The sequence below is a fragment of the Tasmannia lanceolata genome, unplaced genomic scaffold (genome assembly GCF_043159265.1).
Source record: "Tasmannia lanceolata isolate RefF3 unplaced genomic scaffold, GAP_Taslan_0.1 ptg000015l, whole genome shotgun sequence".
In the NCBI taxonomy this organism is placed as follows: Eukaryota; Viridiplantae; Streptophyta; class Magnoliopsida; order Canellales; family Winteraceae; genus Tasmannia; species Tasmannia lanceolata.
The window spans coordinates 40658594-40714490 of NW_027518692.1; the positions used below are offsets into that span (position 1 = coordinate 40658594).

The following is a 55897-nucleotide window of genomic DNA, read 5'->3' on the forward strand; positions in this document are numbered from 1 at the left end:
CAGTCGGGGCTGCCTAGGTATGGGATTGTTAAGTACCTAACTAATATGTGGGTCCCATCCAATCCTATACCCAGGCCCCACTCAAGACCATAACATTCCACCATGCTTCCATATTTGTCTTCACTCTGGCTATTTACCCTGTAGCCCTTTCCGTGACTCCAATATGGGACATGATGGCTGCTCTAATACCAAATATTAAGTACCTGACCAATACACCAAAAGCTCTAGAGCTAAAAAAACACATTACCTTTAAACTTGCCCATGCCAATCTGGGTCCCACCCAGTCTCATAACTAAGTTGGACCCCATGCAGAAGTCAGGACCATAACATGGACTAGGTGGGGCCCAACCTGATAGGGATAGGTTTGAAGAGCCTAGCCTAGCCTTTGGATTATTGGTAAGTGGTAGAAATGAAATGGAAGGAGAGAAAGAAGAGACAAACAAAAGAAGAAAGGAATCATGTAGATTTTGCTGTTTGGAAGAATTTAAGAGGCACTTTCTGCAAGACTTGTGTGGCCGTATTCTGTTCCTGCCACGTCCAATGTGTGAAAGAAATAGAAGTAGATTTTAGAGTGTGATGGCTTTCTTTCTTTCTTAGTTCACTATAATTAGAGGTGGCAATCCAACCGAAACCGAACCGAAATTTACCAAACCGATTCAAATTTCGGTTGGTTTGGTAGAACCAAACCGATTCAAATTTCAAACCGAACCGAAACCGAACCGTTGCCCCCGATTTCCAATGATTATGAGTCAGGGGTGGCGAAATTGGCCGAACTGAAACAAAAACGAACCGAAAATTCAAATTTCGGTTTGGTTTCGGTTCGGTAGAACCAAACCAATTCAAATTTCGGTTTGGGGGTCAAACCGAACCGAAACCAAACCGTTGCCACCCCTAACTATAATTTGGAAATCTGTCTTACTGTGAAAAATAAGAGTAGTTAGAGGATTTCTCTCCTTATTTTGTGGGTTAACTGTTTTTGTTGTTAGGTCGATTTGAGATTTGTGTGGGAGAAAAATAGCTAAAGAAGTTGAATCTTTCTAAAATCATGGAGGATCTGAACTCTTCATTTATGGGGTGACTAATCATTTTAGGGGACCGCAAAAAAATCTGCCTTTTCTGTTCACTATAGACCGAGTCTGTACCTTGTGGTACTATCGTACGATCAAGAATGGATGGTTGAGATCCTTTGATTGATAGGGGTGACTTTTTGTAAAGCCTGGCAATGGGGTACGAGGTGCATGAATGTAACAGTGACCAGACTATTATGAAGATTTAAAACATAAAGGTCAGTGTTGTACTTTTTCTTAAAGAGTCTGAATAGGACGTCAATCAATTCTAAGGATCAATCTTGGGTCCCACCATGGGGCATGCATGATGAATTGAGACCGTTGATTTTGCAGACTTAGGTGAACCACATGGTGTTGGTCCCATGCCAAACGAGATATTGGTCCGTTCTACAAAACAAAGAGGGTCGCCTTGGGGAGGCATGATGGATTAAGGGCTAGGATCATCTGACCAAGGTAGGACCCACTATGCCATAGTGACCACGTTGTGTTAAGAATAGTCGAGATCCACCATTCAGATAATCTATCCAGTGTAGATTATGCTTATCCCTAAAAATTTCATGATACAGCGATTTTTAACTGTTTGATTTGTAAAGGTTTATTTATACTGGTTATTTTTTAAACTTTATGAGCCGTCTATTAACACGAAATATATTTGAGGGTTAGGATCATCTTACAGAGATGATTTTTTTGGGACACAATGTGCCTACAATGGAGAACAATTAGTTTATGTCGAGCCATCTATTTTTCTGACAATTAAATTGATTTGCTAAGATCATATCCTCGATGTTGAGCCGTAGCCTCTCACAATGGGGACCACTTGATGAATGGTGTAGATTGTGCTTATGGGTGGGTCCACTGTACTTTTGGGCCATGGCCTAACAATGAAAGAGATCTCTCTTGGAGCTAAATGTTTTTTAATACCACCCATCTAACAGGCAGAGATTTTTTTATTATTATTTTAAATGGCAGAATGATGTCATTAAAAGGGGGTTGGCCAAGGAAGACCACTCCAGGAAGTACAATAGAAAAAACAACAATACAACAACAATAAAAACAGAAACCTCTCAAGGAGGGAGGAAGTCAAACCACTCCAAATCCAAACGACTAACCCCACCCCTAGCCAAATAATCCGCCTCCCCATTAGCAGATCTCCGCACATGATTGAAAACAATCGCAGAGCCCGATGTTAGATCATTAATTTCATCAAAAATAGCTGAAAATCTCTTATTCCCGTTGAATGAATTATCTTTTTGAGTTAGATCTGTTAAAGTATAAAAGATAAATAACGCCTTCTCCAACAGCTTAAGCTTTTGGAGAAGTTGGTAAGTTAATATGGTATCAGAGCCAAAGGTCTCGAGTTCAAACCTCCTGGATAGCAAAAATCCACATGCGATGGTCAACCTAAAGTGGGACCACATGTGCCACGTGTTTGCCAAGTGGGCCACATGTGTGGGGGAGTGTTAAAGTATAAAAGATAAATAACGTCTTCTCCAACAGCTTAAGCTTTTGGAGAAGTTGGTAAGTTAATAGGATCACTGTGAACTCTCTAATTTAAGGGAGATTTGAACTCCCTAATTTAAAGGAAACGTGAACTCTAATCTAAAGGAAATACTGGTTTTCTTGACTCACTTTTACCTTGGGCCGAGTTCTCATCCAAGTCTACATTTGGCCAACCAAGTGGAACAAAATTGACCACATCAATCACTGAATCACTGGATTGGTTGACTTCACTACCAATTTTACCTTGGCCGAAAAGCTGTCGGAGCCCAAGTTTTGAAACATAGAGGGGAGATGACGCCCACATTCCCTTGTTTTGAGATTGGCTCTCCTCTATTTTAATCTTCTCCATCAGATGCTGACAACTTTTTGAGATGTTAGTTCTTAACAGCCAAAGAGAAAAGTATAATATAAGAGTGCTAATATCAAAACAAGGTGTGAGATTATGATCTCCCTGAAATGCAAAAAGAATAGTATGCTTTTGGATTACATTCAACTGATGTTTTATTTTGCCTCATTACCCAAAATGGAGATCAATTTAGAAAGACGAGAGAAAGAAATATCAAAACAAATGATTCCAGGAAAATGGAACTACACAACAACATTTAATGAAACAAATGTAGCTGATACAGAGCAAAATAAACAAACAGCACAAATATTTACAGCGTGGTCTGAGTCACAAACCCATTCAGCTATGGAGTTCGATATCCAGAGCTCCAGCAGCCTTGACGAAACGGCCCTTTACTCGCTTCCTTGTATCTGCCCTGGCCTTCCTAGACTCATACCTGATGTGCTTATCATATCTGTTCACATATCAATTCCAAAAACCTCGAAGTTCAGCTCATGAAAGAAATAAGATTGCATAAAGTTATAAAAGAAGGGAAATGAGATGAGATCGTGCCTGCGAGTTTTCCTTTTCTCTTTGTAACGTAACATGGCGTTGCCTCTGTTCTGTGCCAACAGCTCCATGTTGGCGTGAGTAGTTGTTTCAGTTTGGATTAGGGGAGGTACTTCACTAAAATTTATGTTTTTGCTATTGCTAAGGACTCTTGATTGGAAAGTTGTGGTGGATGGTCTTAATGGAGGTAAGATGTCACTTCCAGATTTTGATGGCCTTTGGCTTACTGGGTTGTTGGAGTTATTTTGCCGTTGGCTAGGATATTTCATCAGACCCTGCTGATAGGAAGAGAAAAAAGAGTATTAATAAGCAAAATGAGATTTGATGAATGACTGCAATATGAGACACAACAATAGGTGCTATACTCTGCCTAAACAGTGGTTTTGCAAAGACTTGCGACAATACAGGTGGGGTCCATTGTTTGGTGATCTTGAACATTCATTTTGATGGGTCCCATTTAGGATCGCCGTGCCGGCTGGATGATAGTCTTAGATCACCAAAGAGCAGGTGCACTTAATGGTTGATGATGCAAGCCGATTGCAATGCATCGTTCAACTTCAAACCACTTTCAACATGCAAGAGTATAAGAAAAGGGAAAAACAAAGATACCCAAAGAAAATCAGATACAGGATCTAGAGGTAAAGATCAGCGCAAAAACATGGGGAACCCACCCCAAAACATGGAGAATTCAGTTCAAAATGAGAATCTAGTCCTAAAGTAAAATAATTCAATATGCCATCAACAAACTAATCAAAACAAATATTTGTATCCTCATAAACAATCTTAAACTGTATCTTAACAATCTTAGACCTCCTCCAAAATCCTGTCCAAACATCGTCTTTTATCCACCAGTGTTAATACTAAACGAATCCTTTGTTAAGACCTTCCTGACCTGAATTAGAAACTCAACCAACTCGAAATTTGAGTCAAGAAACTGATGCTAGTATTCACCTTTTACTACTATTATTATTACGATAGACCCCACCTGGTCACTCCTAAATTAAATTAAATATCATTAAAAGTTCACTAACTAATAATGAGTATGACAATGCAAAGTTTCAGTCCATACTGACATGGGTAGGCCCACTTCCCACATCATCAACATCATCCTTGTCTTTCGAACTTATCCAATACATGTTTTCTACTGAAAGCCAAAATTGCTCTACATGAACTGGAACCATATTTACAGGCACACACTCCAAAAACCATGCCTACAAAAGAAAGTGTAGATGGGGTGGGATATTACAACAATCTTTAGTTTCTTCACCAGAACCTGGCACCTGAAAAAATATTGGCAGCTAACCGGGGAGGAACAACATAGCTCTTATAAAATCAAGAGATTTCAGTGCAGACTCGGAAATTATTCCCTTCTGGAACCCAAAGTCCACTTTTATGGGGCACTATCTGTTTCCTCAAACCTTTTCCACTGTTAGCAGCATTTGGACATTGGAAGGGGAATAACCAGCTCTCATGTTTCTCATGTAAGCCGTGCAAATAATCCAGGGTTACACCACCCTTCTCTTCTCTTTTATGCAAGTTTCAATCGATTGTGGCAGGTATCGAGGCTAGCTCTGATTATATATTAAAAAAAATTAATTAATTTACCCAAGATCACCGCATGGTTCTTCACACTTTGTTGAACAATATTGATACCGGCAATTGCGCTCTTATTAAAGTTGATTTTCAAACCTGATGCCATCTCAAACCAATGGAATACCCGTTTCAAATTAATCAATTGCAATAAGCCATCTTTCAGTATCATCAGGGTGTCATCGGCAAATTGGAGATGTGACATAGACATCGAATTTCTGCAAGGTTTGATACCTGTGAAGTATCCTTTCGTCTTGGCTTTGGTTAACAAAAGGCTAAGGGTGTCCACCACCATGATAAATAGATATGGTGATTGGGGGTCGCCTTGTCAAAGACCTCTCGAACTGCCAAAAAAAGGCTTCAGGTAAGCCGTTGATGATGATGGAAAAAGAGGCAGAGGATATGCATGCTCCCTTGATAATATCCCAATACTGTTTGATAAAACGCCATGGGAAATCCATCAGGCCCAGGGGCCTTGTCTCCTAGCTCTGAGATATATGAATCCACCAAGGATAGGCCCAGGCATGGATGAAACAAATGGGTCAACAGGTGAACATAAAAGCTTATCTCCATCTCATTCATCCAGTTTGCTTCATGAAAAACTCACACAGAGACCATTCTGCAACCACCGCTCTTCCAAGAAGACCACCCAGGCTCTCCCAGCTTCGGCTGATGGAAAGAAGTGTTTTCAGTGATAGAATTATCTTTTCGTGAGTTTTCAATGATGGAAAGGGTTATTTTTAGTGCTTTTAGGCCCGTTTTTTGGGGCATAGTTGATTTATTAGGGTTATTTTAGTCTATAGGGTGTTTTAGTCTTTTAGGAATTCTTAATTTAGTAGGTTTCTTTCTTTTAGGATTGTTAAAAGCCTATATATAGGCTAATCGGACCTTTGGCAACCACCGTAGGAGGTGTGACGTACATGCACCTATTTCAAGAGGGTGCAACACTTCTCAGTTTGGGCCTCATATTATCCTAAACAGTTTTCTTAACCTTCGGCGAATAGTAATGAGTCTTCACCGGTTCGGTGGCATCTTTGGTTGGATCTTCCTTACGAATTTGGTCTTCTCTCCAGAGGGGCTGCTTACGCAAGCACGCGAGCGCGGAAGGACTTTTCTTCCTTTCCTATTCCAGCCGGCGCAACGCACCTCCCTCCGTGCCCTCACAAATCAGCTGTTGGGGCTCTTGCAGCGCACGATGTGCATGTGGCTCTCTGAATAAAAGCTGTTGGTCTACAACTTTTTGGTTAACTTTTGATGAATTCAGAATTAATTGATTGAGATTTCCTCCCTGAGTTCTGCTTCTCCCTAAATTCTCTTCTCTTTTTCTTCTTCTAAATTCTCTTCCCCAACCTATATCACCTAGTACAAAGAATGGGCCCATGTCTTCGGTTCCACAGTTTTTACATCACCGAGCATCTCAGGCCTGGTTAGGCACTAACCACCCTCATTCTCAAGGATTTGTTTTTTCAATCTGCTGTGATCTGCTGGGAAAATGTAAGCGAGAATTTTTCTATCCATCTGCTGTGGTCTGCAGGGAAAATCTAACCAGGAATTTTTATATCCATCTGCTGATGAATTGACATTCGCACAATTGTGATAATTGTGTTGCATAAATATATGAAGCACTATTTAAAAACACCAAAATCCATCATTGACTTGCCCGAATCAACTCACTTTCGACCCTACCAAGTTAATCAAAAACTTCTTTGACTCTATCAAGTCAATAAAGAACTCGTTGCACCAATCATTGACTCACCTGCATCGACTCAGTTTTACGGGCCGTGTTCTTGTCCAAGTACAAATTCTTGTCTGATTATGAGTTTATAAACACTCATACAAAGTGAAAAACTAACTACCAGAAACATACATATGATCCACAAACAGAGAGACTTTGGATGACATGTATGCATTAAGTCTGACTGAGCAGAATTTAAAGGATTTCTTTACAAGCTTGTAATAGGATGCCATTTAATAGTTTAGACAGATATCATCTAGAAATAAATGAGGAATTGAGGATACATGTTACAATGAAATCAATTCTGAAAATAAGTAAATATACAAATGGCTTACATTTTGTGATGAAATATGGTGAATGTCAGTTGAAGAGATATCCTCACGTGTGGAAGTACAATCCATATCATATATGTCTTCTAAGACTTTTGTAGTTGCCAAGGAATTTTCGTTAATAAGGTCATTATAGTTCTTGATCATAAAAGCTGCATCATTTGTACCATAGCAAACTTCTTGTGGTGCAGGTTCTTTGTGATTCCTTGATCTTCCTAAATTAAAATCCCATATCTGCAAGAATATAGAACAGAATTGATTACAAGTATCAAAGAGTTCATACTAGAAGCGACACAATAGAGAATGACAAGGTGACCTTAGGGAGCCATGTGGAATGTCCATAAAACTGAATATCAAAAGGCAAAAAAAAGCTGGTATGAGAGAGAGAGAGAGAGAGAGAGAGAGAGAGAGAGATTTGAAGTTAATGACTGGTTCATTGATTTGTTATTGCAACAAAAAATTAAATTTGTAGGATGTCTACCACTAAAAAAATCGATTGGCCCCCCTTTCTCTGAAAAATCTGAAAAATTACCCTTTGCCCCCTTTTGATTTCCAAAACTTCATGAAGGGGGGCAAATGGGCTTATTGTAAATCCATACCCTTTTTAGGTCAAATCTCAATAACACTAAGTTTGAGGGATCTTTTTCAAAAATTTCTCTTACAGTTAAGAGTCGGAGCGACGTTTTAGGGTACTCTCATAGTTGTCAACCCGTGACTCGATTTCTTAATTTTATGACTCGTGACTCGTAAGAGTTTTTGAAAAGAGTAGAAATGTAGCTGAAAAAAATATCATTATATCTCAAAAGATGAAGCATGTAAAAAAAATATAACCCAATTGCAAATAGATAAAGCACTAAGCCAAAAATATCCATCTGTCCATCCATAATATACACTAAGCACGTAACTTTCCAAATGTCATTCACCTTTTCCAGAAAAAGTTTTTCCTAGAAAGTATTTTCCCTTACATCATGTTTTGATCTTTTGATTGGGTGGGATGGGGCCCATATTATATACCCGGGTAGGGTCCATTATTTTCCCCTTGATCTGATGAGCCCACCAACTCTATCCAAACCTGTATACACAGTGGGACCAACTTTTTTTTTAATGGTTTAGACTAATTATTTTACACCTTATCCTATGATGGGTGGGGCCCAATATTTAATGACCATGCCTAGGATTGGTGGGCCCACTGTCTCTACCCAAACCAATGCAGAAAGTGAGGCCCACCATTTTACCCCTAATGTTATTGACAAGGTGATGTCCACCGTCCCTACCCAAACCTATGCTTTTGACTGGAGCCCGCCATTTTACATCTCATGTTTTCATGGCGTGGGGCCCACCATTTACTAGTAAATAACTATATGCTTGTAACTTGCATGAACAAAAATAAATAAGTTTTAAGTTCCTACTTCCAAGTTTTCAACCATCAAAGCAAGAAAGCCCAGGCCCAACGACTCGATTCGACTCGTAAGAGTCATAGTTTTTTTACTCGACTCGGAGCGACTCATAAGAGTCACCAGATGACTCGTAAGAGTTTTCGACAGAGGCGACTCGCATGGGCGACTTGACTCGAAAGCCCGGTGACTTGACTCGACTCGAGAGTTGACTCGTACGAGTTTGACATAAATGGGTACTCTATGATTCAGGTACTCTCTCTCTCAAAATCCCAGTTTCGGATTTCACTTCATCCCAGTTTCAGATTTCCCTTTCACGGTCATGGAGTATTTCCGGCGGGCTTTGCATCACTACCTATTGCCTAAGGTATTCAATCTCCCCCCCCCCCCCCCCCCCCTCTGATGTACCAAAAATCAACTTCATTGGATCACCATAGGGTGTCCATTTGTGGGGGTGAAAATGACAGATACTGTTTATCCACTAATCTGCCAATTTCCCACCCCACAAATGGACACCCTAAGCTGATTCAATGGAGCTGATTTTTGGTGGACACCCTATCCATGAAAGGGCCATTCAAATGAATGCTTTGGATCCCCCACCCCACCCAATATGGCCCCACCCTTGTTTCTGTGCTCGAGCGCAGAAACCCTTTTCTCATATATATATATATATATATATATATATATATAGAGAGAGAGAGAGAGAGAGAGAGAGAGAGAGAGACAAAACGGTTCCTACACACATGTGTAGATAAGTTATCTACACACTAGCTTAAAATACAGCAGGGGCTATATTATTTGAGTGATCCAAACCATTCATTTATAAGGCCCTCACATAGATAGGGTGTCCACAAAAAATCAGATCCGTAGGATCATTCTAACCATTCAAACTGTGGAGGCAAAAAATGGACTAATTTGTGAAGGTTTAAAGACATCCATTTTACCTCCACAAATTGTAGGGTTGGGATTATCTTATGGATCTGATTTTTTGTAGACACCTTATTTATGTGAGGGCCTTTAAAATTGATGGCTTGGATCACCCAAACAATGTGGGCCCCCATTGTATTTTAAGCTAGTGTGTAGAGAACTCTCTACACATATGTGTAGGAACCGTTTTCTCATATATATATAGAGAAAACTGTTTGTGCGCTTAAGCGCATGAGAAATATGGTGCGCTGAAGGGTATTTTCGTTATTTTCGTTTCAAGTGGGTCCCACTAGCTAACGTAGATGAAAAACCCAAACGCCATTACCCTCGTTTTTTAAAAAGGTTGAAGAAGTTGCAGATGAAAAACCCAAACGCCATTTCCCTCGTTTTTTAAAAAGGTTGAAGAAGTTGCAGATGAAAAACCCAAACGCCATTACCCTCGTTTTTTAAAAAGGTTGAAGAAGTTGCAGATGAAAAACCCAAATGCCATTACCCTCGTTTTTTAAAAAGGTTGAAGAAGTTGCAGATGAAAAACCCTCTAAATTAACCATAATCTTATCATTTACCTTTAACAAGAAAAAATTCTGCCAGAAATGTTTTTTTCTTGAAATCCAAGCAGATCCTTAGGGAATTAAACAAATATGATGCTCCAAAGAAACAAGCAAAAATGTTGGTACAAAAAAAATTCGATAATGTTATAACTCAGGAAACATTAAAATCCATTAAAGAGAGAGATCACTGAGTTAATACCACTCAGTGGTATCAACAGATTTAAACAAGGTAGGTGTTGAACAATAAAGTGATTTTCAGGGCCTCTGTTTAAATCTGGACAGTCAAAAATTTGTAATAATTCTCCGGATTTGACATCATCTGTTTTCCGGTAATTGTCATAACTTTCGATATTTTATTGGTATTTTTTTCGTAATTTTACAAATTTATAAACATTTCTATGTAATTTTTCATTTAAAACTTTATACTTTAGCTATTTTACTTTTCTGGTGTAATGATTGCTTCTTTTTTTTTTTTGTTTGCTAGCAACATTTGCCAAATATTTGCCATGTTCGCATCTTTGCACCCGATGGCCACATGCCGAGAAGTTGCCATAGGAGAAGTTTGGTAGCAAATTGTTATAAAATAAAAAACAGAAGGAATGTTACCAACACTACTGTTTTCATATGAGCGCACTCTCACTTTATTAAAAGTACGGTATGGCCCACACCATAGGATGATCCAAACCGTCCATTAGATGGGCCATACCCTAAATAGGTTATGCTCCAAAAATCATTTCCATAGGATGATCCTAACCCTCCAATCTGAATGTTAGAGGGTTGATCCTAACCCTCTATAGATCGGAGGGTTAGAATCAACCAATGGAAATAATTTTGGGGCATAACCTATTTAGGCTATTTTGCAACTTCTGATCTTCTTCAAGCTTTTTAAAAAACGACGCATCTGCAACTTTTGCTCTCTTCTTCAAGCTTTTTCCCAAACGAGGGCATCTGCAACTTCTGATCTTCTTCAAGCTTTTTCCCAAACGAGGGTATGTATGTATGTATGTTGCGTTTGGGTTTTTCATCTGCAACTTCTTCAACCTTTTTAAAAAACGAGGGTAATGGCGTTTGGGTTTTTCATCTGCAACTTCTACAACCTTTTTAAAAAACGAGGGTAATGGCGTTTGGGTTTTTCATCTGCGTTAGCTAGTGGGACCCACTTGAAACGAAAATATCAACCTTTTTAAAAAACGAGGGTAATGGCGTTTGGGTTTTTCATCTGCGTTAGCTAGTGGGACCCACTTGAAACGAAAATAACGAAAATACCCTTCAGCGCACCATATTTCTCATGCGCTTAAGCGCACAAACACTTTCCTCATATATATATATATATATATATATATATATATATGAGGAAACGGTTGGTGAGCTTAAGCTCACCAAACTTATGGTGAGCTAGCTTTCCCAATCACATGGGTCCCACATTTTGGGGAGTGATCCAAACCATTCATTTGCAAGGCCTTATCATAGATAGGGGGTGTACCAAAAATCAGCTCCATAGAATCATCCTAACCCCTCCATTTGTCGAGGACAAAAATGGGGCAAATTTGTGTCTGTCCATTTTTGTCCTCCACAAATGGAGGGGTTAGGATGATCCTATGGAGCTGATTTTTGGTACACCCCCCATCTATGTAAGGGACTTTCAAATGAATGGTTTGGATCATCCTAACAAAGTGGGCCCCCATGTGATTGGGCAAGCTAGCTCACCATAAGTTTGGTGAGCTTAAGCTCACCAACAGTTTCCTCATATATATATATATATATATATATATATATATATATATATATATATAATTCTCAATCTCTCTCCCTTGCATTCTCTCTCACCACCAACTATAGAGGCCCAATTAGGCTTGGTAAACAAAAAGAAAGAAACACACTTAAATTAATCAAAAAAGAATATGAAAACAAATGAGAGAGAGAGGAAGAAGAAGAAGAAGAGTAGGAGGTTTATGGGGTGAAAATACCATTGTGGGGTTTGGGGCCAAGGACCTGAGTGCCCATTCAAATGCTAGAGAAATAGAGAAGAAGAAGATCAGGACTCGGTCTCTCTCTCTCTCTCCATTTCTTCTGTGTCTTTTGGTATTTTTTTCTTCAGTTTCTACTCGTGTTTTTGATGCAGATATTAAGATTCATTTCCGTATTATTTAGTTCCTAGTAGTTTATTTCCATGTTATTAGTTCCTAGGATTTTATTTTCCATGTTATTTTTAGGAATTCTTATTTTAGTAGGTTTCTATCATTTAGGTTGTTTATTTGTCTATATATAGGCTTATTTACAGTTTATTTTGTAACTTTGATGATTAATAAAGATTGATTGGCTTCTCCCCCTAAAGATTTCTTCTCCTCCCTCTAATTCCGTCTCTTCGTCTCTATCTTCTTCTATTCTCTTTTTCCCTTCGTCTTCTCTTCTATTCTCTTTTTCCCTTCGTCTTCTCTTCTATTCTCTTCTTCCCCTATTCGTCTTTTCTTCTATTCTCCTTCTTTTCTTCTTTTCTTCCTCTATTCTTCCGTCTCTTCTCTTCTTCTAATTCTATCCCCTTTCGTCTATTTCTCTCCCCTTTCCTCAATTTCTCTTCACGGTGCTGCATCAAATTGGTATCAAAGCGAAAGATCCAAGTTTCCGAAGGTCTAACTGCGAATCGCCATCAAATTTTCCGCTATTCTTTCAGTGAAAATCTGAGAAAAGGATCCATCTGTGATCGAGATCAGCCATTAGATCAGCCCTTGAAATCGCAGGTAGCTGCCCCGAAAATCAGCCGTCCAACTTGAGATTTCAATCACCATCCCTTTGCAGCTCTCATCTTTTAGTTTTTACGCTGCATCCTGCTGCTCACCCCTGGGATCCAAAGCCTTCGGCTGAGATTTGCTATAAAAAGCTCACCTCACAGTCCTCGGATTTCATGCTCAAACTCAGAGATTACTGCACTTTTAGAGAAGCAAACCGACCCTCCAAGTCTCCTTTAATTGCTGGAATATTAGGAAATTGCAGCAGACTTTTTTTGCTCTTGTTTAAAGACTTACAACACTTTCCATAGTCCACAAACTTCAGCTTCAATAACTACAAACAGTTTGAATTTTTCATAAAGCTTGGTGGCCGAAATCTCTAGCCATTGCCCTTGCCGTATGCAAACAATCCGAAGAGGCCTGTTATGTGACTATGAAGGAAAGGCAATGTTTCCATCCTTATCTCCTGACTTTTTGGTAACGGGGTAACATGTTACCTAAAGGCAGCAGGTTACCTAAGATAGCATGTTACCTAAAAAAAGATAACAAGCAAAAGCAGCAAAAATAAGAAAGTTACCTTTTGTGCTGTCGTGTGAGGTACACAGAGCAGGCAAGTTAAAGCCAAAATAAAAAGGGTAAGTTATAGTTATTATAGTATCAGTTTACTAATAGAATACACACCTCTTTATTAGATGGTTACGTGCCCACTTTCCTTTTCAAAAGGCCAATTCCCCCACCCTCTCTTTCTTCCCAGTACACCCCCACCCCCCTAATTCCCCCTATGAAACCAGTACAGCCACCCGTTTTTTATTTACTTTATACTAAAGTAAATTCACCCATCCTCTTTACCTGGACCCCTCCCCTCTCTTCATTACTTTAGTCTTTGCATTTAGTTAAACCCCTCTTTTTTTTTTTCCTTTCGGCACCCACGCCCAAAAATATCAGAAAAAATAACCAAAAAAAAAAAAAAAATCAGAAAAAAAGAGAAAAAGAAAGAGTCTCTCTCTACTTTCTCTCTACCCCCTCGCATTTTCTCTCTCCTCTCTGTTAGTTTTTCTCTCTCTCCTTGTTTGGGCTATTTCTGCTCAAAATTGGCCATCGACATCAACACGAACATTGTTCGTGACAACTTTTAGAGCGCATCCAGCCTATTTTCAGTAGCAGACAGTGAGTTTCCACATAGTTTCAGGAGCCATCTCAGCCGTTGATCGCGCCCTTTCTTCCGATCATCAGCTTTCACTCATCTGATTTCAGATCCGCGACAGACGTTGTGCTTCTTTTGACATGCCAGACAGATCAGACAGTTGATTTCAATTTTCGACGCCGATCCCAATGGCTCCGCCCTATGTTCCATATTTTGACGGGTACGACGATCAATATTTCCAAGACCGAACTCCCTATAGTTATTATGAGACTGTATGTCTACGGTGGATCAATGCTTTGGATGCATATCATGAGTACTACGGCTATGATCACTGAGCGACCATCTACTGAGCCAGAGAAACAGTCAAGTCGAGAGGTTATGGATAAGACGAATCATGGACCGTCATCGCAGTTCTTTTTTCCGTCGATGGGACGATGTCGGTGATGAGTTTATTCGTATTTATGCAATAAGGGCATATCGGTATGAAAAACAATTGATGCGTGAAGCAGTTGCTCGACCTGCACAAGAAGCTGAATTTCAGGCAACCTTGGAAAGGATAGCGCGTGACTTGCATGAGAGTAAATTGATACGCGAACAAGATGTTGAAGTTTTTGCTCGCTTTGAACGGAACATTGCAACCCATCATGCACGAGAGGCCGAAATTGAAGCAGCAACGAAATTTGCTAACACTATTGGCAATCCAGACATAGATGATGCTATTGGTCCAACAGATGATCTTGTGGATGAGACAAATATAGTTGTTTAGCCTATGATTACGTCAGATACTGAGTCAGAGATGTCAGATATAGAGCCAGAGAGTCCAGTGATTGCTGAGGCAGACATCGACGGGCATGATGATTCAGATATTTCCCTAGCACCAGTTGCCGAGCATGATGATTCAGATATTTCCCCAGCACCAGCTGCCGAGCATCTAAAGAGGCAGCTTGCCACTTCCACAGTCGAGGCATATATTGTGACCGAGCCATGTGAGGTTGTTCTATTGACAGAGTTGACCAAGCACCGTCATGATTCAACGGCGAGTGCCTTGCTTGATGTGCCATTATTTGAGACGGATGTTCGAGAGCATATTGTTGAGGATTGCCCTATCCCTGAGCAGATTAAGCGGATTATCGAGATTTGTGCTGAGACAGTGGAGCTTGTTACGCACATTGATCAGGAGGATTACCCGCATGATATCACTATACCGATACAGGAAGAGTACGTTGTCATCTTCCCAGCTTATTTGATTGTCAAGAGAGGTTCGTGTCTTTATGATTCTGGATGGATAATTTCTTCTGTAGTACTACGCTCGTGTTCCCTACCACTTTTCCAGTCCTTACGAGCGTTGTCCAGCATTCCAGAGTTCGAAGGATTGCGACTCATGCTACTTGAGTGGGTCGTTTACGTATTTGATCCAAGCAGATTAGAACTCGAGGGCAAGTTCTTTTCAAGAGGGGGAGAATGATGCAGATATTAAGATTTATTTCTGTATTATTTAGTTTCTAGTAATTTATTTCCATATTATTAGTTCCTAGGATTTTATTTTCCATATTATTCTTAGGAATTCTTATTTTAGTAGGTTTCTATTTATTAGGTTGTTTATTTGCCTATATATCGGCTTCTTTACAGTTTATTTTGTAACTTTGATGATTAATAAAGATTGATTGGCTTCTCCTCCCTCTAATTTCGTCTCTTCGTCTCTATCTTCTTCTATTCTCTTCTTCCCTTCGTCTTCTCTTCTATTCTCTTCTTCTCCTATTCGTCTTTTCTTCTATTCTCCTTCTTTTATTCTTTTCTCCCCTATTCCTTCTTTGAATAAAAGATTCTTCTCCCTCTAATTCTGGTTTTCTTCTTCTCTCTTCTGATTTCTTCTCTTCTCTCCCTAAATTCGTCTCTTCTTCAGGCCATTTTCGTCTCTTCTTCCCCTATTCTTCTATTTATATCCCCTTTCGTTTATTTCTCTCTCCTTTCCTCAATTTCTCTTCACGGTGCTGCATCAATTTTGGATTTTTTGGCTTCTCCCCCTAAAGGTTTCTTCTCCTCCCTCTAATTTCGTCTCTTCGTCTCTATCTTCTTCTATTCTCTTCTTCTCTTCTATTCTCTTCTTCCCCTATTCCTCTTTTCTTCTATTCTCCTTCTTTTCTTCTTTTCTCCCCTATTCCTTCTTTGAATAAAAGATTCTTCTCCCTCTAATTCTTGTTTTCTTCTCTCTTCTGATTTCTTCTCTTCTCTCCCTAAATTCGTCTATTCTTCTGCTTATTTTCGTCTCTTCTTCAGGCTATTTTCGTCTCTTCTTCCCCTATTCTTCTAATTATATCCCCTTTCGTCTATTTCTCTCCCCTTTCCTCAATTTCTCTTCACGGTGCTGCATCAATTTTGGGTTTTTTGGTTTTTAGGGTTTGAATTTCTTGATAATAACTTGTTAACTTCCCTCCCTATTTCTTTTTTCTGTGTTTTACCCTTTTGAAAATATGATTTCGAAGGCCCTATTCGGTTTTTTATACGATTATGAGTCTCAAACCGAATATTGGACTCACAATCACATGTGATTTTGAGTCCAACGATCGGTTTGGCAGTGGCACTCACAATAAGTGCCACTGTCTAGTAACATTGACCCCTCAAAATGCATATCACCAAGACCTTTGCCAAAATAACCAGAATAACTGTCACTGCATTATCTTGCTTTTGTACACAAGAATTTCGACACATTAAAGGAGAAAACCAATCACGGATTTCTCAAAAAAATCCAATCAAAGACCTTCATTTGGGAGGAAACATCCACTACCCAAGTGCAGCATAAACTGATAAGCGATTCTTAATGACATGCTTTGTGACCTACATCATCCATTACAAGAGCAAATTGCTGAAAGCTAGCCCAAATGATTGAGCCATCAACAACATAAATAACCCATCCCCAAACCAACCTACCCAAAATGACCTACCTACAGCTAACATCAAATTAAACTAACGTGAACCAACAGATAGTAAGTTAAGAATATCAGGAGCCCTCTATTCTAGTGTCAACGCCTTCTGTAAAATGTACACTAAGACGTGACTCCACCCAATAGTAACCCAATGGCTTGAGGGTCAAGGCATTAGAATCATGTTCTTAAAACCTCCAAAACTACCTACCATTCTGAAAAAAAACCTCCGAAACTACGTCTACAATTATTGAGAGGGCCCTAAACTTCATTTCCATCTAGAATTCTCCATAATCTCAAGATAGGTAGAACTGTAGAAGGCAGTGAAGAAGATTTTAACTTAGAAGAAGCATGTACCACAAAAACAATCAAGATTATCATGTTATCTAATAACCTCTTCAACATTAAGGCCACAATGATATGGTGTGCGCCCCTTTGGGGTGATGAAGAAGACTATTTGAGAAAAAAAACAAAGTATGTTAATTACTTGGTTATGAGACTAGAAGTGTACGAACAGTCAAATAAGCAACCAATTGTCGGAAGCTTAGTTAATGATTTTTTTCTAGTGGGTGTTTTCTTTTGCTCCCTGGAATGGAATGTTGCATTGTTTCATTTGGTTTGGTGTCCTATTCTGAAAAAGGCAACACGAATTTAATTTAATTTTTTTTATTTTAATTTTTTTTTAAAATAGTAAAATGTTAAATGTTTAGAAAAATATAAGAAACCATAAGATCAACAAAATTTAACAACAGAACACATTTTACTACTTAAAACATCTGTTATACAAATGAAATTGACTTTCGATGAGCCTAATTAATAACAAATTCAGTGCAAAACATCAATAAAACACCCACAAAATTACAATTCATTATACCAAATATCAAATATAAAAATTATAAAGACAAATCAAGTAAGATATTGTATATTATGTTCTCTCAAATCTTTCATCTCTCAAATACTATGGGCTATCATAAGCCAGAACGCCATACTCAATCAAGTAGTACCCCTCATCATCAGTTCAACACCACTAGCAGGTCTAAAAGCATTGATGTCCTATCCATAGTTACTGAAAACTTCCTAGTAGGATGGGAAGCTCGCTTACCCGGAAACTCACTTCAGAAGCTAAGTTCTTCTCGCTTACCAAATTTAGGGAAAGCGCGCTTCCCACACGTTTCCTCTTAATTAAGAGTGCACTTCCTATTTGGGTGATTATTTCTGAAAGCTGATATATTTGGCCCTTTTTATTCTGCGGACACCCGCTTTTCACCTTTGAGACGGGCTAAAGTTGGTTGCATGTTAAAACTAAAGAGCACTTCTTAAAATGACGGAAATAGCCTTTAAAGAAAACTCATCCAACTCTCTCACATACCCTACCCTCATTTCCTCTTTTTGTGTATGTCTCTCCCTCAGAGCCCAAATCGGAATCAGCTTCAAGGGTCTCTCTCTCTCTCTGTTGTCTGTTTCTGGTTTACCTTTTATTTTTTCAAATTGGGAATTTGAATAGTGATATATATTTTGGAACTAGGTTTACTTGCTTTGATGTTGGTTTTCTTTTGAGAGTTTTTTCTCTTTTATTTTTGAGCGTGGGTTTTGATTTCTTCTAAAAATGGGTCGTTTCGATAGTGGGTTTTGTTTAGGAAAATGTTTAGCTGATTTATTTTGATATTGGGTTCAAGGAATGCTTTAACTGCTTAGGCTTTTCAAATATGTGATAAAGCAATCAAAGTAGATAAACAAGAGGGGAGAAGAGAGATGAATAGCGATCTCTTTGATAGGATCAGATCTCCAAGTCTAAGACGATTGTATTTTTTCTTATATCCACGGCCAAACGGCATTTTATTTATGGATGTTCGGCTAAGCAAAGCAGGAAACTAACAGAAAAGGAAACTAACAAAACAACAGACACGATTCTGGGTTTTGGTCTCTCTGTATCTCTCTGTATCTATCTATAGATGGATAGAATGCATAGCTAAATGCTTGAAATCAATCTCCATCTCTTACTTGATTATCATGGCAGAGGATTAAAAAGGGTGGCCCGGTGAACGAGGCTCCTGCCATTGCGGAGTTGGGGGAGGGCTAGATGTATGGAAGGGGGATTGAATGTAGAAATTTGTGGATGAAAAAAAGCAGAGAGAGAGAGAGAAGCAGCTCCGATAATGGGCTTTGGACAAGAGATGTGAGGCAGAGGAGGGTTGGGATTTGGATGTGCAAGAGAGATGGGGACAAGGGTTTTCTTAAAAAGGTATTTTTATCATTTTAAGAAATCTTCTTTAGATGTAACTTGCAACCAACTTTAGCCGGTTTGAAGGTGTTAGAGCGGGCATCAACAAAATAGAAAGGGGCGAATATATCAACTCCCTCATTTCTTCCTAAATGATAATTTTTCCTTTTGATAACGTTGAAGAAGCATATTTTAAAAAAATGCACTTACAATTTGAAAACTTATCTTAAGTTTCAATACTTTCCTTCTTATAATGTTGAAGAAGCAAAAACTGGTCTTAAGTTTCAAATGAAAATTATGCGGATATTTTTCCAAAAACTTAACATTAAGTATACATGAATAAAACATGTGAAACTATAAATCCCTAAAACTTGCAATTCTAATTAGTCACGAAGTCTTATTTTCTAGTTATAATCCAAACATATATGAATCATTCCTCCCTAACATGCTACAATCCTATTCTCTCTATGTACTTCTTGTTCGCTTCCAATGAAGCTTCTTACATGCCTCATGTTGACTTTCAATGACGTTTAAGCACACATTTTGTCTTTACTTTCTTTAGAGCTTCTCATGTAAGAACCTATAAAAAAAGGGCGGCCGGGGTCTGGGGAGGGCTAGATGTACGAACCTATGAAAGGTGAAAAGAAAAATAGATAAGGGCCGGTTTGGATACCCCTTGGATTTGGATTTGGAGGTGAATTTGGATTTTTAAATCCAAATTCGGCGTTTGGCAAGCCTTTATGACATCCGGATTTGTATTTGAGTGAAATCCACAGAATTTACAAATTCTTCATGTTAGTGTAATTTTTTGGATTTATAAATCCTTTCTGCGAGAGGTTATTTATAAATCTAAATCTGACCCGTAAGGGGTTAAAATGACCAAAATATACCAAAGAAGTGTTTAAATGACTTGAGTACCCACATGACATTAAAAACTGATCAAAATACATCGTATTAGGTAAAATGACTAGAAAACCCCGAGTCAGTCAAAATGACCTAAATACCCCTATACCAGGTAAAAATGACAAAATACCCCCGAGTCGTGCAAAATGACTAAAATACCCTTATGACATAAAAATAATCAAAATAACCTCATACAGGGTAAAATGACTAGAATACCCCAACATCATGGAAAATTACTAAAATACCCCTAGATCAAGTAAAAATGACTCATGGCTCAAAAGAAATGACAAATGATTAAAAATATCATCACAAGATAAAAATGATAAAAATGCGCCATATTAGGTAAAATGACTAGAAATACCCCTATACCAGGTAAAAATGACAAAATACCCCCGAGTCATGCAAAATGACTACAATACCCTTATGACATAAAAATGATCAAAATAACCTCATATAGGGTAAAATGACTAAAATACCCCAAGATCATAGAAAATTATCGAAATACCCCTATATCAAGTAAAAATGATGACCTATATGGCTAATGAAAAATGACTAAAATGACTAAAAATACCCTCATGAGATAAAAATGATAAAAATACGCCATATTAGGTAAAATGACTAGAATACCCCCGGGTCATTCAAAATGACCGGAATACATCTATACCGGGTGAAAATGATCAAATATCCTGAGTAATGGAAAATGACTAAAACACCCATATGACATAAAAAATGATCAAAATACCCCATATAGGGTAAAATGACTAGAATACCCCTGGATCATGGAAAACGACTGAAATGCCCCCATATCAAGTATTTTAGGACTTTTTGGTTTTGTTAGATTTCAAATTCAAATCCAAAGAGCATCCAAACAAAAAAAAATTAATTTAGATTTGAAATCTAAATCTATACGTGGTTATTCAAACGGCATTATTTATAAATTTGTGAATTTTAAAATTCTTGATTTCAAATCCATGGATTTTGAAAATCAAAATTCACCTCCAAATCCAAATCCAAGGGGTATCCAAACGCTTGGATTTGGATTTGGACCCTAAAATACTTGATATAGGGGCATTTCAGCCGTTTTTCATGATATAAGGGTATTCTAGTCATTTTATCCTATATGGGGTATTTTGATCATTTTTTATGTCATAAGGGTGTTTTAGTCATTTTCCATGACTCAAGGTATTTGGTCAATTTCACCCGATATAGGTGTATTTCGGTCATTCTGCGTGCCCGGGGGTATCCTAGTCATTTTACCTAATATGGCATATTCTTATCATTTTTATCTCATGAGGGTATTTTTAGTCATTTAGTCATTTTTCATGAGCCATAGGTCATCATTTTTACTTGATATAAGGGTATTTCGATAATTTTTCATGATCTTGGGGTATTTTAGTCATTTTACCCTATATGAGGTTATTTTGATCATTTTTATGTAATAAGAGTATTGTAGTCATTTTGCACGACTCGAGGGTATTTTGTCATTTTTACCTGATATAGTAGTATTTCTAGTCAATTTACCTAATAGGGCGTATTTTTATCATTTTTATCTCATGATGGTATTTTTAATCATTTTAGTCATTTTTTATAAGCCATGGGTCATTTTTACTTGATCTAGGGGTATTTTAGTAATTTTTCATGATATCGGGGTATTCAGTCATTTTACCCTTTATGAGGTTACTTTGATCATTTTTATGTCATAAAAGTATTTTAGTCATTTTGCACGACTTGGGGATATTTTTTTATTTTTACCTGGTATGGTGGTATTTCGGTCATTTTGACTGGCTCGGGATTTTCTAGCCATTTTACCTAATACGATGTATTTTGATTAGTTTTTAATGTCATGTGGGTACTTAAGTCATTTAACACTTTTTTGGTATATTTTGGTCATTTTAACTCCTTACGGGTCAGATTTAGATTTATAAATAACCTTTTGCAGAAAGGATTTATAAATCCAAAAAATTACACTAACATGAGAAATTTGTAAATCTTGTGGATTTCACTCAAATCCAAATCCAGATGTCATAAAGGCTTGCCAAATGCCAAATTTGGATTTAAAAATCCAAATTCACCTCCAAATCCAAGGGGTATCCAAACGGGCCCTAAATGTATATGAGGGAGACCTCAGACAGCTTATCAGAGCTAACGAGTATAAATAGGGTAGGTGCCTGTGTTGTTTGGGTTATATTAGATATTGATTCTATAGGACCTAACATAGATAGGGTGTTCCTAAGAAATCATCTCCATAGGATCAAGCTAACCCTTGATTTGTGGAGGTTTAAAATAGACAGCAATAAAACGGGTCCATTTTGTGTCTGTCCGCATAGATCGAATGGTTAGGATAATCCTATGGAGATGACTCAAACAACATGGCTTGATATGCTATTTGTAGCGGCTAGCGGCTAGCTCCCTCAGATTCTACCAGGAAAATTAAATAATAATAGGGCAAGCACACTATCACTCATTATATGTAAATTCATGAAATTGGAAAGGTGTGAGAAGCAAAACCTGAGTGGCTTGATCAGTACCATCACAGTCCCATAGAATATCTTCTTCCATTCTATCAGGCAACATTAGCAAAGACGTATACATCGTCTGTTGCAGAGACTGGTCTGCAGCATCCCTAACCACCCTTTCACCTCCCTCACGCAAATCATGACCTTCCCCACTCTCCGCCCCATTAATCCTACACGGCGCCCTAGGGCTCAAATCACGATCCGCCGCCAATTCAACACCGCAATCGCCACCTCCCTCCATCAGATCACGCTTAAACAGCTCCACCAGCTGCTTATATATAACCTGCTTAAGCTTCCCACAATTAGGGTTAGGGTTAGGGTTAGGGTTAGGGTTTTGCCCCTTCAACATCAGATCCATCGAATTCAAATTCAAATTCAAATTCAAATTCGAATTCGAATTCTCGCTCGGGACCATCAGATCAACGGCATCTGTCGATCTATACGAAGACGAATCGACGGGCAGAATCGAATCCAGCGATGTCCAATTCGAAAACCCCATGGGATCGTTATTTAAGGGTTTGGGCAAGGGTTTTTTGTAACATAGATCGAAACCCCAAAGGGAAGAGAGCTCTAGGGCAGAGGGACAGCCTGAGAATCCATCAATAGGGTTTCGCACGTGTGAGGCAGACACGGGGCAGCTGGCATGTGCGTCCGAGTCACAGTCCGAACAAAGGAGGAGGTTGTCCGTCGCGCAACGGACCGAGACGGGCTCGGCCCTGCAATTATCGCAGATCTGAGACCTCACGTGCTTGCGAGAGAGAGCGTTGGCAGAGTGCACCTGCTGGTCGCAGGCTAGGCAGAGCCGAGCTGAGTCGGCTCGGCAGTATAAGACTGCGATTGAGTCAGTGCAGAAATCGCACGGGATCCGCGAAGGATGGTTTCTGTCCATCTCCTCCCGTAAAAAGAAAAAAAGAAAAGAAAATAAAGCCCTATAGAAGAGTTGATGATGCTCTGAACCCGGATCTGAACTAAAATTTGTTCTCTCAGTGTCTATTTTTCAGTGGAAGGCTACAATGGGAATTAGGTGGGAGGATATTTTCCGGTGGGACCCACGCGAGAGTGGAAACATCGGGAAGTGATGATATATAGGATCCTGTTTTTTTTCCCTGGGCCACCTCACCCCCATATAGTGGATCTATTGAGATTTTTTATATGAAGTGTGGCTGTGTAAACCCGTATTTTTTTATCCAAACTGCCCATTTGCAACAAATAGATGTTTGGATTATCCTATGGTGGGGGGCCGTATTGCACTTTTTGAAAAATATGGGCTTAATGGCTTATACTACCACACATCATATAAAATCTCGGATTTATGACCACTCTATTAGACTACAAGGGGTGGTTAGGTGAAGAAAAGGGGGCCAAATATATCATTTCCCAAGATTGTTTCATTTTGGGTGAGCAGGCAAGCGGGGCATATGAAGCACATGAAAAGGTGACAACGACGCTTTGGGAGAGCTTACCAGCAATGCTGATGAGGGGTGTATGTATCAAAACAAGGGGGGGTTGGGATGGCTCTCTGCCCTCCCAAAAAGAGTATAAAAAGGGTATCATGGAAGGTACACATAAATTGGTGTGCACCAATTAAGAGGTGTCATCTGGCTCATGGATGAGAGATCCTAGTTGGTTTCACTTCTTTATGAAGGGATGAGATTATTCTCAGTAAAAAAATAATGATTTTTAATGTCAGCCCTTTGTAAAAAAGTGAATGGCTGAGATTATTTGCCACGGAGGTGAAACAGTCCCATCAGATCCAGACCATTAATATGAGGCCCATCTACGGCGGAACCCAAAAACTGATGTTTTCGCCCCTATTGTGTGTCTTTTATGAAGATTGAAAATCTCCACAAACAATATCATTTGTCTCTTTTTTGCTGCAATTCCCACGTCACAAGATTGTGTAGATATTTACAGATATCTCATGATGGGCGCTAATGAAGTCGCCCCCTTGAAGTACCCGATCACCCAATTTTGGCCTTTTATGATCTCTCTCTCTCTCTCTCTCTCTCTCTCTCTCAACCAGTACGGATACACCAGTCAGTCTTCTCTCTTTTAACATGAACTATCATTTGTTGGGCCCAACTCAATTGGGCCCACTTTGTTCAAAGATACAAACTGTTCATTTGTTGGGCCCCAATTTAAACAAGTCTTTCCCATAAAATCCTCTCCGTATAACGAACCTAACCACCTGACCTATAGACGGACTCTAGCATATATAAAGATCTACATATGACAGAGATGTCATGGGCACATAATTGAATATGTTGAAGAGGTAGCAGGTCTTAAACAATTGCGGCGAATAACACATTGGATGATTTCATAAGTTTGATTAAATTAAGATCCTAAAGGATAGGGCTGCAGATGAACCGAGCCGGCTCACAAACATGTTTGGGTTCGGCTCGTTAAAAGCTCGGCTCGGACTCGTTCGTTTACTAAACGAGCCGAACCCGAGCCCAAAAATTAGGCTCGCTAATTAAACAAGCCGAACTTGAGCTTTGTATAGTTCTGCTCGGATATTTCACGAGCCTTCATAAAAACTAAACGAGCAAAGCCCGAACACCTCAAAGCTCGGCTCGGCTCATTTGCAGCCCTACTAAAGGAGCTCCTTGCATTTGAAAATTCTACAGTCCATAAAGAAGTGTTAAAACAATGGTAGGGATTAGGGAAAGGAAAGTATGCGTTTTTAATTTGATTTTCTTAATTAATTTTTTGTGCAACCATCGGGTTGTTGTTCATACCAATCCACTTAGAATTTCAGAACATGAGAAGGATAAAGAATGTTCCTGTTGGGGAGGCACAAAGGCTTCTGGGCACAGCCTATCTGGGGGGGTTGACAAAATGATCCGTTAAGATCATCCAAATAAGTGGGTCCCACTATATCTTTTACTGCATATTTAGAATTTTTAGAATGAAGAGCTCTTTTTTCATTAAATTTTAGAATTTAACTACAAACCAACAACCTCGGCAAATTTAGGCAAATACCTCCCAAAAAACATGGTCTTAGAGTGGAAATTGAGATGAATACCAAAGAATATGATTGCGACTATACAACCTAGTTCTAATATCCGCTTCACATGACCGAACCAATATAATGAGCAGCTGGGGTTGGATGCATCTTCTCTTCTACTTCTCTTTCTACTTTGAGTTTATTAGAAGTTTGTATAATGTTGCAGTAATAAAAAGAAAAATGGCAATCATAACCCTGGTTTTGAAATCCAACTTTTTTCGACATGCCTGTATCATTGTTAGCCAGGACAAAGTGGCCCATCATGCGCCTAACGAAGTTATATGTGTCTATAGGTGGAATAAAGTTTGTTTCTCTATTAGGATGGAGAAAATAATACATTATAAATATGGTTTGCAAATTCGACCGATTTCACAATGAATTAGCCAATTAAATCGGAGCAGCCTCCAGCCCTGCCAAACCGATTCACTTGAGAATTCAATAAAATCGGCCTAAATCAGCTGATTTTCTGTTGAATTGATGAATCAACTGATTCAATGGACTCAGACTTATTTTGTTTTCTATTTTCAAATAAAAACATCTAAAGTATTAGATATTGATGAGCTGATAAATCTATTTGTGCTGACACTTAAACAGTTAAACATGGAATTCCCTCCCCCCCCACTACTATTTTTATGAATGGTTTAGACACGGAATCCCTACAACTGCAATTTATCTTCATCATTGTGGGCCCATTGTGTACCCACCACTTACCCTAAAAATGTATTTTTTTTAATGGTAAAAATTTCATTAAAAGGACCGAGATGGTCAAAAAATAGAAAATACAAGAATTGAAATACAAACAACCCCAACCCTCAAGGCGGGAGAGAATCATATTTCTCAAGAGAATCCAAGTGTACTCCGCTTTTTGTTAGTTTGTCTGCTACCCCGTTCACAGATCTTCTTATTACACCACAATGAAACGCCCGAACTTCCGCCTCACTAGAATCCGCTACTCCCAATAGGCCCGCAAAGGCCCATCTAACCACCCCTTCCTCGTCTATGAGAACTCCCCCAATTCCAGCAGACGCCGGGTTGCCAAGGCTACACCCCCAAAGGCCCATCTAACTCTTATGTTACACATTAAACTAAAACAGAGGTTACCCACTTACATTACGTACTTACGTATGTTACCCGTTACACTAATACTTATGTTACCCTCTCTCTCTCTCTCTCTCTCTCTCTGCTTTCGTCAATTACTGCAATGTCTACAGTCTCTTTGCTTATAATGGCTTCCTCGTCATACATGAGAGCTTTTGTCCCTAAAAAATTTCTTTACGACAACTATCGATCTGCACAGTCGGACGAATCTTGTGCTTGCAAGAAAGACACGAACGCTCTAGTGTATTTTTATCACTTGTGTTCAACCCTGATGACCCATGGGTTTAACCGATTGAAATGAAACATATATATGTATATATATATATATATATATATATATATATGTGATTTTCAAAAAAATCGAAAAAACCCTCCTCTTTTCATCCCAGCTTATTATAGTAGATATATATATCTAACAAACGAAGAAATTAGAAAAAAAATACTCTTATATTGTGTGCAAGCATATGACTTGTACACACAAATATTTTATTTTGTATAGAAAATTATAAAACTTTTCCTTCGATATCCCTTTTTGTTGAGTTTTAAAGATTACAATCCAGGTTTGCACCACACCTGGATCCAAGGTTTTAATTTCCCGACATCTCAAGTACATTGAGCAATAACATCTATGAATTTTATCAGCCAGGGTATGTCTTTCTGATATTGGAGTTTTAAATGCAATAGAACAGAGGGAAGTTGTCCAAAATAACATCAGAAGTTTGCAAGTGACCACTATGGCTACACAAGATGATCCTTCTAAAGTGATCGTGGCAGTTGGCAATCTATATCCCCAACCATTACCCTCGAGCTCAATGTGCGGAGGGGAACTCTTCCCAAGCAGTGGCCTCTAATTTAGTAAATGTAAATTAGACCTTTAGTGAAAGCTCGTTACCTTAGAAACACGAAGCGGGTCGGAGAAGCATGGCGGTCTAAAAGAGTCTAAGGTTGGGAACGCCATGGGAGCGTTTATGTAATATTATCTTTTTATGTTTTTCAAAATTTAAGTACATCAAAATATGGTAATTCTAGCCATCTTGATTTCCGTGCCCTCTTTCCTCGTACTTTCTGAAGACGTCTTTGTGCTTGCTACAATGAAGTACCTTGAAGAGTTAGAGGAGTGTAATAAAAAGGAAGTTGGTGATGGTGGGACTGATAGAGTAGTAGGAGCAGGTTAGGAGCGTTACGGGAGCAGTTTTCGTCTCTTCGGGAGTGCCATGGGAGCGGTTCCTTCTTAAGGAACGCCGAATCGTTGTTCTAACACGGAAGCAGCACCCATGAAAAAGGTTCCTGCTTCTAAGGTCATTACCTCACACCATATGCATATAGTGTAACTGAAGCAGATCAACAACCACACACCACAAAGCAATTTCACTACAAGCCTTTGTCTACTCCTCGCCATGAAGTTCAAAATACCAGCTATTGCATATCCGAAATTAGACCCGTTCTAACGATAAATAGGGACAAAAAATAGTCAAGAGGCAACTGTATAACCTCATGAACACAAATTGATCCTTCAATTGACAGATTAAATTCGGATCAGTCCATTTGGGGATTTTTTTTTTCCATCACGCGTAAATAAGTAATGTTCTTTTTTCCCTTTTCAACAAGAAAATTCCTGTTTCTGGTAGGATTTAGTGCCAAAGTGCTTACAATTATATTATTTTTCTCATTTTTAATCCTTATATTTCACTATTTCATGAATGTTGCCTCTTATTATTTTCCTTTTCAATCATTATTTCAAGAAGTAAAAACAAAAAACTGAAAAATGAAAAACGAAAATTTCCTTTTCTATGGATTTATCAAGTTCTATCCATTCATTTCTGTAACCTAAATGTTCCTAGACAGAGATTTAAACGCATGAATCAGAACAAAAGACAAAGTGGAAAATGTTTAAGGAAAAACCCTTAATCAGAACAGAAGACTAAATGGAAAATGGTAATGGAAAAAACCCTAAAAGTAACAGCAGATCAGTTCTTTACAAGGAGTCTAAACCCTAGAAATGAAGAATGAGAGAAGAAGACAAGAAGTTGTAATCAGATGTAGAGAAAAGGGAGCAAAAATCATGCTGGAGGGACGCCGGGAAATGAGAGAAAACGATGGGAAGACAGTCTGCTCTTAAACCTTGCGGTCTTTTCATACTTTGAAGTGAATAAATGCGGGTGAAAATTGAACTGGGCTTGGACTAAGAATTTTTCTTCGAATTTAGTTTGGGCCCATTTTTAGGAAGTAATTACTTTGGACCCATTTTTAGGCCCAGCTTATTTTGGATTTTCAGAACCGAGTGCAAGTCCAAAACTAATTATTAGACCCACATTTATGTTTTTTAGGGCTGCAACTTGGGTCAGGCTCAACCCGAACTCAACGGGTTCAACCCAATTTTGGCTCGGGTTGGGTTGGTTCCTCGGGGTGGGGGTTAGGGTTAGGAAAAGCCAACCAGGTTTAATTTTGGGTTGGAAACCTGACCCAACCCGAACCCGACCTCCGCCCTCTAATTTTATCTTGATTTTCTTTGGGTTGTATTTTTTTTGTTTCTCCCAAGGTTAACCTGAACCAACCCTACTCAACCCGACCCAATTTCGGGTTTGATGGATTTAGAGGCGGGTTGGGTTAGGGTTGACCATCCTCAACCTGAGGCTCGGGTTAGGGTTGAGGGAATGCTATCTTGGGTAGGGTTAGGGTTGGCCTCAACCCGACCCGAGTTGTGCCCCTATTTAACTCCAAGTCCAATAATCAATTTTGGACTCAAATCAATTCTCAAAACCCAAAACAAACAATGCCTTAGTATGGAACTGTGATGAAGTATACAACGGCTTTGTGGACTAACCAAAGAGTTTTTTAGCATGAACATTACATATAGGAACATGGTTGATCGTATCCTAGTTATGCATGACAATGTCAAGAAGCAGCCTGAAGAGTCCAATGCCAAATGCAAAGAAGATATAGGTAACCATAAGAGACAAAGTGTTCTAGGAAAGCAATTTAGAGCGTGCGCTTTCGGATGGACTGTTTTTTACAATAAGATTCTCACGGTGAACCACCTATGCAGGCATCAAATGCTAATCATTGTTCACTGTGCTCTTTGTGTGAAGGCTGGTAAAACAATTGACCACTTGCTTCTTCATTGCATTTTTGCTAGAGAGGTATGGCATCGGCGCGCGGCATTCTTGGTAGATTTGGGATGTTGTAGTTGTTCCCTTTACTCTTGGTTGACACCTTGGATCTCAAGTTCTCTAGCCCTCAAATGGGAGGATTCATTGGAGGTGGCTATGTTAACCACAATTTGAAGAGGAAGACCAGATTTTTTTAAAATGTTGTCAGAGGGCCTCACTTCACATACATAAAATCCATCATAATCTCTAGCGACCAACGAGTGATTTTATTCCCCATCTAGTTAGCGTGAGCGTCTGTCCTCTCATGTTTCAAGCCCTATTCTAGCTCAGATTTTAATAGATAACAGAAGGAGATCTACTAGGTGGATACAATTGTCCCTAGATGGACCCTGCTTAGCCATGTGGCTTAAGTTAAATTTTGATAGCTCTAGCCTCGAAATCTTGGGAGGATGGGGATAGGAGGCCTTCTTAGAAACAAGGAGGGATCATACCCATTGGGGTCAAGGATTGAAACGAGACTGAAGTGAGACCATCTCTTTAGGGCATTGATAGAAGTGATTAATTTGGATTGACTAATAGTTGAGGGAGACTCTCTCAATGTAATTAGATGGTTGGATGGCAGTCGGACCCACCTATAGAAGTTCGCAGAGTTGATCGGTGAGATTCATGACCTGATGGAGGGGCACTCCGTCCATTTTCAACATGTTTGCCGAGCGGCTAATGGTTAGGCAGATCGTCTAGCTAGACCAGGAGTTATAATGAAAGCCCAAAGATATTTGACTATCTTCCCCTTCATTTTTTATGTTTTCTTTCTTTTGCTTTGTAGCTTTCCTTCGTTTCTTCGACCATCTGGGTCTCGGGGATTTCCCCTTTCTCTCTTTTAACAAAATTTCACCATTTCAAAAAAAAAAAAAAAAAAACAGAAAAAAAGAACTAGAGGTATGGACCTCATCACATTATCAAGAAGATCAATGAAAATGCATATGCCATTCAATATTTTGAATATGTGAATGTCTCGCCCATAGTTGCCAGAGTGGGAAGTGAGTGTGAGAAGCGATGTGGGGAGCAATAGATTTAGAAAAGACATTACAATAAACTAAATTTGAGAATCCCAGGAAATACAGTATAATAAACTAAAAAAGTAAGATGGGACGGTGGGGAAATGTAATTTTAGGCGTATGGTTTACTACACTTTGAGAATCCAAGCGTGGGTTGTCTATGGGATGGTGGGGAAATGTAGTTAAGGGGTAATTTAAGTGACCAAAAAAGGGGTTACTTTAAAGTTAGAGACCCAAATAGTGTTTAAAAATCAGTTCCCTTCTACTAGGACCTGCTTTGTTATTCGAAAGGATGATTGAAAGAAAACATATTTTCCTTAAGCCAGGATGAAAATAAAGTGTAATTAGACCATATAGTGGTCTAAGTCTTGATAGAAATGGGACCCTTAAAATTATACATCTACTCACATCCTATGTCATAAATATCTCCGACATTTTCAAAATATAGTGATAATATAGCGACATTTTGATAAAACGACAACATCCCAAAATAATCTCGAGATTTTTAAAAATATATTAATATTTTCATTTTAATTATTTACGGTGATAATAAGGAGATATTTTTATTTTTTTTCTTAAATTATATTGTTTTAAATAATTTTATCTTTTTCCCAGTATAAATCTGAAAAAATAAAAACAAAATAACACATCCCAAGATTTTTTCTTGCCGAGAAATTTCTGAGAATGATATTTGTGACTTAAGCCATGTTTGGCTGCCCGGATTTTTTTTTCATGACAAATCTCCAAGCGGTGAGAGAGGGGTAGGGCAGTGGGAGGAGGAGAGAGATTTGAGAAGGCACGATTGAGATGATCATGAGATGTGGATAAAAAATCAGGAAAAAAGTTGATCATATTTTAAATAGAGTTTTTTGTTTCCTGATTTTTAGCCACTCTCATCACTTGGAGAGACTAGTTTCCTGATTTCTAGCCACTTCACCCTCATCTCCACGACTCCACTTGGAGACGCCGATATATCATGAAAAAAAAAAAAATTGATGGTAGCCAAACGTGCCCCTGGTCACATCTGATCAATTCAGTTATCATTTGCAATCAATGGGAATCCAATCAAGAGCATACCCTAAAAATGGTCTGAGAGCCATTCCTACCTTTTGAAATATGCCAAAATGTTGTACATGTACGTATGTGGGAGAACTTATCTCATTATTCTATCTTCACTATCAAGGCAGGTTTTGATGCTTCTTAATTTGATGGAGAAGATTGGTATAATGTCAATGAAAGATTACAGTGCTATTGTTTGAAATCAATAATTTGAATGGGTGATGTGATTTGGAACAAGTCAAACACCATTGGAGGAGAACAAAACTTTGTTAGTGGTAAAAGGTATTGACTTCATTTGGGTGGTAGTGTGGAAATCGTGAGGTTGGCATAGAATAAATTGAGTCCTCAAAGTGGAAAGGGTATATGAATTCCTCTCGTTAGGGTTGCTGTCATAAAACTTTAGGAGGAAGTCAAAAGTCCTCTTTAATGATGGTCAGACCCTTACCATAGGGTTGCAACTTGGACCGGGTCGGGTCCGGTTGAGGCCATCCCTATCAAAACCCGAGATAGCAGTCCCTCAATCCTAACTCGATCCAACCCGAGCCTTGGGTCGATGGTGATCAACCCTAAGCCAACCCACGTCTAAGTCTCTCAACCCTAACCTGACTTGTCTAACCTGTGTTTTTTTTTTCAAATTGGGTTGGGTTGAGTCGGGTTGGTTTCTGGTTAGCGTAGGGCTAAAACAGAAAAAAAGATAACCATAAGAATATAAGGAAAGTGTGACACAACTTGTCGAACAAATGACCTTGGTTTTTGAAAGATCAAAGGGGTCCAGGCAGGTGTGGCACAACTTGCCTAGCGGTGTCAAGATGAATATCAATGGAGATACTGGTCCCTATGGATCGTGAGAATATATTCCCATATGGGCACCCAAGAGGTTTGAAAGTTGGATGATGAGAGGTATCAGAGAAAACCGTTTCTGTGGATGAGGCAATTTGAGAAGGAACTAATTTATGGGCGATGGGTATATATAGAGGCTTTGGTGCAATGGCTATTGGCATTGGCATTGCAGGATGTGGTGAGAGGAAGAGAGGTTTTACATGAAGATAAGAGTTTTCTTAGGTAGCCAAGGATGACTTGCCTATATCTCCTCTTAAGATTCTCCAAGGTTGAAATCTTTCTTTGGTTCATAGGCAGTCTCCTTGGCTAGTCTGACTGGCTCTTTGTCTTTCATGCTAGACCTACTCTCCTTCCTTCGCGAAGCTCGGTGACTCTGAAAAGCTTTAGAATGATATGGTGGTAATGGTACGTACATTATCGAATGCCGATACAAGAATTGTGTGAATTATGTCGCACCAAATATGTAAGTAGATGCATATCCCATGAGGTAGCGTATGTTTGCCAGGACTGGGTGCAACTCGGATTAATTTTTGGGAATTCGGGTTGAACTTTTAACTTAAAATAAGGTCAGGGTCAACTTGATCCCAATTCATTTTTTGAGCAAAAGCTCTACCTGACCCAACCCAAGTTGCACCGCTAAAGATTGCATGTGCATCCCTACATATGGATATGTGTGCGTGCATGGCCACATGTAACATGGTGTGTTTCTTCGTAGTACTAAAACTCATCGACTCAACTCGAAATGTGTCCTAGTTGACTCAACTTATGGAATGAGTTAACTCACTAGTAGAATGAGTCGATTCTCCAACAATTCACTTACAACCTCATGTTTGGTATAAAAGGAACCCCAATCGCTGCCATGTAAGAAATATAAATATATATGAAAAAGCACATTTATTAATAGGGAAATGTGAATGAGTTTTATGAAGTCACCAATCACTCATTCGATGTAATTCAACTCAACTCATTTTTTACCCTAATCAAGGTTTCAAGTTTTAAAATTATAAGGGTGCGGATTATATGCACTTGCATTAATTGTGTATGTGCATGAACATGTCTATATGTATGTGTGCTTTGCACCTTGAAATACTTTCATATTTTCATTGTTTGGATCTCAATTTTCTAAATCAGCCCTATTTCAAATCAATCTCATACTCCACCTCTCTTCTTCTCATGTACTTCATTGTCCTCTTCTTCTTTTTTTCTCAGATCCCTTCTCTTGATAAATAAATCCTACCAATCAGAGTATAACAATATAATTTTACCCATTAAATGCACATAATAAATAAGATAATTTTGAGGGTGAAAAGAAAAGTAGTCCTAAGGCTATCAATTCAAGTGGTCTGCCCTCCTCGACGCACCCTCCACATGGTTTGATTGAAAGCCATTGATTTTGAGTATCACCTCTGGTGAATGGGTTGTTTGCAATTGCCACACATGTCACATGTGCGACACACATGACCGGTGAATGACCAACTTTGATAGTCCAAGAACTTCTATATTGAAACTTAGCCCTTGACTTAGGAAAAAAAAGAGAAAAAGAAGGAAGTGTATAAGTAATTAGTCATTACACATTTAATTGCCAGACTTTCGAAACTCGGATGAGTCTAGTGGCATGTACTTGATTTTATAGTTAGAACTAAAAATTGTCACACTCGAACATCGTAGCAGCATCTTCATTAAAATCAGCGTTATGATCTAATGTCACATTGTACATAGAGAAAAGAGCATCTACTCTATGGAGTAGATGAGTTATCTACTCCGTTGGCCCCAAATACAGTGGGGGCCCACATTTTTTAGGTGATTCAAACCTTTCATCTGATGGGCCCTGACATAGATAGGGTGTGACTAATAAATCAGCTCCATGATTATCCCAACCCTTCGATTTGTGGAGGTTAAAATGAAAGGGTATAAACCTCTACAAATCTGTCCATTTTTAACCCACAAATCGAAGGGTTAGGATGATCTTATGCAACTGATTTTTTTAGGTACACCATATCATCTGATGGGCCCTGACATTGATAGGGTGTGACTAATAAATCCAAAACAGAGGAATGCTAGACTCACAGGAGCCTTTGCAAAAAAACAGGGAAAGGGTGAGGAATGCTAGACTCACAGGAGCCCTTGCAAAAAAACAGGGAAAGGGTGCTCTCATTGGTCAAAATCCCTTTTTTACATCGTAAATGGGGTTCAAAAGAGTTGCACTCATAAGTCATAACTGCTTCTCCTCATATTCCGATAAAAAATAATTGTTGGCTGCATTGCTTTGCATAATGTCATGTTGTATTTTGAATCGATATGCAATGAATTGGTATGTAATAAGGTTTGCCATACTTCACTAAAGCTACTAAATTACAGGCCAAGTTATAACTCAAGGCCCTGTCCACTTTGGATTTTTAGAATTAATTTTGAGTCCAAAACTGATTATGGGACTCAAAATTTTATTTAGGCCTTGTTCGTTTGAGATTATGCCAACCGATTGTGAGTTCAAATCCAATTATTGGACTCACAATCGGTTGGCATAATCTTTTGTATGTGAGCACAGGTTGCAAGCAAAGCTGACTAATCTTTAGCCGAAGCCAGATCGGGAGCGGGACCCATTAGTATACTCGACCGGATTTGAGCAGCAGCACTCAGAGCCTGGGGGCGGGGGCAATTGTCCCCCCCTGAAATTCAAAAATTCTCCCCTAGGTTTATGTAGTTGAGTATTTTCTGTAAAGTTGCCCCCCTCCCCCACCCCCCAAATTTCGGAATTGCACCTTCAATTATAGGGGTTTTTTTCTTAAGTCAATTTCTATCTAAATTAAAGCCTCTCTCTCTCTCTCTCTCTCTCTCTCTCTCTCTCTCTCTCTCTCTCTCTCTCTCTCTCTCTCTCCTTATTTCACTGATCGTGCATCTAAAGTCCAAAAGTCCAGTATTTCTCAAAAGCTATTGTGGGCCCACTTTATTGGATGATCCAAACTTTCATTTGTTGGGGCACAATGTAAATAGGTTGCATCTTATAAATCATCTCTATACTATGATCCTAACCCTCCATTCTACAATACGATTCCCAGTCATAGAAACTTCTATAGGTTGGAGGCTTACGATCATCCTATAGAGATGATTTATGCAGTGCGGCCTATTTACGTTTTGGCCCAACAAATGAATGGTTTGGATCATCCTATGAAGTGGGTTCCATAGTATTTTCTGAAAAATATTGGATTTCACACAAAACATATAAAATCTCGGTTAAATTACAACATTCTTGGGCCATAATATTCATGGGGAAATGATATTTACGCCCCTTTCATCACCAGGGACACCCATTTGCCAGTGTACTTTGCAATCAAAGCCACTGGATTTTTTTGACATAAAGTACATCATCTCCCGTTTTGCCATTGATACATTGACGTTGGGTGTCCCTGGTGATCAAAAGGGGCGTAAATATCACTTCCCTATTCATGGGTGTAAAATAATGGGCCCTACCTTATGCATGGTTATGCGGAGATGGTGGGCCCCACCTATCAAAACGTGAAGTGTAAGTGATGGGTCTCAACATGCTATGACAGCTAAGAAATAGCCCCCCCCCTCGAGCAATTCCTGGCTCCGCCCCTGGTTTGAAATCCATAATTCAATGGGTGATGTGATTTGGAAAAAATCAAACACCATCGGAGGAGAACAAAACTTTGTTAGTGGTAAAAGGCATTGACTTTATTTGGATGGGAGTGTGGAATGGTGAGGTTGGCATAGAATAAATTGAGTCCTTAAAGTGGGAAGGGTATATGAATTCCTCTCATTAGGGTTACTGTCATCAAAGTTTAGGAGGAAGTCAAAAGATGTCTCAAGAAATTTTTATGGATCTTCCTCTTTAATGATGGTTAGACCCTGATCATAGGGGTGCAACTTGGGCCGGGTTGGGTCCTATTGAGGCCAACCCAATCCCAACCCGAGATAGCATTCCCACAACCCTAACTTGACCCAAACGGAGCCACGGGTCGATGATGGTAAACCCTAAACCAAACCTAGTCTAAATCTCTCAACTCTAAACTGAATTGTCTAGCCCGTTTTTTTCCGAATCGGGTTAGCCTAGTGCTAAAAGGGAATTTTTTTTTAAAGAAAACATAACCCTAAGAATATGTGGCGAGTGTGACACAACTTGCCAAATAAATGACCCTGGCTTTTGAAAGCTCAAAGGGGTCATCGGCAGGGAACCAGTGTATTAGAAAGATAGATGCCACATCTCTAGAAAGTTCACAGTGCCGAGATGAACATCTGGTCCCTATGGATCATGAGAATATATTCCCATATCGACGTACACTCAAAAGGATTGAAAGTTGGGAGAGGAGATGGATGGGGGAATTTGTCATGGAACGAATTTATCTGGGGAGCTGAACTGATGGGTATAAATAGAGGCTTTGGTGCAATGGATATTGGCACTGGCATTGCAGGATGTGGTGAGAGGAAGAGAGGTCTTACATGAAGAAAAGAGTTTTCTTAGGTAGCCAAGGATGACTTGCCTATGTCCTCTTAAGATTTTCCTACAAGTTGAAATCTTTCCTGGTCTATAGGCAGTCTCCTTGGCTAATCTGATTGGCTCTTTTCTTTCATGCTAGACCTACTCTCCTTCCTTGGTGAAGCTCGGTGGCTTGCGGCCATCGGAAAAGCTTTAGAAAGATACACTAGGAATGGTACATTGTCGAATGTCATTACAAGAATCAAAATGTAGCCTGTGTTTGCTAGGGTCGGGTGCCCATTCTCTTCGCCTTTTCCTTGTTGAGGGAATGCCCTATCATTGGTAAGGCAGGAAGGGTTGGTTTCTCCTTTGTTTCGTATCCTTGGATGATGAAGATCATAGACTGTGAGTCCTTAGAAGGGATGGAGAAGTTAGCTGATTGAACTATATAAGGTACTCTTTCCCAAGATGTTAACTCGGTTTTCTTTTTGGGAATTCGGGTTGAGCATTTACCTTAAAATTTGGCCGGGTTCGATTTAATTCCAATTCTTTTTTAGCAAAAGCTCAACCCGACCCGACCCAAGTTGTACCAATGTTTGCATGTGCATCCCTACTTATTGATACGTATAGGTGCATGGGCCTGATGTTTTGTGGTGTGTTGCTTTGTAGTATTAAAACTCATCAAGTCAACTCGAAACATGTCCTAGTTGTCTCAAGTTAGTAGAATGAGTTGATTCAACTCACTCATAGAATGAGTTGACTCGCCAACAATTCACCTGCAACCTCATGTTTGGTATAAAACGACCCAAACCAATACCATGTAATAAATATAAATATTTCTGAAAAAACACATATTAATAGGAAAATGTGCTTGAGTTTTTATCGAGTCAATAATCACTCGTTCAGGTGATTCAACTTAACACAATTTTGACAGTGAGTCCGGGTTTTTGAGTTTTTAAACTATAATAGCGCCAATTATATGCTTGTGCATGTGCATATGCATGGACATGTCTATGTCTACACCCACTTTGCACCTTGAAATACTTTCATATTTTCATTGTTGGTCCTCTTTCAAATCAATCTATTACCCCACCTCTCTTCTCATATACTTCATCAGTCATTTTTTCGAAGATCATTTCTCTTGCTAAATCAATCCCATCGATCACTCTCTGTGAAAATATAGTTTTACCCATTAATTGTTTGATTTATATATCCTTGCCCTCGTCTTTTACACTTTCTTCTTCTTCCTAAGCTTGATCCCTCAATGTTCAAGTGATCGCCTGTAATAGTGAGGGCATGGTATGCCATATCATTACATGTTACATAATTATATACTACAAAATGAATGGGTTGGATGAGCGATACCTCAAAAACTTTTTCCATATATATATATATATATATATATATAGATAGATATATATATATAAGAATTGCATGTGAAATTTGATGTGTACTTATAATTATCAAACAAGTGTGATATTGCATGTAACTAGATGTTTAATGTTATTAAACCATTATGGATGAAAGGGTTGCTAATGCTACCTTAGAATCATATCAATCACATGATCTTAGCCATTCGATCAGCGTTTTTCCTATGATAGGACAAATTGTTGTCAAATTATGTGCACTTATATGTTTTTAGGCCATTAATTGGATGGTTGGAATCAGCCAATTGGTGAGTTATTTTTTTGTTGTGACCCATCCATGCTGGAGCCCAACTGAAGGTTGTTTGCAATCGCCACACATGTGACATGCACAATAGGTGGATGACCTTGATTGCCCAAGAACTTCTAAATTGAACCTTAATCCTTAATTTGGAAAAAAAAAGTGTAAATTCATGGCCCCACCTATCAAAACATAAAGTGTAAAATGATGGGTCTCAACATCCTATGACTAGTATTCTCAGCCCCCCTCGAGCAAACTCCTGGCTCCGCCCCGGGTTTGAAATCCACAATTTCAATGGGTCACGTGATTTGGAACAAGTCAAATTCCATTGGACGAGAACAAAACTTTGTTAGTGGTAGTAAAAAGGCATTCACCTTTTTTTTTTTTGATGGGTGAAGGCATTCACTTAATTTGGATGGGAGTGTGGAAATGTTGAGGTTGGCATAGAATAAATTGAGTCCTTAAAGTGGAAAGGTTATATGAATTCCTCTCATTAGGGTTACTGTCATCAAAGTTAAGGAGGAAGTCAAAAGATGTCTCAAGAAATGTTTATGCAAGTTCCTCTTTAATGGTGGTTAGACCCTGACCCGATTAGGGGTGCAACTTGGGCTGGGTTGGTCCTATTGATGCCAACCCGATCCCAACCCGAGATAGCATTCATTCAACCGTAGCTTAACCCAAACCGAGCCTCGGGTCGATGATGGGAAATCCTAACCCAAACCTAGTCTAAATCTCTCAACTCTAACCTGACTAGTCCAACCGGTTTTTTTTTTCGAATTGGGGTCGGGTTCAGGTTAGCCTAGTGTTAAAACGGAAAAATTAATTAAAAAAATAACCATAAGAATATATGGCTAGTGTGAGACAACTTTGGATGGATATAAATAGAGGCTTTGGTGCAATGGATATTGGCGCAGGCATTGCAGGATGTGGTGAGAGGAAGAGAGGTCTTACATGAAGATTAGAGTTTTCTTAGGTAGCCAAGGATGACTTGCCAATGTCCTCTTAAGATTTCCCTGTAAGTTGAAATCTTTCCTGGTCTATAGGCAGTCTCCTTGGCTAATCTGACTGGCTCTTTTCTTTCATGCTAGACCTACTCTCCTTCCTTCGTGAAGCTCGGTGGCTTGCGGCCATTGGAAGAGCTCTAGAAAGATACACTGGGCATGGTACATTGTCGAATGCCATTGCAAGAATCAAGGTAGCGTATGTTTGCCAGGGCCGGGTGCCCATTCTCTTTATTTTTTCCCTTGTTGCGGGGCATGTTGGAATGAAACCAACAGGGCATGCCGTATTATTAGTAAGGCAAGGAGGGATGGTTTCTCCTTTTTTACGTATCCTTGGACTAAGAAGACCATAGACTGCAATTCTGCAGAAGTTAGCTGATTGAACTATATAAGGTACTCTTTCCCAAGATGTTGACTCGGTTTATTTTTGGGAATTCGGGTTGAGCTTTTACCTTTAAATTGGGCCGGGTTCGATTTAATTCCAATTCAGTTTTTGGCAAAAGCTCAACCCGACCCGACCAAAGTTGCACCCCTACTTATTGATACGTATAGGTGCATCGGCCTTGTGTTTTTTGGTGTGTTGCTTTGTATTTGTAGTATTAAAACTCATCAAGTCAACTCGAAACTTGTACTAGTTGTCTCAACTTAGTAGAATGAGTTGACTCAACTCACTCGTAGAATGAGTTGACTCGCCAACAATTCACCTGCAACCTCATGTTTGGTATAAAACGACCCAAACCAATACCATGTAATAAATATAAATATATCTGAAAAAACACATATTAAAAGGAAACTGTGCTTGAGTTTTTATCGAGTCAATAATCACTCGTTCAGGTGATTCAACTTAACACACTTTTGACAGTGAGTCCGGGTTTTTGAGTTTTTAAACCCAATTATACGCTTGTGCATGTGCATATGCATATGCATGGACATGTCTATGTGTACACCGACTTTGCACCTTCAAATACTTTCATATTTTCATTGTTGGGATCACAATTTTCTAAATCAGTCCTCTTTCAAATCAATCTATTACCCCACCTCTATCTCTCTTTGGGAATTACACCCACTTTGCACCTTCAAATACTTTCATGAAAAAGGTTGTACTAAACACCTTACTAAAATACGTTTAAAGGGGCCATTAGGACGAATGGCAAAATTTTCTTTGGGAATTTTTTTTTTCATGAGAAATGAGATTTCTGACTAACCTCATTTTTCATAGATTTTTTTTCCAAAAGTGGGAAACTTTCCCGATTTCTTAGGAATATTTCTTCATAATTATTCAAAATAGAGTTTATTTTTCGTATTTCCAGTCCTTAACACCATCTCCACACTCCTACCCTCACAAATTCGATCCTTTTTCCCACTGTTTCTATCTCTCTCACCAGTCACCACTTGGCAAACTAATATTCCCTGAAAAATAAAATTCATAGTCACAATACATGGCCTAAGTGTTGGTTCAAGTTCGACAGGTATATACCTATTCACATTGCAAAGTAAAGTCGCTGACCATATTATTATAAAACTTTAAACCATGTTCAGATTTTATTTATATTATTTATATTTTTCATTTGTATTTTACCTTTTTTATGATTTAGAGTGGGAGACATTGGGAGCATGGGAAATGTTTGCAACGCCTAAACCTACCTTTTCACCTAAATCTCAATATTTAAGGGATTATTTTCTAAAAGGAAGATCTTCTCTATTGAAAAAGAGGCTCTCTTCTGCATCCTCCTTTGCTCCCTCTTTTACCACTCTTCTCCACCATAACTAAAGCTCTATGCCTCCGTTCTTTTCCTCATGGTTCTCTTTATTTTCATATTATTCTTTGAGCGATACTGGTAACTAAGTATTCATGGGGTTATTTCTCAGTACACAAACTATCCAGATGATAATTCTCTCCCGATACATAAATGTCGATCAACCCATGAAGACGAGGACAAATTATCTCCAGTTTCTAGCGTGCTTCGGTCCAGTTACACACATTTGTAAACTTTTTTTATTAATATTTTTATTAATTTAAACTATGGTTGTTATTATTACTAGTATTATTATACATGTTTTAAAAAAAGCCATTTTTTTCCAACAAGCTCCAATGGCAACCGAATAGAAGAAGACAAAGAGAAAACAAGGAATAGTAGAGATAAAGATCCATTTTTTTTATTTTTCACCACCAACTCACTTCAAATTGAATAAGTCTAAATCAAGAGGTGGGAATTATTAGATATGAGAGAAAACCAAATGGGAGGTTTTCATAGACAACCAAATGAGAGGCTTTCAACGCAAATGCAGAAGTGGGCCACTGCATTTGGGGCATTTGAGGACCCTTCTCTCCACTATGGTATACATATAGCAGTTCTTGCATCCAACAAGCACGAGTATTCGATCCTCGTCAGGAATATCACCACTGGAAAGAGAAGAAGCAGACGAGGGTCCATGGCCTTTATCCAAACTAGCTTCTTCCGAGTAATAACTTCCTGCAGATTTGATTGCCTTTCGAGGATCTTCCTTCATTATCGCCTTGTTCGTCCAATTTACATAGTAAATCTCCAATGTCTGCAAATCACGCACCAAAAAGGAAAAGCACCCAAACAAATAAAAAGATTAAAAAACCAACAAAATCGTTAGGAAATGAAAAACTCATTAAGAAATTAATAGTTGCAAATATAAAACAATCCAAGGACAATAAAGAACAAAATCTACTCAGATAATAAACCGATTAAAAATCAGCTTTTTAGATCGAAATACCTAACAAAAATATTCTTTTTGGGAAAATAGAAAAGGACCCAGGAGACTAAATAACTCAAAAGATTCAAGGAAGGTGGAGCTCAATCCCTGGAGGTTTGGTCGGTGGATAGATGAGATCTCGGATCGAGTGGTAGAATCCTCTATCTCTGTTTTTTTTTTTTATGGGTAAGCTGGGTTTGGCAGGGGTCCCTGCCTGTTTATTTGATAAAGAGGAAAATGATAGAATCATGAGCATAGTACGCCATCCCGAACTCGAAATACATGAGGAGGGAGATCCGTAACTAAGAATAGAGGAACCGTAAATCAAGGAGATTGAACTGCTCAATACCTATGAGTTACATAATCAACTAACTTGACGGGAGTATATTAGAATCCTCTATCTCATTTCATCATATAAGAAGATCGGCTTACAGAGAGGTTGGTAGTCTGCCTCAGGAGGGGTGTCTAGGACAGAGTTTGAGGTTTTCGATTTTCTTCCCCTTTGTGGTTCTTTTCTTTATTAATTCAATTCTTTGCCATTCAAAAAATAGGGAGTTGATATTTTCACCCCTCTGCATTACGCATGCGCTCCATAATAAGGTGATTTGGCGTTAACAGTGTTCAGCTTTAACTCTTTTTTACGTCAAATCACCTTTTAAGGGGAGCGCATGCGTAATGCAGGGGTGAAAATATCATCGCCCAAAAAAAAAACAAGATTCAACAGCACAAAAAACACAAAAATCATATTCTCTTTTTTCCTAAGTTTCCCACTTTCCTAGAAAGACGAAAGAGAAATAAGGATGAGTTTGAAATGGGTTCTAATGATTGAACAGCCGCAAACACAAAAAACGAGAGAGAAAAGGAAAAAGATTGCATTTATAATTTTGGGGAAGTAGGAGCTTATTAGGAGACCTTTAAATCAAAGCATTCTTCCCATGGGGGAGGAACAGACTTGCAGGAAATGAGCTCTAAATTTTCTTGTTTTATGTTGGGCTTATTTTCCGGCACCGGAGATGAGGTCTCCAACGAAGCAGAGCCGCTGGAGACAGCCTGGCTGAGTGAACTTTTCTCCGGCGAAAGCTCGAGAGAGACCGTATTCTCTGCCATGTTTGATCCCGCCATTGTAACAGAAAGAGAAACAGAGAAAAACCACAGAATGATAGAGAGAAGAAGGTGCATGTGTGGGGGTTTTTAAAGAGCAAAAGAAGGGAAAACGAATTGAAGCCCAGATATATGTTGGGTTACTTTTGGAATTTTTTTTAAGTCCCCGTAAATAAAAACATTGGGTGAGCTTTTTTTTAGTTTTTATTTAATCTTTGGTGTTGGTTTTTTTTTTTTTTTTTTTTTGGTGTGGGGTGGGGGGGGGGGGGGGGGGATTTGCTAGGGACCATCGTAATCTCGAATGTTATCAGTTCCGGTACGTAGGCCAAATAAGACAATGCGAGCAAAAGTTCCTTTCATTCAGAATTTCTGAATTCTTTCATTTAGATAATTCTGAATGAAAGAATTCAGAATGAATCGTGTCGTAATCGAATTCTTGTTTGAGAGATGCTTTTTCTTCGTAATCTGGATGAGTGCGTGTCCTATCTCAGTTTCAATTCAAACATCGCATAATGCTTTATCGACTCACCTCATGTCATGGTTCAAGCATGAAAAATAGGGGGGTCTACTACTCCTTTTCCAAATCCGAAGAAGTAATTGATTCCCGACTCGTGCAGTCCCTTTATATCTGCAACACTTTCGGAGGCAAGTCCCGCACCTACGAATTATTCCGTGGGGTGTGGGCGGGGGAGGATCGGTCAGTTAGCAAGAATTTGTCTGTCCATGGATCTTCTGGTAATTCGCCCCACGTGGCTTGGCAAGGCGGTTTCGAGGCGTGGGTGACCCCAACTATGTGAGACCTATTGCTCATGCTCGCCTCGGTTGCATGGGAGAGAAGCAACATAGGAACAGATTTTGTCTTATTCATTTATTTCATCAGAGGTGGCTTCTCTCTGATACAACATCTGACCGCGAAATGCCTTCTGCCATGGTCCTTAGCAAATCCCTGTTTTGTGTTTTTGTTTTTCAGTTTTCACTAGTAACTTTGAAGGGTAGTTTTGTCAAAGATGGAAAACTTCAAAGACACACATTCGCTCACTTACGCTGTCCCCCCTCAACTCACCCTAGTCCCGGGTACGTCGTCTCCGAGGCTTCACACCAAGTCTTCACTGACATAATATGCATGCTTGAGTAGGGTCAGGCGTCTCCCAAATCGATCCGCGCACACATTAACAGCTCTTGGGGCTTGCTAAGCCAGCCATTGTTCGCCCTCTAGATAGGCAATTTTGCGGCTCACCTTTGCAGGAGAGGACAGACTAGCTCACACATGCCCCCTTATTCATTTTATTCATATGAGGTGGCTGTTCTCTCCTGCAAAAGTGGGCGGCAAAATGACTTTCCATGAAATTGCATTTGCAAATTTTGTCTTATTCTTTAATTCATACGAGGTGGCTGTTGGCTGTTCACCCCTGCAAAAGTGAGCCTCGAAATGGCTTTCCGCGAAATTGAGTAGCAAATCCCTAATTGCTAAAATACCAAGCTTCTTAATGACTAAAATACCCATATTTGATAGTTCAAGAACTACTAAACTGGAACTTAATCCTCCAATTCAGTGAAAAAAAAAGAGAGAAAAAGAAGGAAAGTGTAGTCATTAGTCATTACATATTTAAAATTCGACTTCCGAAACTCGGGTGTATAAGACTCGCGACTCATCCTAGGTAACTCAATCTTTTGGTCAGCAGATTTTCTCACGCAAAAATATGATAAAAATAGAAAAAATCTAGCTGCATGGGCTTGATTTTAATTTTAGGACATCAATTTATCACCCGGGCCTCGTAGCGGCCTCTTCATTAAAATCAACGCTCTATGATTATCCGCAAGCGAATCTAATGTTATTTTGTAGGTAAAGCTCTTTTATTTCCATGTTTAGCTGATTTTTCTACTACTAGATAAGCATCGCGAGGAATGCATAGATGGTTGAGATATCATGACCGATATGACAATGTGCAAAATAATTCAACTAGGTGTTTTAACATACATTCAAGGGGTGGGGCTATTTGGATGTAGGACATATTTTTTGGTGGGGGGTCCCTAGAAAATGAGATTAATTTCCGGTTAAATCATTTTTCATTGTTTATCTTGTTCAAAATCGAAAGTTTTCCCTAGTTTTTTTTTATTTTTTTTGGAGAATTTCAACCCTACTAGGCACTGGATTTTATTTCTCAAAGAATACTTTTTCATTGAAAACAAATTTCAGTCCTTATTTTTCCTAAATCCAAATAGCCCATAATATATCCATCCTTTAAGTAGAAGAAGTATATGGCTTAACAATGAATATGACCCATTGTAATAAGTTGGAGTAATAATAGAACCAGTATAATTATTAGGTTCTCATATTTAACTAGTAAGACCTTTATTTTTTATCTTACATTCGCTTTAAGTAGGGGGGGGGGGCTGTTTTTAAATATATAAAAAATAAAACGATATTTGGAAGGAAATAGGAGTTTTTATTTTTCAAGTGTTGTAGAAAGCTTGTGGCTAATCGGATTCTCTCCCACTAGGGGAAACATTCCGACATTCTTTGTCAAATTCCAAAAGGAGTGACCAATTTTTCAACCTTTTTATTTAAATTCCAAACAGAAAAGAGTATAGTTTTGAGATCTGTTGTTGTAGGGGAGTTCGCTAATTCCACAGCACGAGGGTAATATGGTCAAATTAGACATTATTAAAGGGCTTCGTTGAAAATCTTGTTACGATCTAAGTATTAAGAAGAAGGCGAAGAAAACTCGAATTTTTGCCGACCCGTATTTTTGCTGAATCCCGTTTTGCTAATTATGGGTGTGCACACTCGAGAACATTCTTGGGCCATAATATTCATGGGTGTAAAATAATGGGCCCAACCCATTAGAATATGAGGTGTAAATAGTGAGCCCACTACATCTAAATTGTGGGCCCCACCTTATGCATGGGTAATGGGATATGGTGGGCCCCACCTATCAAAACATAAAAGTGTAAAATGATGGGTCTCAACATCCTACGACTACTATTCTCAGCCCCCCTCGAGCAAATTCCTGGCTCCGCCCCTGGTTTGAAATCAACAATTTCAATGGGTCACGTGATTTGGAACAAGTCAAATTCCATTGGACGAGAACAAAACTTTGTTAGTGGTAAAAAGGCATTCACTTTTTTTTCTTTTTTCTGTTTTTTTTATGGGTAAAGCCGTAAAGGCATTCACTTAATTTGGATGGGAGTGTGATAAATTGAGTCCTTGAAGTGGAAAGGTTATATGAATTCCTCTCATTAGGGTTACTGTCATCAAAGTTAAGGAGGAAGTCAAAAGATGTCTCAAGAAATGTTTATGCATGTTCCTCTTTAATGATGGTTAGACCCTGACCATAGGGGTGCAACTTGGTCTGGGTTGGTCCTATTGATGCCAACCCGATCCCAACCCGAGATAGCATTCATTCAACCCTAGCTTAACCCAAACCGAGCCTCGGGTCGATGATGGGAAATCCTAACCCAAACCTAGTCTAAATCTATCAACTCTAACCTGACTTGTCCAACCCGTTTTTTTTTTTTTTTTTCGAATTGGGTTCGGGTTCGGGTTAGCCTAGTGTTAAAATGGAAAAATTAATTAAAAAAATAACCCTAAGAGTATATGGCTAGTGTGAGACAACTTGCCGAATAAATGACCCTGGCTTTTGAAAGCTCAAAGGGGTCATTGGTGGGGAACCAGTGCATCAGAAAGATAGCTGCGAAGATCTAAAAGTGCCGAGATGAACATCCATGGAGACAGTGGTCCCTATGGATCATAAGAATATATTCCCATATGGACACTCAAGAGGATTGAAAGTTGGGTGAGGAGAGGTATCAGAAAAAAAGTTATGGATGGGGGAATTTGTCATGGAAGGAATTTATCTGGGGAGCTGAACTGATGGGTATAAATAGAGGCTTTGGTGCAATGGATAATGGCACTGGCATTGAAGGATGTGGTGAGAGGAAGAGAGGTCTTACATGAAGATAAGAGTTTTCTTAGGTAGCCAAGGATGACTTGCCAATGTCCTCTTAAGATTTTCCTTTAAGTTGAAATCTTTCCTGGTCTATAGGCAGTCTCCTTGGCTAATCTGACTGGCTCTTTTCTTTCATGCTAGACCTACTCTCCTTCCTTCGTGAAGCTCGGTGGCTTGCGGCCATTGGAAGAGCTCTAGAAAGATACACTGGGCATGGTACATTGTCGAATGACATTACAAGAATCAAGGTAGTGTATGTTTGCTAGGGCCGGGTGCCCATTCTCTTTATTTTTTTCCTTGTTGCGGGGCATGTTGGAATGAAACCAATAGGGCATGCCGTATTATTAGTAAGGCAAGGAAGGATGGTTTCTCCTTTGTTACGTATCCTTGGATGATGAAGAACGTAGACTGCAATTCTGCAGAAGTTCGCTGATTGAACTATATAAGGTACTCTTTCCCGATTTCTTAGGAATATTTCAACATAATTATTCAAAATAGAGTTTATTTTTCCTATTTCCACTTTTCCAGTCCTTAACACCATCTCCACACTCCTACCCTCACAAATTCGATCCTTTTCCCACTGTTTCTAACCTCTCTCACCAGTCACCACTTGGGAAACTAATATTCCCTGAAAAATAAAATTCATAGTCACAATACATGGCCTAAGTGTTGGTTCAAGTTCGACAGGTATATACCTATTCACATTGCAAACTAAAGTCGCTGACCATATTATTATAAAACTTTAAACCATGTTCAGATTTTATTTATATTTTTTTATATTTTTCATTTGTATTTTACCTTTTTTATGATTTAGAGTGGGAGACATTGGGAGCATGGGAAATGTTTCCAACGCCTAAACCTACCTTTTCACCTAAATCTCAATATTTAAGGGATTATTTTCTAAAAGGAAGATCTTCTCTATTGAAAAAGAGGCTCTCTTCTGCATCCTCCTTTGCTCCCTCTTTTACCACTCTTCTCCACCATAACTAAAACTCTATGCCTCCGTACTTTTCCTCATGGTTCTCTTTATTTTCATATTATTCTTTGAGCGATACTGGTAACTAAGTATTCATGGGGTTATTTCTCAGTACACAAACTATCCAGATGATAATTCTCTCCCGATACATAAATGTCGATCAACCCATGAAGACGAGGACAAATTATCTCCAGTTTCTAGCGTGCTTCGGTCCAGTTACACACATTTGTAAACTTTTTTTATTAATATTTTTATTAACATGTTCTAGAAAAAGCTATATTTTTTCCAACAAAGCTCCAATGGCAACCGAATAAAAGAAGACAAAGAAATAGAAAACAAGGAATAGTAGAGATAAAGATCTATTTTATTATTTTTCACCACCAACCCACTTCAAATTGAATAAGTCTAAATCAAGAGGTGGGAATTATTGATGAAGTGTGATGCACGTCTCCTCATATTGTGCAAAATGTTGAATGGGTCAAACCTGTTAGTGGCAGAAGTGGGTTAGTGGAAACTGTTTGTAGAAGAAGTGGTTTAGGTGTTGAGCTGTCATGGTTTAGTAGTTTAGTAGTTGATTTGAATTGGGCATAAAAAGTGGAAACTAACTCCACATCTGTTAGCCCACGTAGTGTCTTTATTCTTCTTTAAAAAGCAGTCCAGCTGAGTCGTTTTGTGTCTGTCATTGTACTTGTCTTTCAGCAAATAGTAATAGATATCTCTTTTTTTTTTTTTCTTGCCAATTTTTCTCTGTTTCTGCTGTAGCACAATACAAGTTCCCAACAATTATTAGATATGAGAGAAAACCAATTGGGAGGTTTTCATAGACAACCAAATGAGAGGCTTTCAACGGAAATGCAGAAGTGGGCCATTGCATTTGGGGCATTTGAGGACCCTACTCTCCACTATGCTATACATATAGCAGTTCTTGCATCCAACAAGCACGAGTATTCGATCCTCGTCTGGAATATCACCAATGGAAAGAGAAGTAGCAGACGAGGGTCCATGGCCTTTATCCAAACTAGCTTCTTCCGAGTAATAACCCTTCCGAGGATCTTTCTTCCTTATCGCCTTGTTCGTCCAATTTACATCGTAAATCTCCAAAGTCTGCAAATCACGCGCCAAAAAGGAAAAGCACCCCAACAAATAAAAAGATTAAAAAACCAACAAAATCGTTAGGAAATGAAAAACTCATTAAGAAATTAATAGTTGCAAATATAAAACAATCCAAGGACAATAAATTCTACTCAGATAATACAACCATTAAATATCATCTTTTTAGATCGAATTACCTAACAAAAATATTCTTTTTGGGAAAACAAAAGATCGATGACCCAAGAGACTAAATAACTCAAAAGATTCAAGGAAAGTGGAGCTCAATCCCTGGAGGTTTGGTCGGTGGAGAGTGGTAGAATCATCTATCTCTTTTTTTTTAATGGGTAAGCTGGGCTTGGCAGGGACCCTACCGGTTTATTTGATAATGAGGAAAATGATACAATCATGAGCATAGTACGCCATCCCGATCTCGAAATACATGAGGAGGGAGATCGTAACTTGGAAAAGAGGAACCCTAAATCAAGGAAATCGAACTGCTCAATACCTATGAGTTACATAATCAACTAACTTGACGGGAGTATATTAGAATCCTCTAACTCATTTCATCATATAAGAAGATCGGCTTACAGAGAGGTTGATAGTCTGCCTCAGGAGGGGTGTTCAGCTTTAACTCTTTTTGACGTCAAAATCACCTTTTAAGGGGAGCGCATGCGTAATGCAGGGGTGAAAATATCATCGCTCAAAAAATAAACAAGATTCAACAGCACAAAAAACACAAAAATCATATTCTCTTTTTTCCTATGTTTCCTACTTTCCTAGAAAGACGATAGAGAAATAAGAATGAGTTTGAAATGGGTTCTCATGATTGAACAGCCGCAAACACAAAAAACGAGAGAGAAAAGGAAAAAGATTGCATTTATTTTGGCGAAGTAGGAGCTTATTAGGAAACCTTTAAATCAAAGAGAGAGTTGCAAGAAGTGAGCTCTAAGTTTTCTTGTTTTATGTTGGGCTTATTTTCCGGCGCTGGAAATGAGGTCTCCGACGAAGTAGAGCCGCCGGAGACAGCCTGGCTGAGTGAACTTTCCTCCGGCGAAAGCTCGAGAGAGACCGTATTCTCTGCCATGTTTGATCCCGCCATTGTAACAGAAAGATAAACAGAGAAAAACCACAGAATGATAGAGAGAAGAAGGACGCATGTGTGGGGGTTTTTGAAGAGCAAAAGAAGGGAAAACGAATTAAAGCCCAGATATATCTTGGGTTACTTTGGGAATTTTATTAAAGTCTTTTTTTTTTTTGAATCTTTGGTGTTGTTTTTTTGGGATTTGCTAGGTACCATAGCAGAAGGCATTTCTCAGTCTGGCAGTTGCATGGGAGAGAAGCCACATAGGCTAACCTTTAAACAGATTTTGTCTTATTCATTTAATTCATCTGAGGTGGCTGCTCTTTGATACGACAGCCTTACCGCGAAATGCCTTCTGCGGGCAAATCACTGTTTCGTTTTTTTGGCTTTTCAGTTTTCACTTTTCACTGGGAACTTTGAAGGGTAGTTTGGTCAAAGATGTGAAACATCAAGGGAATTTGCTAGGCAATTTTGCGGCTCACCTTCGACAGCCACACACATGCTCCCTTCTAACAGATTTTGTCTTATTCATTTTATTCATTTGAGGTGGTTGTTCTCTCCTGCAAAATGACTTCCATGAAATTGCATTTGCAAATTTTGTCTTATTCATTTAATTCATGTGAGGTGGCTGTTGGTTGTTCTCTCTTGCAAAAGTGAGTGTCGAAATGGCTTTCTGCGAAATTGCCTAGCAAATGCCTAATGGCTAAAATACGAAGCCTTCTTAATGACTAAAATACCCATATTTGATGGTTCAAGAACTACTAAATGGTTAAGGTCCCTATTCGGCATCGAACCTAAACTCGCAGGATCTCCCTATGAGGACCCATCAGATCAACAGTTCAAAGGAAGGGGTCAAGATCGTCTAACTAGTTGATCTCATAAAGCAGATTTATATGATAGCTTTGTAAATACACGGTTACAGCCTTGTATTTAGATGATCTGCCTGTTAATTTGTTATTACCGGCGTGTGTATACACAGTCCCCCAAAAATTTTCTTCATAGGATGATCCTAGCCCTCAAAAACATTTCATGTAAAATAGAGGGTTTAAAAGAGTTTAAAAAATAATGAGCACAAAGACCTCCTCAAATCAGCGGTTCCGATCATTGGGCCCACTTTATATTTTGTAGTCTTATAGACTAAACTAGCAAATCAGCGGTTCGGATCATGGGGCCCACTTTATATTTTGTACTCTTATAGACTAAACTACTCATATACAGTTTCATGGAAAGCTAGGAACGTGTGATTATTAAAGCGTTCTTAAGCGGCTAGCTTGAAGGGTAAACTTGTCATTTTGGAAGTCTCTACAACAAAAAGTAACGTCGGTTTAGTTTAAGGACCTTGTGGCAATAATCTTTTAAAAGTAATACTTGGTGGACAATAACAATATCAAATTTTTAAGGACTTTGGCTTATATTCTTTTGTAGGAGGGACATTTTGGCAAAAATCCCTAAGCTCTGTTTGGTTGCCGGGTTTTTTTTTGTGCCTGGGAGTTTTGTGGGAGAGTAAGTTAAATTTTGGTTCCATCCCATGTTTGGTTGCCTTTTAGCACTAGGTTTATTTTAATCCCACTCTTGTAATGATTACTTGTGGGGTGAATTTTTTAATCCCACTTTTGTAATGATTGCCTTTTCATCCCATCCCAAGATAACCCCAGGAACAAAAATAAACTCAGGAACCAAAAATAAGCTTGAGAAAAAAAAATTTCTACCCAACAGTTCAAGCAACCAAACAAAGGTTTTTTTTTCTCTCACCATATCTCCCAGGGTATTTTTTTCTCCCACATAACCAAACATGGGATTTTTATTTTACCAGGATACTTCCAGGACTTTTTTTTCCCACCTATCTCCCAGGGTATTTTTTTCTCCCACTTAACTCCCGGGAACAAAAAAAACCCGGCAACCAAACAGAGCATAAAAAGAAAGAGGGGAGGACCGAGATGGACCACACCCAATATATAGTATAGGACGCAAACAAAATTAAGATAAAAACATAATACAATTTATGGCGGGAAATAGTCAAACCTCTCTCTCTCTCTCTCTCTCTCATTTGATCTAGTTTATCAGGATTCATGCCTTCGGCTTCTCACCCTATATATCCTCTGCACGCATAATAAAAATGAAATAAAAAATCAGAAAAAAAAAGAGGATAATATTTTTTCTTTATAGAAAATGATGAGAAAGCCTAAGAAAACAGAAATTTGAGAGGGGAATTTTACAAAAGAAACGGAAATATCACAAGAGAGTTTCGGTCTTTTAGATGAGCCGAACATATAATAGCTAGACAATCAGAAAAAAAAATAAGAGGAATTTTTTTTTCTTCTTTTAAGTATAATTTGGTTTCTATAGTAAGATTAGTAATACTAAAAGCTCATTAGAAAATGGAACCCTCTTCACAAGTCATCCATTTTTTTATTTTCTTGAATGGTAATGTTTATTTCCTTTCCGCGGACAGCCGCCCTCCCCACCCCGACTATAAAAGGGAACCCTCCACTCCATATCAAAGGTAATTGGCAAATCACCAATCTCCCTCAGGTGTGCACATAGTTAGCAAAACTCCGTTTTAAACGGCGTTTTTTTTTCTAAATCGAGTTTTATTGGTGTCTCGTTTGAAACTTTTACAACAAATAAAACTCAGTTTTTCTAGGAAAACGTTTTAAACACGTTTAAAATGCGTTTTAAACGTTTAAACACGTTTCTTTGGCCAACTTTCCAATTTTACCCCACCATATTTTGTAAATGACAAAATTCTAAACTCATTTTCTCGTGTTTCCGTGTTTTAATTGCGTTTTTTTAACAGGTACCGTATTAAACTCGAATCTTTGCCGACTCGTATTTTTGCCGAATCACGTTTTGCTAACTATGGGTATGCACACTCGAGAACTATTCTCCTCCCCATGATAAATTCTCATTTTGTTGCCTCCGTCTGACTAGAGTGTTGAAGGGTTCTCCGGAGTTCCAACTCCATCCTTAGCCTTTTGTCTGTGAGCACAGGTCGCAAGCAAAGCCGACCGCTCTTTAGCCGAAGCCAGACCGGGAGCTGGACCCGTTCTTATACTCGATCGGATTTGAGCAGCAACACTCGAAGCCAGGGGCGGGGGCAATTGTCTACCTCGAAATCCAAAAATTTCCCCCCTAGCTTTATCTAGCTGAGTTTTTTTCTGTAAAGTTGCACCCCCACCCCCCTCTGCGCCTAATTTCATGATTTATTTTTGTGAGTCAGTTTCTTAAGTAACTCAATTTGTTAATCACCCCTTAAATTTTGGGATTTTTTGGATTTCTATCTAAATTAAAGTCTGCTCTCTCTCTCTCTCTCTCTCTCTCTCTCTCTCTCTCTCTCTCTCCTTATTTCACTGATTGTACACCAAGAGTCCAAAAATCCAATATTTCTCAAAAGGCATTGCGGGCCCACTTTATAGGATGATCCTAACTGTTCATTTGTTGGGGCATAATGTAAATATGTTGGAACTTATAAATCATCTCCATAGTATGATCCTAACCCTCCAATCTACAATGCGATTCCCAGTCATGGAAACTTCTATAGGTTGGAGGGTTAGGATCATCCTATAGAGATGATTTACACAGTGCAGCCTATTTACGTTTTGCCCTAAACAAATGAATGGTTTGGATCCCAATGAAGTGGGTTCCATAGTATAATTTTCTGAAAAATACTGGACTTGACACAAAACATATAAAATCTAGGTTAAATAACAACATTCTTGGGCCATAATATTCATGGGTGTAAAATAATGGGCCCAACCCATTAGAATATGAGGTGTAAATAGTGAGCCCACTACATCTAAATTGTGGGCCCCACCTTATGCATGGGTAATGGGATATGGTGGGCCCCACCTATCAAAACATAAAGTGTAAAATGATGGGTCTCAACATCCTACGACTACTATTCTCAGCCCCCCTCGAGCAAATTCCTGGCTCCGCCCCTGGTTTGAAATCCACAATTTCAATGGGTCACGTGATTTGGAACAAGTCAAATTCCTTTGGACGAGAACAAAACTTTTTTTTATTGAGCTTCACTTTTTTTTCTTTTTTCTGTTTATTTTTATGGGTAAAAAGGCATTCACTTAATTTGGATGGGAGTGTGGAAATGTTGAGGTTGGCATAGAATAAATTGAGTCCTTAAAGTGGAAAGGTCATATGAATTCCTCTCATTAGGGTTACTGTCATCAAAGTTAAGGAGGAAGTCAAAAGATGTCTCAAGAAATGTTTATGCAAGTTCCTCTTTAATGGTGGTTAGACCCTGACCCGATTAGGGGTGCAACTTGGGCTGGGTTGGTCCTATTGATGCCAACCCGATCCCAACCCGAGATAGCATTCATTCAACCCTAGCTTAACCCAAACCGAGCCTCGGGTCGATGATGGGAAATCCTGACCCAAACCTAGTCTAAATCTATCAACTCTAACCTGACTTGTCCAACCCGTTTTTTTTTTTTTTTTTTCGAATTGGGTTCGGGTTCGGGTTAGCCTGGTGTTAAAATGGAAAAATTAATTAAAAAAATAACCCTAAGAGTATATGGCTAGTGTGAGACAACTTGCCGAATAAATGACCCTGGCTTTTGAAAGCTCAAAGGGGTCATTGGTGGGGAACCAGTGCATCAGAAAGATAGCTGCGAAGATCTAAAAGTGCCGAGATGAACATCCATGGAGACAGTGGTCCCTATGGATCATAAGAATATATTCCCATATGGACACTCAAGAGGATTGAAAGTTGGGTGAGGAGAGGTATCAGAAAAAAAGTTATGGATGGGGGAATTTGTCATGGAACGAATTTATCTGGGGAGCTGAACTGATGGGTATAAATAGAGGCTTTGGTGCAATGGATATTGGCACTGGCATTGAAGGATGTGGTGAGAGGAAGAGAGGTCTTACATGAAGATAAGAGTTTTCTTAGGTAGCCAAGGATGACTTGCCAATGTCCTCTTAAGATTTTCCTGTAAGTTGAAATCTTTCCTGGTCTATAGGCAGTCTCCTTGGCTAATCTGATTGGCTCTTTTCTTTCATGCTAGACCTACTCTCCTTCCTTCGTGAAGCTCGGTGGCTTGCGGCCATCGGAAAAGCTTTAGAAAGAAACACTGGGAATGGTAAATTTTCAAATGCCATTCCAAGAATCAAGGTAGCCTATGTTTGCTAGGGCGCCCATTCTTTTCATCTTTCCCTTGTTACGGGGCATGCCCTACTTTTAATACGGCAGGCAGGGTTGGTTTCTCCTTTGTTTCTTATCCCTGGATGATGAAGATCATAGACTGCGATTCCTTTAGAAGGGATG

The 55897-nt window shown here is 38.9% G+C and overlaps 2 protein-coding genes across 3 annotated transcripts; both read right to left on the reverse strand.

Moving 5' to 3' along the window:
• Window positions 1–2987: 2987 nt before the first annotated feature.
• LOC143847265 (zinc finger protein CONSTANS-LIKE 14-like) lies at window positions 2988–23419 on the reverse strand. 2 transcript variants are annotated; one of them, XM_077356041.1, is made up of 4 exons: window positions 22412–23419; window positions 7123–7350; window positions 3466–3737; window positions 2988–3367 (listed from the first exon to the last, which is right to left on the reverse strand). In XM_077356041.1, exons 1-4 carry the CDS (start codon window positions 23306–23308, stop codon window positions 3253–3255), a joined length of 1512 nt encoding a protein of 503 aa, XP_077212156.1. In that variant the 5' UTR covers window positions 23309–23419; the 3' UTR covers window positions 2988–3252. The 2 variants fall into 2 exon arrangements, with proteins under 2 accessions (XP_077212156.1, XP_077212155.1); XM_077356040.1 differs by having other exon boundaries at window positions 3466–3740.
• Window positions 23420–41966: 18547 nt separating this feature from the next.
• Window positions 41967–43538, reverse strand: LOC143891990 (protein CURLY FLAG LEAF 1-like). Its single transcript, XM_077396469.1, has 2 exons — window positions 43329–43538; window positions 41967–42245 (listed from the first exon to the last, which is right to left on the reverse strand). Exons 1-2 carry the CDS (start codon window positions 43536–43538, stop codon window positions 41967–41969), a joined length of 489 nt encoding a protein of 162 aa, XP_077252584.1.
• Window positions 43539–55897: the final 12359 nt, after the last annotated feature.

What these genes read in the sequence shown, in the direction of transcription:
- LOC143847265 (XM_077356040.1), bottom strand. Translation starts at nt 23,308, where the DNA reads ATGGACAGAAACCATCCTTCGCGGATCCCGTGCGATTTCTGCACTGAC. An exon ending in GTACTGATCAAGCCACTCAG is followed by an intron (nt 7,351 to 22,411) that starts GTTTTGCTTCTC and finishes ATATTCTTGCAG; the next exon opens with ATATGGGATTTTAATTTAGG. An exon ending in ACCATATTTCATCACAAAAT is followed by an intron (nt 3,741 to 7,122) that starts GTAAGCCATTTG and finishes TCTTCCTATCAG; the next exon opens with CAGGGTCTGATGAAATATCC.
- LOC143891990 (XM_077396469.1), bottom strand. Translation starts at nt 43,538, where the DNA reads ATGGCGGGATCAAACATGGCAGAGAATACGGTCTCTCTCGAGCTTTCG. An exon ending in AAGAATGCTTTGATTTAAAG is followed by an intron (nt 42,246 to 43,328) that starts GTCTCCTAATAA and finishes CGTGATTTGCAG; the next exon opens with ACATTGGAGATTTACTATGT.